Here is a 63727-nt window from a genome sequence, read left to right as displayed (position 1 = left end):
CCAGTTGGATGTGAGGATCTTTGGTCTAAGCGTTGGCCAACCCTACCCTCAGGTCCCAGTTTCACTCCATGCCAGGTTTCTCTTCTAGTGAAAGGGGAGTGACTAGGCCAAGAGATGCTGCCTCTGGGGGATGCAAAAGCCAGAACTTAAGTAGCTGATGCCCGGAAGCAAAAGAAGCCTGTGGTTGATCCCTCTCACTTTACTCAAGAAACACCTTGTTGAAGAAGACAGACCCCTTCTTTCTCTTGGCTCAGCAGTAAGAGATTCCAGTTTGTCCAGTGGAATCAAGGAGGCAAAAAAGCCAGAGGTAAAGTCACAGGCACAGAAGGACCAAGAAGAGGTCAAGGATGACAATTGGGCTTAAAAGTGATGTCTAACTCTAAGGTATGACATCCAAGCAAGTGGGAGGGGAGGAAGACACACACCGAAGAGGCAAACTCTGCTCATCCCATCCTGTCCTGCCCAGTCCAACGAGCACACTCAGCACCAAATACCCTGCTCCATGCTACATATGCCAAATGAGACAAGTTTCCTGCACTCAGGAAGCACACAGTTTTCCAGACAGGCCGGCCATTCAAAGTCTGTTAACATGAGAGTGCAGTTAACATGTCTGCTAACATACGTGGTGCAAAGGAACAGCCCTAGCCCTGCCTGGGGTCCCTTCAGGGAAAGCCTCCTGAGGAAGGGGGGTATAAATGCTCTGAGGGCAGAAACAATATTGTGTGTGTGTGTGTGTGTGTGTGTGTGTGTGTGTGTGTGCATGCACACATGCATTTACTATATGTCCCCCACAGTCCTATGGTATTTTGAATATGGCAGATACATAATAAAGATTGTTGAGTGAATACAAGAATTAATCAGTTTTTCTATTTTCATCTCTCTAACCATTCCTCTGCTTTCTTCCTAAATCTTACTTTATTGCTTTCCCTTTGCTAGAAAGGCCCAGAAGGGTTTCATTCTGGGGTGAGGTCCAGCAAACTGGATGCCAATTAGATCCAGAAATAGCCATTTCATGCCATAAGCCAATAAATATGGGGGGAAAGGGTCCCTGTGGCCTACAGTTAGAAGGAAAATCACCATCATCTTAATCATCAGAGAGCATTTATTGAACACACGCCATGTGTCAATTGCTGTTTTAAGGGTTTTAAGTACGGAATGTGTTAAATCATTTTATCCTCCCAATAACCCAATGAGGTGGGTATTATTACAAGTGAGAAGTTCAGCTGATGCACAGAGACGTCACGTAACTTGCTCAAATTCCCAGAGCCAGTACACGGTGGAGCCAATAATGTCTGGCTCCAGAGCCCACAACTCCTACTGCATCCCCCCCTTGGGACTGAACACTGAGGGCAAAAGCATCTTGGGCTTACACCTCAGTGTCCAGGCCAGAAACCACTAATTACTTCAAAATTTTTTAGTTACATAATATTCACTAGCTCATTTTCCCCTACTGCCCTCTGTTTCCCTGTAGGGATCCACAGATCCTAAGTTCAAAGGGCTTTATAGATGATCACTTGTGTCTGGGCTTTTATTCCAGTGGTAAGAAACATAAGCCATAAAAAACGTGATAATGTTGGAAATCATGGAGCACATCATTTTCTCCATCTGACAGTAGCAGCAAGTCAAGGTCCTACTGTTTTCTGGCAATCCAAGACCAGGGTGGAAGACAGCCATGGTGGGACCAGCATGCTTGGTCTCAGACCAACGTCCATGCTTTGGTCTCACCATCCGAAAAATGGAGCAGACAATCTCTGGGCCTCGGAAGAGTACTGCAAGATGAACAAACTCATGTCTGTAGAAGTGCGGGTCTTCTCAGGGGAAACGATGATCACCAAGATTGATGATTCCAAATAATAGCATCACAAAGGACCATTTTTTTTTTGCCAATCTTCTCTGATTCTTCCCCAGTATTTAAATGAACACTAGTCAGAACCCAACCTATTACCATGGAAGGGTGAAGGATAACCAAATGAAGCCGAAGGGAGGAAGAATCCTGTCAAAGACCTCTGTGATCGCTATGGACATCCCACACAGACCAGTGTACTCTGCCGTGAAGGATGGGCACGTGGGGACCCATTCTCTTGTCTTTGTTACATCAGCTTTTCCAACCAGGTTGCCATTCCCCTTCCTTACTGCAAACACTCCTCACCTTCCAGAAGTGGACTATCATGGTTATAGAAGGCAGGAGGCAAAGGTTTTTCACAGAATCCCAGATCCACTCAGAGTGGGAGACACTTGGCCTGACATCAAACCTCAAGGACAGACTTCAAATGTTATGAAAGGGCGTGTCTACTCTCTACTTGGCGGATTGCCATAATCTGTAAGGTTATACCAAATATAACCTAAACTCCATTCATTCAAATACGTCTTGAACGTCTACGATGTGCCTGACACTACTCTGTGAGATGGACATACGGAACTGAGCAATACAGACTAATGATCATGGGCACCATCATCGCTGCCCTCCTAGGGTTTACATTTCTAGAGGGAAAAACAGAGTAGCATTCCCTGTAGTAGAAGGGAACCAATATTAATGAAGTATCGCCCTGTAGTTCCTCCAAAGAAGTAAATGAACTAGTGGTAGTTTGTACTTTTCATGTATCTTTCAGGGGATACACAGATCTCCCCTGCTGTTCAGGATACTAACAACCCTATAGCGGGCATTCTACGGCAATGACTTAGGCAGCTACCATTGTATTTTCCCCTTTCTTCTCCCTTGAGCAGAGAAGTCGAGGGTGCTTGTTCCCTGTGAATTAGATCCCAGGAAGGAAAAAAACACAAAACCCCCCATGGGTCCCTGAAACCAGATGTCCAGCAATTCAGACTCAATCCAGTAACTTAATTACTTGATGAAAAGATGTTTACTGAGGACTGAATGCCCCCTGTGTGCAGTACATTGCGAGAAGTCCAAGAAAGTGCTGTGACCTGAGTCCTACCCTCAGATACAGGACGCGAAACAATTAGTGAATAACACAAAAGAGTGTATTAGCTATTTATGATAGCAAAGAGCAGAGGACGAAAAAAAAATCTAGGAACACAATTTTAATTTCCTTTTCTACAATAAATCACGACAAAATTCGAATTCACCTGGTTTGACGGACAACTAATAAACTCAGTAGGAGACAAGGCACATCCAGGAACATTTTTCTTTCACATAAATTAGCCTGGCCGCTGGCAGCTGGCAGCTGGTGGCGGGGGGTCAGATGGAGGGGGACCTGATGGGGTAGAACTTAAGGATCCTTGTGTTTCTGGGAGAAAGCCATTGACAGTCTTGGACAGACATGGAATGTAAAGTGAGTGTGCTTTCCTCTTGCTTCTCCCCATCCCCAGCATGGACTATGGACAGAAGGACAGGTACACATTTCTGCTGTCTCAGGACTGCTGGGTGGCCTGCGGGGTCACCTGACCCTGTGCCTTCTCCAGAAAAGCCCAGTTTTGCCTTGTGCTGGCACCATGAGGACTCGCCCTGTGGCTTTGTAGACATTTTCTACCCATGAATCCCATTAACTTCTGGCTCTTTGATATTTTCATCCCATAGCACTAAAGGCCACATACTTCCATGAGATGCTAACATTTTGCCTTTTTGTCAGGGTTTGGAATTTAGAAAAACTAGGAGGAGGAGAAAGAAGAAAGAAAAAGGAGAAATGATGTCAAAGAAAGAAGACGCTGCTTTCCTATCAACTGTTTATCGTGCCCCCCACCCCACCCCCACCCCGACCAGTGAAAATCTATTAAGGACATTGCAACAGAAAACGGGTGTGATCTCATCCCTGAAACCACACAAAACATTTTGTCTCAGCCTGGGCCACAAGCAGCTGGAGGAGAGTGCCTGCGACAGCTCTGATTCAGATCCAAACCCTCAGAGTAAGTGTAGACTTCCCTCCGGTAAGGGGAGAGGGAGGCACCCAGATAGCTGCAGAGGCAGAGGAGTAAGCAAGAGAATCAGCTTGACAGCCCAGGGGACCATGGCCTTGGGCACAGAGGCCTTGTGCAGAGAGCGCTGGGCCTCTCCTGGCAGTCCGCTGAGGCTGGTGGTGAACCCAGGAAGACCAGGTAGCCCTGGGGTGGGGGGTGTCCCTCCAGGGAGCAGGCCAGGCTCTCTTGCGCATTGGAGGGGAGAGCTGAGTGACCATAGCCACTTGAGTTTCAGCCAGATGAGTAAGTATTGCCATGATCCTCCAGGGTCTGCTGGGTCTGGCTCCGTGCAGGGCAGCATACTTGATCCTGGGAATACAGAGGCCGAGCCTCATCTCTGTCCTCCTGGACTTCACTTTCCTTCTAGGAGTCCACAACACATGTTTTGGAGAGGCCCCTGAAGCCCTTCACTCCCTCAGCAGTCTCTCGAGGCCACTCTGAGATCTCTCCTCAGGAAAAGACAAGATTGCTTCAATTATTCCCACCAGCGTTGTGAGTGTGGTCTCTGTCGTGCCTGGGGGGCCAGTGGTCACTGGGAGAGGGAGAGGCAGAAGAGTGTGTTCCTTTCTAAAACACTAGGCCAGCAGGTTGTATCCAGAGAGGCTGGACTTGAAAGAAAAGCCCATGAGCGATGAGAGAATTCTGTGCTAGTCTGCGTCCTCTCCTGTTCAGATTGGCTAAAGGTGAAATAAGTCAATCAGAGCAAGACAATTACCACATGATCTCCCTGATATGAGGAATTTGAGAGGCAGAGTTGGGGGTTGGGGGGTAGGTAAGGAAAAAATAAAACAAGATGGGATCAGGAGGGAGACAAACCATAAGGGACTCTTAATCTCACAAAACAAACTGAGGGTTGCCCGGCGGGGCGGTGGGGGGGGGGGCCAGGGGTAGGGAGAGGGTGATGGGGTTATGGACATTGGGGAGGGTATGTGCTATGGTGAGTGCTGTGAAGTGTGTAAACCTGGCGATTCACAGACCTGTACCCCTGGCGCTAATAATACATTACAGGTTAATAAAAAAATAAAAATATTTTTAAAAAAAAGACATGGTTAAAGGCAAAAGTCTGAATTATTGCAATCCAATAAATATGTATGCTACTAGACACACCAATCACTCTGCTAAGAACTTGGGTATGAAGCTGAAATCAACACATTGCCTTAAGGAACTTACAAATGAGTTGAGAAAACTAATACAAATAATATACATATATATGATAATACACACTTATAATAATAAATATAATATATACAATATATAATAATATAAATATATAACTATGTATTTTTTTTGACAGCTTTGGGAACATGTAAAACAAGTACAACAGGAAAGAATATAGCTAAGGGATGCCTGGGTGGCTCAGTCAGTTAAGAGTCTGCCTTCAGCTCAGGTCATGGTCCCGGGGTCAAGACCCGCATTGGGCCCCCTGCTACGTGGGGAGCCTGCTTCTCCCTCTCCCTCTACCTACCACGCCCCCTGCTTGTGCTCTGTCTCTGTCAAACACATAAACAAATAAACAAACAAATAATCAATCTCGGGAGAGGGGAGGTATAGGTGAATATATCAGTCCCGTCCTCCCTGACTTTGACTTTCTCTATGAGGATTCTAATAAAAATGTACTGGCCTTTGTAGATCTCTTTAGAAAGTGGATGGGTGGGACGCCTGGGTGGCTCAGTTGGTTAAGCGGCTGCCTTCGGCTCAGGTCATGATCCCAGCGTCCTGGGATCGAATCCCACATCGGGCTCCTTGCTCTGCAGGGAGCCTGCTTCTCCCTCTGCCACTCTGTCTGCCTGTGCTCACTCTCTCTCTCTCTCTCTCTCTCTCTCTCTCTCTCTGACAAATAAATAAATAAAATCTTTAAAAAAGAAAAAAAAGAAAGAAAGTGGATGGGTGAGTCCTGAGCGCACATGTTAGGAGTCACTGCTAACTGAGTCAAGTAGGGAAAGAGGAAGGTGGAGGTGAGAAGAGGAAAAGGAAGTGAAGACGCAGAGGTGCTGGCATTGCTGTCTCAATGAAGCGAAAGCAGATGAGCGCAGAGGGTTGCCTAGAGTTTCCCCCAAATTCATGTCCTCCCACGGCCTCAGAGTGCGCCTGCATTTGAAAGCGGAGTGTTTGCAGATGCCATGAAGGTGAGGACTGAGATGAAATCATCATGGCTTGGGACGGCCTAAATGCAAATGAGGGTGTTCTTAGAAGGGTCAGAACACCAAGACACAGGCCGGGAAGAAGGCCAGGGAAAGACGAAAGGCAGAGATTGGAAAGTGCTGCCTCAAGAAGCCGAGCAGCGCCAGGAGCCAGCAGAAGCTGCAAGAGGCCAGGAAGGATTCTGCCCCGGAGCTCGGAGGGAGCGTGACGGTGCTGACCCCTTGCCTTTGGACTGCTGGCCTCCAGACATGTAAGAGGACACACTTCTGACGTTTTAAGTCACCCAATTGGTGGCAGTTTGTTGCAGCCGTCACAGGTAATGAACACAATGCAAACAAGGCAAACAGCCTTGGCGGAAGGGGCAGGTAGACCAGATGGAAGGAGGAGTGGATGGGATGAGCTTCTGCGGGCAGATCCTGCTACAGACCCATGACGCCCCTCCCCTTGGTGAGTTACAGACAGACTACAAGCAGGGGGGGCAGCCTCACAATTGGCCTCCTTATTTGCTGCAAATAAGAACAACCTGGGGATAACCTCCCACGCTGACGCCCCCCTCCCCAGAAAAGGGAAGAGTGGGCCTCCTTCTGTGAGAGTTTCAGATGAATATTCGGAGGAGGAGCCCTCATAATGGCCTGGGAGGTGCAGGCACAGTTTCTGCACACTCAGAAATGGGCCGAAACATACTTTGTATGTTATGCCCATGTGGCTTAGGTCCCCCACCAACCTGGGCAGAGATTCACACATTTTAATGAGGCTTAGGGAACCCTCAGGCACTATATGATTCCTCACCGGCATCCTCCTAGGGGTCCTACTCTAAATGTTTCTTTTTCTGCCCCAACAATTCATTTGTTAGTTTCTAAATGATAAAATTGATAGTTAGGCAGAGGCTTCTAGAAGTTTCCTGAGTTCAGAGGGTCAGACCGATGACAATCCCAAGGCCACGTCTGAGATGATGAACCTTGGGAGCTGGATAGAAGGGTTGGAAATTATCTTCAGAGCTGTGCCTCATGATAAATAAGAGTATCCTAAACCATTTGTATCTCAACCTCCAATTACTTGACCTCTCTGAATCATAGGACAGCAGTGCAGCTGTGAGCCAGGAAGCCGGGTCTGGCAGAACGAGTGGTCCACCCCCTGCTCCTCACCTCCCTGGATGGCGGAAATGACCATGTACCTGGTGTTCACATTTGATGAACGAAACTGAACTGAACGGAGAGGTTGTCTGAAATCAAGGCTTCACAAGGAAGAACCACCAAAGGGAACCTTGTAAGACAGGGAATTCGGCGGGGCCAGAGGAGATGGGCGGGGATGGGAAATGGTGCTTTGACGGTCTGGTGCAGTCATGGGTATCAAGATAAGGGGTTTGGACTTTATCCTGCAGATAATGGGGGGCTACCAAGAAGAAGGAGTTGCAGTGTTTTAGAAAGTTCACTCTGGCCACAGGAAAGGGGATGTTTTTGTGAGGAAAGTGATAAGTTATGTAAAAAAAAAAAGAGGGGGGAGTAGGAAGGGGTGCCTCGCTGGCTCAGTTGGAAGAGCATTGACTCTTGAACTCAGGGTTGTGAGTTCAAACCCCATGGTGGGTGTAGAGATCACTAAATAAATAAATAAATACAAGGAGAGTAGGAAAAAGACCAGTTAGGAATCCAGCTGATACTAACTCAGGCAAGAGATACAGAGGGTCTGACCTAGAGGAGCCAGAGTGGGAATGGAGAAGATTAAAAAGAAGTAGACTCAACAAGATTTGGATGACCTGTTTGGATGGGATGTTACTGCCTTAGCCTGAATTTGCCTACTACTCTCCTATCACCCCAAAAAGCAGAATCCCTAAGACAGAGGTTTATGTGCAAGTAGTAGAAGTAGGCAGCCAGTGTGGGGAGCTGGAGTGAGGGATCAGAGCAGTAGAATGAGCAAAGACGGAAAGACGATGCCAGGATGAGTCCTTACTTCATGGCTGGAGCTCCACGTGGCTGAGCGTGGGGAGTCATGGGACAAGCTGTCACAGGAGACATTTTTTTCATAGGCTTCCATCCCCCATTGGTTCTGGATGCCCCCACAGATGTCCACAGCCCTACACTTGGTAGCCATGTCTGTGTGCGTCAGAAGCAGGCCCCTGGTTCCTTAGGTGTTGTGTGTTGACCCCAGAGAAGCTAGAAGCAATAAGCAAGACATTCCTGAGGTAAGCTTGAGGTACTCTCTCTGAGCCTGAGCTCAGTCTTATATTTTATGATATTTTTTTTTCCTTAAAGATTTTATTTATTTATTTTACACAGAGAGAGAGACACACACACACACAGTGAGAAGAGGGAACACAAGCAGGGGGAGTGGGAGAGGAAGAAGCAGGCTTCCCATTGAGCAGTGAGCCCAATGCGGGGCTTGGACCCAGGACCCTGGGATCATGACCTGAGCTGAAAGCAGCTGCTTAACAACTGAGCCACCCAGGTGCCCCTATTTTACAACCTTTAACAGCACCTTTTTCCTTCTTTTTAGAACAAAGAGCCCTATGTTTTCATTTCACACTTAGCCCTACCAATCATGTAGGCCTTTTCTGTGATGCCTACAAAAGAGGCAAACTCAATCGAAAACACAAGTCCTGGGAGGTGACTGGGGGGATGGGGTAACTGGGTGATGGGCATAAAGGAGGGCACTGGATGTAATGAACACGGGGTGTTATATGGGACTGATGAGTCACTAATTCTACTCCTGAAATTATTTTAATTGATTTTAAACAAAATTTAAAAGAAAACACAGATCCTATCTGGACATATTATGTAATCATTTTATTCGGAGGACAGGGGTGTGCGTGCGTGCGTCCCTGTGTGCGTGCGTGAGTGTGTGTGTGTCTGTGTGTGTCTGCTCCTGGTTTTCTGTCTGCATCAAACCTGGTGCATGGGAACAGGGTGAGGCGGGCCCAGCGGGCACGGGAGCGCAGATGTGGTAATACTGCCACCCTGTGTTCAATTCATGCACAGCCATGTAGCTCCCTCCCAGGCAGGGGCCACTGCCGCTGCTTCCACTACAGGTAAGTGCTAAGGCCACCCACACTCCAGGTCCAAGCCGGTACACCAGTAAGGTTACTGTTCAGCGGATGGTGCTTAATGAAGGCAGATTGCCCACACACACCATTTCAGAGCCAGGGTTGAAAATGCTTGTGCGTGTGCGTCCCTGCGCCTTTCTCTTCCTACACGATCTTTTCCTTCATTCCTACTTTCCTCTTCCTTTCCCCCTCTTATAGCTGTCCCCACACACAACCACTGAAAGCCCAGGAAGTCTGGTTCTTTTGAGCTAAACCACATCCAGCTTTCCATATGTGGGCAACCTGACCCTCTAAGTCCCTCCTGGAGAACGCCAGGGTCCAAGAGCACGGCAGGGGTGAAGCAGGGAGGGTGTTCAGGTCCTAGAAAGTTGCTGAGTTGGCTTCATGAGTCCGCCTGGACTCCTGGGCCAGACAGGGTCTCTAGGGATAGGCACACGCCAAGTAAATATTCTTCCTCTGTGATTCCGATGAAAACAAATAATCCTCCCCCAAAACAGCAAAGTTAAGGAAGTGATCAGTTGTGTATTAGTTATAGACTAGACACTAAAGGAACTGCTACTTTGATGGAAGGCACAGAGGGGCCAGAGAAACAAAGCCCAAAGGGACAGTGAATGACTTAGCACTAAGCCTATGATTTCTTCATATCTTCCTGCTTTGTCCAGTGTCCTGACTGTACATGTGCCCAAGGATTAGCAGAGGAGGTTGACTGGGACCAGACCATGACTCCCTACTTCATGTCCTTGGAGAAACACATGTTTCAGATATTTGGGGTGAAATAATAGAGGCTTAAAAGGAAAAGTGCGGATTAATATTTTTAAACCAATGTCAACATTTCTGCGAGCTAAAAGTAAAACATAAATTATAGGGAAATTGAAAAAAATTCTAGAAACATAAATATCATCCGTAATTTAGTCATTTAGCTATTACTCAGTATTTGAGTTATTTCCTTCCTAATCTTTTTTTTTTTAAGATTTTTAAAAATTTATTTGAGGGAGAGAGAGAACACAAGCAGGAAAAGGGGCAGAGGGAGAGGAAAAAGCAGACCCCTGACTGAGGGGCTCCATCCCAGGACCTGAGGATCATGACCTGAGCTGAAGGCAGACGCTTAACCTAATAAGCCATGCAGGTGCCCCCTTCTTTTTTTTTTTTTTTAAATATTTTATCTATTTGACAGAGAGAAATCAGAGCTAGGCAGAGAGGCAGACAGAGAGAGGGGGAAGCAGGCTTCCGCTGAGCAGAGAGCCCGATGCGGGGCTCGATCCCAGGACCCCGAGACCATGACCCGAGCCGAAGGCAGAGGCTTAAACCACTGAGCCACCCAGGCGCCCCCAGGTGCCCCCTTCTTAATCTTTTTCTATCTGTCTGTCTATCTACCTACCTGTATATCTATCCTTCTTTCCTGTAACTATGCCTGTATCTTTAAACATACATTTTGTGGAATTTGGAAACCATCAAATTTTGTAAACTAGAATTACATGTTATTTCTCAATTCATTTAACTCTCCATCTACTGTTAGACTGTTATTTGTTCTTATTCTAAATAATACCATGGCACATGTCCTTATAAATAAATTTTAGAGTTTCTCAGCATTCTCTTGAAACAGATTCCTAAAAGTAGCATAACTGGGTCAACAGATAAAAATTTTGAAAACACTCTTGCCAAATTGTTTCATAGACAAGTTATGCCAATTTATACTGCTACTCCTAGGATAGGAAATTACCTGTTTCCCCACACCCACAATAACACTGAACTTTCTTTAAACCTTTGTTAATTTGCTAGATTAAATTGTCATTGCTTTAAGTTGCATTCTCTTGGAAACTAGTGAGGTTGAATATTTGTCATGTTATTAGACATCCTGAGGATTGTCTATTGGGATTTAAGATTAAAAAGATATTCATCTATATTTTCTTCTGTTTCTTTTTTTAAGCTTTGTCAACATTTAACTCCTTAATCTATGTATGGTAAGAGGTAAAGATATAATTAAAGAGTGCTTTCCTGGGGCACCTGGCTTGCTCAGTCAGTGGAGCATGTGACTCTTGATCTTGGGTTTGTGAGTTCAAGGCCCACACTAGGTGTAGAGATTACTTTAAAAAAAAAATAGATTCTTTAGGGGCGCCTGGGTGGCTCAGTGGGTTAAAGCCTCTGCCTTCAGCTCAGGTCATGATCCTAGGGTCCTGGGATCGAGCCCTGCATCGAGCCCCACATCGGGCTCTCCACTCGGCAGGGAGCCTGCTTCTCCCTCTCTCTCTGCCTGCCTCTCTGCTTGCTTGTGATCTCTGTCTGTCAAATAAATAAATAAAATCTTTTAAAAAAAATAGATTCTTTAAAGAAACATTTTTTTTTCCCTGAATCCTTAACTAGTTGTTCTAGGACCATTTGTTTGTTTGTTTTTAATTTTACTTATTTGTCAGAGAGAGAGCAAGCGAGGGAGAGAGCACAACCAGGGGGAGCAGCAGGCAGAGGGAGAAGCAGGCTCCCCGCCAAGAAAAGAGCCCAACACAGGACTCCATCCCAGGACCCCCTGAGCCAAAGGTAGCCATTTAACCAACTGAGCCACCCAGGCGTCCCTCTGCAACCAATGACTGTTATGCTTCCTTTAACATGTAACCAATTGTAGTTACATTGGGATTTCTTTTTGGCCTACCTGCTTTAGTTCCTTTACCTGTCTGTTGATTTTGGCTCCAGTACCACACAAGTTTCATCACTCCGGCTTTATAATATATGGCATTGTAACATCCAGCAGAGAAAAGCTATTTGTTATTTTTCCTTTTCAAAAATTGCATTCCCATCTGAGTTATTCTTTTACATATATTTTAGAATTACTTTGTTAAGAAAAAAAATCCACTGGAAGTTGTCCCCCCCCCCCATTGGAAGTTTTGACTGAAATGGCATGAAATCCGGACATTAACAAATTTGGTATTTTTATAAGCAAGGACTCTGTAACAGCAGTTGTGGCCTTTGACCTGAGCTGCTGCTCCTCCAGAGGACAGTGTGGAGTGAGGATGAAGAGCTTGGGCGTGGGTCTGGGGCCTTGCCCTGTGAGCTTGGCAAGTCACCGAACATCTCTTTGCCTTTCATCATCCATACAATGGTTCTTATTTCATCAGGTCCAGAATCAACGTGGTGACTAGAATACGTTCTTTCTTTCTTTCTTTCTTTCTTTCTTTCTTTCTTTCTTTCTTTTTAAGATTTTATTTACTTATCTGACACAGAGAGAAAGATCACAAGTAGGTAGAGAGATAGGCAGAGAGAGGGGGGGAAGCAGGCTCCCTGCTGAGCAGAGAGCCCGTTGCAGGGCTTGATCCCAGGACCCTGAGATCATGACCCGAGCCAAAGGCAGAGGTTTTAACCCACTGAGCCACCCAGGCACCCCTAGAACACTTTCTCAAAATCAAACCTCAAAATATTTAACAATTACCCACCCAAATAGTACCTTCTAGCCTCTAAAGGAAAGACTATACAGAAAAAGCAAAGGCAATATACCTGACAATGGTGATTATCTCCACCTGGATCTAAATCTGTAATCTCCAGTTGAATGTAAGTATCAGAAGCTCAGAGATTCTCTTCTGTTAGCCCACCTCACACACACACACACATACACACACACACACATAATAGGGGTACATAATAGACCCTTCATATGTATTTATAGGGTGAATAAATGACTGAATGATGACGGTTCTTCTGATCTAGAATTCCAGGACAGCAAGGCCAACAGCCTTCCCCACCTTCTGTCAAATGGCCACAGAGAATCACAGACTTCTTAGGAAAACTCAAGGTAATGTGAGCTTTCTTTAGTCTTGCCAAGCTTCCATATTCGCTAATGGAGGAGGGTACACTGGAGGAGAAATCTTAGGCTGTTTTACAAAAAAACCAACATGATTAATTAAAGAACACCCTGCGGGGGGGGGGGGGGCGGGGAGAAGACCCTGGAGTCTTCTCTCACAATCTGTGAGCGGCCTAATTTACTAGCCATTAAATTGCTTTCATCTCTTCTTAAAGTGAAAAACAGCCTAATAAGATACAAATGCTGTGTAAGGTTATTTGGACATACATGCTCAGGGTAGCTTTAGGCCCAAGAGCCAACATGTGGAAGAAAAGCGAATGTCCATCAACAGATGAACAGAGAAACAAAATGTGGTCTCTCCGTACAATGAAGTATTATTCGGCCATACAAGGTAATTAGGTACAGACTCATGCTACAACACGGAGGAAACTTGAAGACATGTTAAGTGAAAGAAGTCAGTCACAAAAGGACAACTGTGTGCTTCCACTTCCATGAGGTGCATGGAGTAGTCAAAGTCATAGAGATGGAAAGCAAGATAGTGGTTGCCAGGGGGTGGGGGTGAGGGAAGATAGTTATTATTTAATGGGTACAGAGTTTTTGTTTGGTAGGATTAAAAAGTTCTGGAGAGGATGGTGGTGGTGGTTGTACAATGTGAATGTACTTAATACCACTGAACTCTACACTTAAAAAATGACTAAGATGGGATTTTTTTTTCTTTTTTTTAAGATGGGAAATTTTGTATTGTATATATTTTACCACAATTTTTTAAAAAAGTTACTAATGCTATTTAAAGATGCTTTCAGAAGTCTTTTTACAGAAAGGAAGCAAAGGCACTGTACACAAAGTGGCTCACTCATTTGGTGAGCTGAGTACAGATGACTCTTAGTTGTGGGGAGAGAAAGGCATCTCATGGGCTTACATTAGGAACGGATGTTTACCTGACATGGTTGGATGTCTGATTCTGATCCTGCCATGACAGGGGCTTCTTTGCTGCCAGCTGGCCTCAGACAGTTCCTCCCCTGTCCATTAGATATGCTCCAATAAACTTGGAAATTTAAAGAAAGGAGTCTGCATTTTAGCTTCCTTCCCAGGAGATGTAAATAGCACATGGGCATTGATGAAGTTCTAGAACCTACGTGAGGTTCGGTGGGCTGAGGTCCGGAGCCGATGACCAAGAAAGAATTCTTGAGACATCTTTGGTGCGAAATGGTGGTTTATTAAAGCACGGAGACAGGACCTGTGGGCAGAAAGACCTGCTGCCTCGGGGATGTGAGGAGTGGCTGATTATATACACAGGAGTTGGGTAGGTGAGGACAAAGGGGGTGTTCAGAAGGGCTATCAGGGTAAAGAGACTGTCAGGATATTGAAGGCCTGGTTATTATTAAGCCAAGACCGTTTTTTCCCTTTAACAAGGCACTAGCATGAGGACAATTGGGAGTTTCCTGGTGGAATGTCACATTCTTGCTATCAAGCATCCTTGTTAGTGAGATTTGGGTTTAGAAGAAATTTAACATTATTTACATTTCCTTCTGCCTCAGCCTCCTTCAGTTTTGTTTTTGTTTTTTAAAGATTTTATTTATTTATTTGACAGACAGAGATCACAAGTAGGCAGAGAGGCAGGCAGAGAGAGAGGAGGAAGCAGGCTCCCTGCTGAGCAGAGAGCCTGATGTGGGGCTCGACGGAGCCGAAAGCAGAGGCTTTAACCCACTGAGCCACCCAGGTGCCCCAGCCTCCTTCAGTTTTTATGGAGGGGAGGGTGATGTTAGGGCTTGAGGAACTGAGTTATGTGCCTCTGGAAATCGGGCTATTGATAAGGTAACTTCTTTGTTGTAAATCTCAAGGACATTTGTAAACCAAGGGAGACTCCTGCCTTGCAGGATTGTGATCTCTGCAAGTTAACTATTCGTTTTTCTTTTAGGGCAGCCAGGGGTGCCTGAGGAATGTCACACATATTACCAAGGGGAGCTCAAGGTGCCAGCTTTTGCTTTGTCCTCAGCCAGCCTCCCGCTCCCTCATCAGGCATCTCCTCACTTCATCCATCAACGTATCTAAGACACATGTCTGTGCCAAGCTAATACATACTCCTCCATACTTTTCTAACTGGAACCACCACCGTGGTTTGGTGGTACTAGCCTTACATCCAAAGGAAAGGGGCCTCTTAAAGTGTTCATTCCAGACCAAGGACATCTGCTATGAAGATGATCTAAAAGTTTCCTGTACTACAGACTGAAAATAGCAGTTTAAAAAAATTTTTTTTATTTAAGTAATCTCTACACCAAAGGCAGGGTCTCAAACTCATGGCCGGGAGATCAGAATTCCCATGCTCTTCCAACTGAGTTAGCCAGACCCCCTTAAAAAAGCAGGTTGTTGTTGTTTTTAACCTTCTAAAGAGCTTACTTATTTACTTATTTGACAGAGAGACACAGAGAGAGAGGGAACATAAGCAGGGGGGGTGAGAGAGGGAGAAGCAGGCCTCCCGCTGAGCAGGGAGCCCAGTGCGGGCCTCGGTGGGAGGACCCTGGGATCACCGCCTGAGCCCAAGGCGGACTCTTAATGACTGAGCCACCCAGGGGCTGGGGGGAAAAAGTAGTTTTTAAATGGCAATGTTCCTACCCCCCCAAACCCCAAGTTTTTTAATGTATATAAGAATCCTAGACATATAAACAGACATCATCAATATGATCATTATCGCCATAATAGTGGACAGAAAAGATCTGCAAAATCTACAGGGGGAATTAGAGAAGGAGCCGGCAATAATTGTAGGTCTATGGCAAACAGCATCCTAAAACTAGATGGAGGACCTAGCAGGAGGAGCAGGTTGAGCAAGACCGGGAAGAGAAACTGGTGACGAGGAGCTGGTAGCTCTGGGGGGCGGCAGGAAAGGTGAGTAGGGACAAACGTAACCTGAACGACGTGCAGCAAGAAGCGGGGAGCGCTCCACCGTACCAACCGCATTAAATTCGCACTCCCGGTTTTGTGATTTGTCCCGGGTTCTGTGAAATACCGCCAGGACGCAAAGCCAATAAGAAAAGCCCTCCCGCTGTAAGCTAAAGACCCGCCCTCCGTCCCGCCCCCTGCGCCTCGGGCCCCGCCCCTTGCGTCCGCGCCGTATTCGGCCCTCAATAAAATTCCGGCGGTTCAGCATTCGCGGCGGACAATATGGCGGCTTCCATGCTTGGCTCTCTGTTGCGGACCGTCCGTCAGGTCAGGCCCACGCCCTTAGTCCCACGCCCCGTCCTCTCCACTGAACCCCCAAGCCCACGGGTCCCCTACTGCTCTGCCACCTGTAACGGCCAGTGCCGACCCGTCCCAGGGGAGGTCGGAGCTGCAGATGTAAATTTGATGTTCGTTAGCCTACAACTGACAGGCATTGAAAGCTGCAGATTGCGGCCCATTTACGACAAGAGAGTGCAGGTGGAGAAGAGAAGGGGTCCGTGGATTGAGGCCCCAGGGACGCCAACGTTAAGCGAGGAGAGCCGGACATAGGAGACTTGACCGGAGTTCAGCAAGGGAGAGGGAAAGCCCTGAGAGTGTGGTGGCCCGGAAGCGGGCGACGGCAGCGTTTCAGGGAGCCGGGAGTGGTCCGCTCTGTGCTCAGAGTTGACAGGCCAATCAAAGGGTGAGAATTGGCCATTGGTTTTCAGCAGCGTGAAAGTTGTTGGAGTCTTCATCATAGCAGTTTCAGTGGCGTGATGGGGGCCAAAGGGTTCGAGAGAGAACGCGAGGAAAGACACTGAGGGACTATGAGTATAGACAGACCTTTGTTTTGAAGTTTTGCTACAAGGGGAGCAGAAAAATGGGTTGGTAGCTGCTGGAAGGAGATGGGTTAAGAGTGGGTGTATTGTGTCCTTGTTTTTTCACGTGACAGAAGTAACTGTTAACGGGAAGATCTTGTAGCGTGGGAAAAATAAGAGGGAAGAATTGTGGAGCTGTACTTTTGAGTAGGTAAAAGGTGATGGGTCTCCCTATTCCGTTGTTTAGTCTTAGGAACATGGACAGTTCATCGTCTGTGGTAGTGTTGTCCAATAGAAATATAATCCCAACTGCATTATGTAATTCAAAATATTCTAGGGCCACCTGGGTGGCTCAGTTGGTTAAGCGTCTGCCTTGGGCTGGGTCATCATCCCAGGGTCCTGGGATAGGGTTTCACGTTGGGCTCCCTGATCAGAAGGCAGTCTGCTTGTCCCCCTCCATCTGCCCCAGTTTGTGCTCTCTTTCTAGCTCACTCTCAAATAAAATCTTTAAAAAATATAAAATATTCTAGTACCCCTGTTAAAGTAAAAAGAAACATGGAATTAATTTTAATTAAATATTTGAAGCCTGCATTTCCAAAATACTAACTTCAATATGTAATCTATGACGACTAATAAGAAATTTGCATTCTATTTTCATACTAGGTCTTCAGAATCCAGTTTGAATTTTGCTTACAGCACATCTCAGTTTGGATGACACATTTTCCACCATTAAAATGGAAAATGTCCTACAAAAATAATAAAGTGGTTTAATATTTACAGCTGCTTCAGTTTAAATTTTTAATGAATTAGAATTAAATAATCTTAGGAATTACATTCCCCAGTTGCACTAGTTATATGTCAAGTGTTCAGTAGCAATATGCAGTTAGCAGCTACTATATTAGACTGGATATTTAATAACCGGAGAGAATGTACAGTATGTGATCATAGATACTAGTAAGTGGGTAATTGTAATAGTGGGTGTTTATGGAAATTCTCTCCCAGTTGCTTCTAATTTTATAATTAAAGAGAAGTCATCAGTGGAGTGTGAGGGTGTGAAGCAGGTGTTAGGGATTTAAGGGAAGAGGAAATGGGAGCAGACAGGAAAACTAGTGACAAGAATTAGAGCAAGTACAGTGATGTGAGAGAGGGACCAGGGAGCTGAGATTGTATGGAATACCATAATATACTTATGCACTATGGAATTCAGGCTGGGTAAGGGGGAGACAGGAAGTCAAAAGCTGAGTGTGAAAAGGTGGTAGGATCAATGAATCAATGAATTAAAAACCTAACAAGGGTTGTTGTTGGGGTGTTTGAAGATCAAGCCGGAAAGAAGTGATAGAGAATGAGGGGCGCCTGAGTGGCTCAGTGGGTTAAGCCTCTGCTTTCTGCTCAGGTCATGGGCTCTCTGCTCAGCAGGGAGCCTGCTTCCCGTTCTCTCTGCCTGCTTCTCTGCCTACTTGTGATCTCTCTCTCTGTCAAATAAATAAAATCTTTAAAAAAAAAAAGTGATAGAAAATGAGACACACAACACTGAGATAACGGAAAGCTTGCACTTACTGGTAATAAAAGACCTAGGGCATGGAAGGGAGTACAAAAATCACTGGAGGGGGAGGGGTTCAAGGAACAGAGAGAGAACAGGAGATAATTCATGTATATTGAGATCACCAGGAATTACGAAAAGAATATTGGAAAGTGACAGTGTGCCAGGATCTAGATTCTGTGAAAAATGAAAGGGAGGGTCTGTAGTAGACAAGTGCAGGAGTGAGGGGTGGTGGGAGGTATAAGCCAAAAGCGGGAGAGTCAAAGCTTCCTTTCAGGAGGGAAGATTTGGTAGCTGCCCTGAAGACCAAGAAATACACTTCCCACACCTTCATTCCTAGTCGTGGGAGAAAAAAAAACTACAGGGGAAGGCATCAGGAGGGATTCAGGATTCAGCTAGAAGAAAAATCTGAAGATTTTTTTTTTTATTTTTTTTGTTTTTAGATTTTATTTATTTATTTGACAGATCATAAGCAGGCAGAGAGGCAGGCAGAGAGAGGGGGGAAGCAGGCTTTCCACAGAGCAGGGAGCCCGATGCGGGACTTGATCCCAGGATCCTAGGATCATGACCCGAGCTGAAGGCAGAGGCTTTAAACAAACCCTGAGCCACCCAGGCGCCCCAAATCTGAAGATTTTAGAGGAGGATTTAGAAGATTTTGATGACTGTAGAGCATGTGTTGAAGAGGGCCCCCAAAAGCATTTTGGAAGGTAAAGACAGTTGGGGGGGCAGAAATAGGATGTGTATGGAGCAGAATGCAATCTTAATGTATATAGCACTGTTAGAAACCGATAAAATATTGACCGTATAAATGCAGGCAAGAGACAGAACATTCACAGAAGAAATATTGTAATAAAGCAATAAATGCTTTAAGAGTACATATTTCTCCTCTAGCCAGAAAAAAGTTATGCAGAAAATGAAAGATGTTAAAAAATAAATAGAAGCCTGTTAGGAGATGATAGAGAGGAAGTTGATTAGGAATAGCTTGGGAAAGGATCGAAGGGAAATGTTTAATTTTGTTTCCTAAGTCTCCTTGACTTTCATTCTCATAGGTAAAAGTGTACCTTGGGTTGCCGATCAACACAAATTGTTTCAGTCAGAATGTTCTCTCCTGTTCTTATTAATCTTATGTCGCTCATTTTCATGTTTGCTTTGAACTAAGCATCTTCTCTCCTCTCCCCTGCCCCTCGCTGTATCAAAATCTTGACAGTCTCTTCAAAACTTTGCTGAAGCCCCCTCTAACATGACATTTGTTTCCAGCCCCAGAGACCATGTTACTCATTTGACTCAGTCCTGTGACAGATCATTATTGAAATTCCATTTGTACTTGTCTTATTTCCAAGGGTTATTGTAGAATTGTCTTCCCCGTGAGGCTTTTAGCATTGAATGAGTTCAGTTTCTCTTTTTCAGTTTATCTCTTATTAATAGATTGAAAAAAATGTTGGCATTCTAGTAATCTCATTTCCATAGCTGGAAATTTTTTTCAAGATTTCTTTATTTTAGAAAGAGAGTGAGTGAGTGAAGTGGGGAGGGGTAGAGGGAAACAGAAACCCAAGCAGACTCCACACTGAGCAGAGAGCCCCATCTCACCACCTTGAGATCAAAACCTGAGCCCAAAGCAAGGATTGGATGCTTAACCAACTGTGCCATGCAGGTGTCCCTCCATAGCTGAAATTTAATTAATTAACATGTAATGTGTGCTCTGATTTGGGAGAGACTTGAGTTTTAGTGGCCTATACAGTCTGTGCCTTCACTATATTAAGAAACAAAACCGAGCTGTGTATATTTGAAGATCTAATTGGCTTTATTAAATGATTCTGGAATGAGGAACCATCCCATCTAGCAAATGGAAGGGAACTCTCAGCAACTGTACAAAATGAAGGTTTTTATAGGAAAGAGGGTAGGGCAAGAGAGTTATTAGCAAAAGAAAAGGATTGCTCCAGGCAAGGTCACTCTCCCTTAGAGGGATGAGCAGTGGGTCTTATTATGCTGGTTACTACTTCTTCCTTTGGGTGATGAAGGGCCCTTGTGGCACTTACTGGTCCCATCAGAAAATTCCTGACTGACCAGTTAAGATTACTCTTGTTGGGGAAGTTCATATTGTGAATAGATTCGGCATTAAGCTATGGTTTGAGGACTCGGCCTAACTAATGCCATTTTGGGCCTTTGGTTTTCTGTTTTACAGTTAATTGTCCCTTTTGGTCAAACTCAAAGCTTAACAGAACTGTGATCAGAATTGAAGGCATTAGTGCCACTCAGTGACCTCAACTTCTAGCAGTTTTTATTATTTCTTTGTGTGGTATCCATAGGTCCTGACATTTTGGCTTACCCTCTGGAATATTCACAGGTCATCGCTTCAAGGTTCCGTTTTTTTAAATTGGTCATTTTCTTTGTTCCTTAGATGTTTCAAGTCTCTTTTCTTAATTATTAAAACATTTTTTAAAGTAATCTCTATGCCCAGTGTGGGGCTCAGACTCATAACCCCAAGATCAAGAGTCACACGCTATAAGCCAGGCAGGCACCCTCAGATGTTTCAAGTCTTAGATCATTTGCTTAGTGGTTAGCAGCTGTGAACATGCATTTAAAACTTCTGAGAGAATACAATGCACCAGGGAAGTTACTATGATTAATATAAGCAAGATAATTCCCAGTATATGGAGTGTGCTATAGAGCTATAGTCCCCAAGACCCAAGCTAATAAAAGATAAGTCAAAGAAAGACCCCATGGAAGGAGCGCTTTTTAAGCCATGTGACTTGTTACTGTGATTTTATGTAATTGAGTTTCAGTTTTCTCAGAAGTGTTAACCCAGGCACAGCAGGTGGTGGCCATAAGGACAGACACCTTGCTCAGATAAAAGATAATTAAGAGCTATTTTCTTATCAACAACTTTGGCTAGAGAGTCTAAGGATCTTTGTTGGGCTGCTATTGTTTAGCAACAGATGTTGCAACGATTTTAAGAATTAAGGAGCCATTCTTGATCATTTATGTTTATCCCCAACCAGAGAAATACAGACCTGTCAAAAGGAATAAATCCTGAGTCATGAAAGCCTCCTGGTAGGTCCTTTTTAACAATGTGAATTCAGGGGAATCGACCAATAAGATGTCTTATTTTGCTTGTGAAAAGTTAAGAGCACTGCTAGATTTTCTCCTCACCTGAAGTAAGAGGTTACCCCCTCTTAGCAAGGGCCTAAGTATGTTAATCTTTCCAGGGAGTGCCAGATTAAAGGAAAGGAAAGGTGAATGGGTTTTATGTTTATAGTATGGAGTCTTGATCTGTCATCTTGGGTGTAAGCAGTCTACCTCAGTGTCAGTTACTTCTCTTCCTTGCTAGTTTGACTTATAGATCTGCAGCGTCTGTGTGGACCAGGTGTCAGGTCAAGTGTTTTTTAGCTTGCGTACTCAAGGCTTAATACCTATTAGTTTTGCAGCAGTGTCAGTAGTCAGGAGCTCTTGGTAAGGTCTTTTCCTCTGGGGCTCAAGAGCTCTTTTTCTCTGGTGATGTTTCCAAAATGCCTAGACCGTAACCAATAGGATCCTTTGAACTGGGGTTGAGTGAAAGCTTTATTTACCTGTTGATGATAGGGTTTATCTTAAGGTACTAAAGATTTACAGTAGCTAGTCATACTAGCATGAGACTACAAGAGATCAGCAGAATATCATATACTGATAGAATCCCAAAAGGTTTGCAAGGTTTTTGTTAATGTTTGTATGATTTACCCAGTGAAGTGGGTGCTCTGGTCTCTGGAGATCATCATGGAAAATATACTCCAGGTGGGAAACACAGTTCCTAACCATTTCTTTGCTGTTGTGGGGACATCATCCTTGCCGCAGGGGGGAAAGCTTCAGCTCATTCAGAAAACACACAAATACGAACAAGAACGTATTGATCACCCATGCTAAGTGGCAGTTAAGTGAAGTCCAGCTGCAGGTGCTTGAAGGGTCCCCAAGGAGGTCTGAAGCCTCTGGGAGCACAAACAATTTTTCCAGGATTATGGCCCAGAGGAAACATTGCTGATAGACAGTTTTTGAAGGCAGATGCTTAACTGGCTGAGCCCCCAGGCTCTCCTATTTGGTCACTTGAGAGAGAGAGAGAGAGATTGATTGATTGATTGAATGGGAGAGGCAGAGGGAGAGAGAGAATCTTAAGCAGACTCCCTGCTGAGCACAGAGTCCCACGCAGGGCTCCATCTCAGGACCCTGAGATCATAACCTGAGCTGAAATCAAGAGTCTGATGCTTAACCAGCTGAACAACCCAAGCGCTCTGGTACCAACTTTTGATATTAAAGCTTTTTTTTTTTTTTTTTAAGTGGGCCTAATTGGGCCCATAATCGGGCATGGAGCCCAATGTGAGGCTTGAACTCAGGACTCTGATGTCCAGACCTGAGCTGCTACCAAGAGTTGGATGCTTAACCAGCTGAGCCACCAAGGCACTCCTCTTTTTCCTTTTCTCCCCACCCCCCCCTTTTTTAAAAGTAAGCTCTGTACCTAATGGCTTGAACTCACTACCCTGAGATCAGGAGTCACATGCTCTACAGACTCAGCCAGCCAGATGCCCCTTAAAACTTTTTTTTTCCAAGATATCATTTATGTAGGGGTGACTGGGTGGCTCAGTCAATTGAAGATCCTTTAAAAAAAATTTTTTTATGTGTTTATTTTAGAGAGGATGTGAGCACAGAGGGGAGGGGCAGAGGGAGAGGGAGAAAGAGTCTTAAGCAGACTCCAGGCTGAGCAGGCAGCCTAGCATAGGACTTGATCTTAGAACCCTGAGATCACAACCTGAACCAAACCAAGGGTCAGATGCTCAACTAACTGTCCCAGTCACCCCAAAACTCATTTTTTTAAATATATTCCTTGTGGGGTGCCTGGGTGGCTCAGTGGGTTAAAGCCTCTGCCTTCAGCTTGGGTCATGATCTCAGGGTCCTGGGATTGAGCCCCGCATCAGGCTCTCTGATTGGCGGGGAGCCTGCTTCCCCCTCTCTCTCTGCCTGCCTCTCTGTCTACTTGTGATCTCTTTCTGTCAAATAAATAAATCTTTAAAATAAATAAATTCCTTGTAATCTTAACCAGCTTGACCACATAGTAAAATTCCTTTTCAAAGATTCCTTTTCTACAAAACTTCTGTAACTTTTTTCCCCCTACACTTCATTTTTGTCCTGTGTATCTTTAAACAACCAGCCTCATTTTAGGACAAAATTAATTTTTTCCCTTTAACAAAAAATTCATCTCTATTTCTCATTCTTTTTTTTTTCCTTTTTAACTGAAAACATCCTACCTTCTTGGCATATGGAGATGTTTCCCTTATTTTTAGTAGCTTTAATTACAAATATGCAAATTTTTAACTTTAGAAACTTTAATTTGTAGTGAAAGCTAAGAAGTAAGTGTGAATGGTCTGTTAACCAGCATTCCTTAAATCTGTGAATTTATGCATACATTTCATTTTATGTAGAAGCACACATATGCCTTTTTAAATTTTTTCATGTACGATTAACACATCTAAGTATCTTTTCGAGTATCTGTAATAAGAATCCAAAAGTAGATGAACCTATGTTTAGTAATTAATGTTTTAGTATTTTGTCTTATTTGGAAATTGACTTATTTGGAAATGAATTTAATTCATCATTTAAGCAAAACTTTAAGGTTTCAAGTACCAAAAAGATTTGGGGACACTGTTTTAAAAAGGTACCTAAAACTTTTTATTTATTTAATCTATTTGTTAAGTAAGTTTAGATTACCTACCAGAACTTTATTAGACAAAGTCATCCTAAAGTATTACTTTTTGATGGGCAGATGTTGTAAGAGATAATTTAGAATAAAGTTTTATATTTAATGTTGATACCTTGAAAGTCTTGTTTGTTTTTTGGTGTTGTTTTTTTTTAAGATTTTATTTATTTATTTGACAGAGAGAGAGATCACAAGTAGGCAGGGAGGCAGGCAGAGAGAGAGAGAGAGGAGGAAGCAGGCTCTCTGCAGAGCAGAGAGCCCGATGTGGGGCTCGATTCCAGGACCCTGGGATCATGACCTGAGCCGAAGGCAGATGCTTTAACCCACTGAGCCACCCAGGCGCCCCGGGGCTTGTTTGTTTTAAGTTAGTTTTCATTTCAAGTATTTTTTCCGTATCCCATGAAATTGAAAAACATTTGGGTTTCTCTCTCAGAGTTTTAGAATGCCCAAACTTTACAAGCACTTGCCTTCAAACCAACTAAATAGAGCTCTTACAAATTAATTTTAGCAATACCGTGTGAAGGTAGAGAAAATATCTCCTACAACATGTGTGGACACACAGACAAGATATAATAAAAAATTTATAGCAGTTGTTTTTACTAATATTTGTGGAGAGGACATACAGGCCTGATTTCCAAATACCTCCCTCTATGGGGGAGCGGGGGAGAGGGAGAGATGAAAAACGTTTCCCTAAAGTTTTGTATTTGCTCTTAGGTCCTGGAGAAGATAAGGGTAGAAAATTTATGGAGAAAGTATCTAAATTTTCTTCAAGGTAGAGATTTGGAGTCCCTTATTAGAGATGCTAGAGCCTGGGTCTAAGAACCCTTCTAGCAGTTTGTATTCTAAAAGGACCTCTTTCATGGGGCACCTGGGTGGCTCTGTCAGTTATGCATCAGCATCAGACTCTTGATTTCGGCTTAGGTCATGATCTCTATGTTGTGGGGCTCTGCACTCAGCAGGAAGTTTGCTTGGGATTCTCTCTCAAATAAATAAATAAATCTTTTAAAAAATAAATAAATAAATAAAAGGGCCTTTTTCCAGGGTGCTTGGTTGGCTCAAGTCAGTAAAACATGTGACTCTTGATCTTGAGGGTCATTAGTTCAAGCCCCAGATTGGGCATGGAGTCTACTTAAAACAAAAAAAAAAAGGAAAAGAGCATTTTTTCCCTCACTTTTCTCCCTTCAGTCTCAGGTGATTGTGGGCTGTACTTAACATTTCAGAGATGTGATAAGATTTAATCATTTCAAGGAACAGAGAATGAAAAAAAAATTACAATTTTTTGTAGTGAAACTAAGAAGTAAGTGTGAATGGTCTATTAACCACAAAATGGTCTGTTAACTACAAAAAAATTACAATTTTTTCTTTTCAGGACATTCCAATTTAAAATTTACCTTTTTTTCTTAAGAGGACAATTTTGTTTCAATATCTTGGTTATTTATAATATGTTCATTTTGAGAGGAATAGGCAAGCTTTGGGCACTGGTAAAGATATGTAGATTTTAACTTTTTCTCAAGTTTCATTTCTGGTTTTGTAGAGATTTGTAAGACAGATTTGTAAGATAGTTTTTAATTCTATAAAGAACTGGAATACAGCCTGAATATCAAGGAACTGGCCCACCTTTTTTTTTTTAATTTTTTAAATTTTTTATAAACATATAATGTATTATTAGCCCCAGGGGTACAGGTCTGTGAATCGCCAGGTGTACACACTTTACAGCAATCACCATAGCACATACCCTCCCCAATGTCCATAACCCCACCACCCTCTCCCGACCCCCCTCCCCCTGGCCCACCTTTTTAACTAGATTTGTTTCTTCATATTAGGGAGATTTTTAACTAAAATGAGAACCAAAAGATTTCTGTCTTTGTAAAATCTGTATTAAATAAAGCCATTCAGCAGAGACTTTATTTCTGGTTATACAATTGAACCTTGGCATCTATTAACCTTCTGTTAGTATAAAGTATTGGCTTTATACCTTAAAAAGTTTGCTGCTTTTCAGGGGATATGAATTCTTTGTTGGGAGAAGAGGTGTCTGGGATATATCTACAAAGATCATTGCATGAAAATGAGTGAAGCTGGCAGGGGTTGGTTACAGTAAACTAAACGCTACAGTTTGTTCCAGTGAGTCTGCTAAATTCGCTTTCTGGCTTTTGGCATTTACAGGAATAGCCTATATACTTTGAACCTAGAGATTAAGCTGGAGTGCTCTCTGTAAATTATGGAGGGAAGGGGAAGTTAAAACAGGCAGATGGGGTGGATTTTAAGGAGCAGAATTTTCATTAGATGTGGACATTATTTAAGTCTGATTTTTGTTTTATCAGAGGAATCCCTACAGCCAGCCATTATATTAATAAGGCAATTGAGAGCTCTTTCTAAAGACTTTTTTTCCAAATAGAACCAATTTAAAGGACCCATCGTCTGGCCATTCACAAGTACGATCTCATTCATTTTAATATTGACTCATACCAATGAGCCTTTTCATGGCTTACACGAAGACAAGAGGCATCCAGAGGGCATAGATAATGCAGTCCCCTTGATCCAAAAGTTTACTCCAGAGAATAGTCTAAGAAAGCGAAGACCTCATTGCATAGGTGATAAGAATGACGTGTGTACACGGTGTCCAGTCTCCCACAAACGTGGATCGCCTTTAGTCATAACTGCCTATTCTGTGATACCAGGCAGGTAGTCTGGAATGGGATTTTCTAGCACTAACAAGCAACATAGGTTGAGATGACAAAGGCCCCTTATGGGCTGGGACCTCTTAAGACAAACTCGTCTGAGAGCCGACACTGCCCGACAAAGAGAGCACAGCTTGTAACTGTGTGTCTGGGATCCCTAGTCTGTTCAGCTGGCCATGAATGTGCACCCCAGTACGTGCACCCTCCAGATAGGGAAGACCACAGAGACACAAAGCCGAGCTCTTAGGACAGAGAACAAGAAGAAAGGAAACCCCTTACCCACTGTTGGTCTGTGCTGGTGTTTGTGTGTACATTAACTGCGGTAGCTAAGCCTTGGGTCTCTTGGAGCCAGTCTTGTATGTATGGGTGCTGTGCTTCAGGGTTGGGAACTGTGTTGTTTTACATAGTATCTCATTGCGTGGAAGTTTCTTGAGGTTGGCTGGTGACCTACTGTCAGTCTAACCCTTTCCTTGACCAATTTACCCCTGACACGGAGTCTTTGAGTTAGATGGTGAGTGCTCTATGTGCTCACACGCTTGACCTGTGCCCACCAATTTTTTGCAGCTTTTTGATCTCCAAGATCCCCGTTAGCTGTACCCTTAGGTACACAAACCAAGATAAACAAACATGCGCCTTACCACACCAGCACTAATGAAAACCTGTCACTGCAGACTGGCCAACAGAAGAGCATGTGCCCCCATCAGCAGCTACCATGGTGCACTAAACGAGCAGACTCTGTTTAGGGAGACTGCAGACAGGAAATGGGAAAAGAACTAAACCAGTAAACCCCTGTAAGTGGGGAATGCAAACTGGAACTGGGGAAGGGATTCCAGTGTGGGATTGCAGACTAAACCAAGCAAGAAGGACAGGCACTCTGTTAGGATATCCATTGGTTTAGATGGACCCATTAACCCCGGACTAGAAAGCCGGTTAGAGCAGTATCTCAAATGTAAGAGGTGCAAAGCTGAAACCTAGGGGGTCTTAGCAGTGGCCCTCGGAAATGGCAAGAAGAACCAAACTCAAAAAGGTTCACGGGGTGCCATGCCTGTGTTTCTCAATGTCCCTGAATGCCATGAGAAATTCAATTCATAGCCCAGTGCTACAGCCACATCTGTTAAAAAAACAAGATATAACCAAGTATAGTTGGAGATCCAGTTGGCTTTATTAAATGATTCAAGATCAGGCAGCAGCAAGTAGAAGGGAGCTCTAAGGATGCATACAAAATGGGAGGTTATTTTTGTTTTTGTTTTTTTAATAGGAAGGAGGGTGGGGCAAGAAAATCATTAGCTTAAAAAAAAAAGCGGTTTTCAGGCAAAGTCACTTTCGAGGAGGTCTTATGCAGAAGGCCTCATCTTCCTTTGGGGGACTGGCCTGGTGGCATGAATTGGCACCCTTCAGAAAATTCCTGACTAATCAGTTAAGACTTTTTCTGGGGGAGGTTGAAACTGCGAGTAGATTAGGTATTAAGCTCTTGTTTGAGGTCCCAGCCTGAGTGATGCCATTTTGGGCCTGTGGTTTTCTTTTTACCAAGTAAACATGACCATGGGAAACATACTGTCTTATTACTAGACATCTTGTGCTAAGAAATATTAGGCCAGTGTTAATTTCAAAATACCCTTTACTCCAGCAAGTCTGCTTCCAAGAATGTACCTTGCTGATGTGTAGGAATGCATGTGAAATAATTTATGTAGGAGTTTACTCAGTGCAGTATTGTTTTTAATGATAAATGGTGAGGTGTGACCTAGATGTCCACCAGGGGGTCCCAGATTAAATAAATGATGCATCTGTGAGGAGGAAAAAATCATTTCCTTCTATTCTTCTAAGTTCTCAGCTGGGGCCCCTATAACAAAAGACATGAACTGGAGAAAAGCATACAAATGTGTAAGTTTTACACGATACATGAGCCTTTATAAGGAAGTGATAACCAAAGGGTTAAACCTGAGTATTTATGCTAGATCTGGTGAAGTGGGAAATTGTGGGGAAATGTGATAGGAGGAGTATGAGCTAAGTGTGGTAAACTCCGGGAACAGCAAGGCCTGTTCTTTCGGGTTTCCTTTCGCGTCCCTCCATCTTCAATAACGAGGTTGCCCATCCCCTGCCCCAACCCCTATCAGGTATAGGGAGGGCACCTGTCATCTGAGGGTCTTCACACCTGCTTCAGGGGGAGGTCAGAAAGTCTTTCCTGCACGTGCTCTTTCTCACATACCTTGTGCTTCATGTAGTTAATAATGTCAAGGTGCCAAATTTGAGCCACCACACATATTTTACAGGCCCTGGACCTTGTCAGGTCCACTGTATGGACAGTGGAATATGCAACCTAAAGAAAATGGAGAAACTTTAACATATGGATATGAAAGATCTCCAGAATGTATTGTTAAGTGAGAAAAAGGGGGAGGAGGGCTGAAATATGGGAGAGGGAGTATGTATGTGTATTTGTACAGACAAAGGTCTCTGGAAGGACACACAGGATCCAGTAATGGTGGATACCTTTGGAGGTAGAGGGGTGGTCATTAGGCAGGAAAGGGAGGAGGTGGGAGGGAATCTATACTTTTTTAAAATTCTTTTTCGGTTTTTGAACCATTTAACTATTAGCCTAAGTAAAGGTCAAACAATTATATTTAAAAATCTAAGAAAATTTTTCACTCTCTAACACACCTTAGTGACATTATTAGTTACCACCATTTTGGATTAATGTACATTTGTAGAAGTTATTTATTTTGAGTTAAGTCTATTAGTTTAAGCTATTAAAGTGATCCAAAATTATTAGGAAAAAAATTCTTGGGTCATAAATAGTCAATAAAAGGTTAGCAGGGTGAGAGAAACTGACAGGGCCTGGGTCTGCTGATCCTTCTACCTTGTTCCTTATCTTTCAGATGGTTCCTTCATCACCTTCAGGCCAAGTTCGAGGTTATTATGTAGACTGGAGAATGTTGCGTGATGTGAAGAGACGAAAAATGGCCTATGAATATGCAGATGAGAGGCTGCGGATCAATTCACTCAGGAAGAATACCATTTTGCCAAAAGATCTGCAGGTGAGCTGACTGATGAGTCCCTGTCTACCCCAAGATCATTCTCAAATCACCATTGATACTGTTGTGACTTAGTAACAATAAAATATCTGGAGAATATGATCAAAATCTCCTAGTCAACATAAATTAACACACTTGAAGTGATTTTGGTGAGTTTCAGCCTGAAGAGAACTATTCATTCCTAACTAGCCTTTTAACTGTTTCACTAGATGACCCTTAAAAAGTATTGGTGCGGGGCGCCTGGGTGGCTCAGTAGGTTAGGCCTCTGCCTTCGGCTCAGGTCATGATCTCAGGGTCCTGGGATCAGGCCCTGCGTCAGGCTCTTTGCTCAGCAGGGAGCCTGCTTCCCCCTCTCTCTGCCTGCTTGTGATCTCTCTCTGTTAAATAAATAAAGTCTTAAAAAAAAAAAAAAAGTACTGGTTCATGGTAACCACACAAATTGAGCAATTATTTTGACCTAAGATCTCCCCCGCCCCCTGACTTCTTCCCACTCTCTCAACTGTCAAGGCATTGGGAGGCTCTGCTGACCCATGAGGCTGGCCACGTGCCTGGTAGGTGGCCTACACTGGTCCTCCCCCAGGGCAGTTCCGAGCCTGCCTCTCTGAACTCCTTTGCCCACGTCTGCATGCTGAGGTGGCTTTCCATCTAGGTTTACTTTCTTGTACTCCTTGAGTAAGAAGATGTCAACCCTGTTTGACTTCCTGAAGCATAAGGTCCTGCACTTACCTGGTGACATAGAATACCTCCATTCAAGAGTCTTGTCAGGGTGCTTGGGTGGTCCAGTCAGTTAAGCGACGGACTCCTGATTTCAACCCAGGCCGTGATCTCAGGGTCCTGGGATCCAGCCCCGCATCGCTGGGCTCTGCACTTAGCTGGGAGTCTGCTGCAGGATTCTCTTCCTCTCCCTTCTCCTCTCCTCATCTCTCTCTCTCTCTCACTCACTCTCTCTCCAATAAATAAATAAATCTTTAAAGAAACAAAGCAAAAGAGTCTTATCAAGGAGTATAACTCAAACTCGGGACTACTGAAACTATCAAAAGCTCAGAGTGAGATTAAAAAAAAATCACTTAAAGAAGCTGGCTGAATAATATACAGGCCATTCATTTCTACGAATTTTTTAAAATCTTGTCTAGATTAGCCATCAGCAGAAAACTGAGTGCCCTGAACCATTCTGTTAGGGCTTTTAGCATACAGCATTAAGCTGCTTGCCTATATTTAGGGAGAAGTAGGAGGTGGCCCCTGAGAATCAGCTTAAGGTGTCACGGAGGAATTACTGAAGAAGACCCCCAGAAGAAACGGCTCTGGTATGAGACCCAGCAGTAGCTTTTCAAAGACTGAGAGTTGTAGGAATTGATCCTGGCTCTGTGTTGCCTACCAGGTAGCAAACAAATCAAACTTATGCCCCCAATTTCCTCATTTTAAAACTGACTTCAGTATTTTGGGGAACAAGGAGAGGTATATGTGTTGGTATATGGTAGGTACATGCGTACATCAGTAACTTAGAGCTCTTCTAGGATAGCCTCCACGGAACTTCACTTGCGGCCTGGTGATTTTTCCTCTCCAGTCCACTCTGCAGCGTTTACTGTCTACTATTCATTGACTAGCTGTGTTTTTTATAATTCTCTATCTCATAGTGGGAACACATGCATAAGCTTTTGGAGATTAGGAAATAATTCTTGTTTTAGATGTGTAACATATGTATTTGATAATTTTTTTTTAAGATTTTATTTATTTGATAGATCACAAGTAGGCAGAGAGAGAGATGGGGAAGCAGGCTCCCTGCTGAGCAGCGAACCCGATGTAGGGCTCGATCCCAGGACCCTGAGATCATGACCTGAGCCAAAGGCAGAGGCTTAACCCACTGAGCCACCCAGGCGCACCTGTATTTGATAATTCTGTATATTTCTCAGTGTGTACTATGGTAAGTGTAGTCATTGTCACCATACAACTTTATTACAATATTCCCTATCTCTGTCACTTATTTTATAACCAGGAGTGTATACCTCTTTTTTTAAAAAATTAAAATTAATTGACATACCATGTTATTATTTTTAAGGGACTAACACATTGATTCAAAAATTCCATACATTACTTTTTTTTTTTTTTCCTAAGAAAGACTTTATTTATGTATTTGAGAGAGGGAGTTAGAGCATGAGCTGGGAGCAGTGGGAGAAACAGGCTCCCAGCTGAGCAGGGAGCCCCACATGGAGTTTGATCCCAGGACCCTGGGACTGTGACCTGAGCCAAAGGCAGACGCTCCACTGACTGAGCCACCCAAGTGTCCCATCTTTTTTTTTTTTTTTTTAAGATTTTATTAATTTATTTGACAGAGACCATGAGAGAAAAAACACAAGCAGTGGGAGTGGGAGAGGGGGAGAAGCAGGCCTCCTGCAGAATAGGGAGCCCCATGTGGGGCTCGATCCTAGGACTCATTACCTGAGCCTAAGGCAGACACTTAATGACTGAGCTACCCAGGCGCCCCTGTCCATCTTTTTTTGTTTTTTAATTAAGTGTATAGTTCACATGCACTGTTCGTTTCAGGGATACAGCATAGTAATTCAGCAACTCTATACAAAATGTTATGCTCACCACCAGTGTAGTTACCATCTGCCACCATATAACACTATTTACAATACATTGACTATATTCCTTATGCTGTACATTTCATCCCTATGACTTACTCAGTCTGTGACTGGAAGCCTGTACTTTCCATTTCCTTTCACCCCTTTTGCCAAGGTATCTACCTACCTGCCTTCTGGCAGTCACCAGTTTTCTGTTCTTATGGGTCAATTTCTGCTATTGTTGTTTATTTGTTCATTTGTTTTATTTTTTAGATTTTACCTATATGTGAAATCATAGGGATTTGTCTTTCTCTGATTTATTTCACTTAGTATAATAAGTTCTGAGTCCATCTATGTTGTCACAAATGGCAGGATCTCATTTTTTAAGGCTGAATAATATTCCATTGTATATACACACCACATCTTCTTTCTTTATTCATCTATCATTGGACATTTGGGTTGCTTCCATATCTTGATTACCATAAATAATGCTGTGATAGCATAGGGGTGCATGTATTCTTTGGAATTACTGTTTTTGTTTCCTTTGTGCAACTACCCACTTGTGGAATTATTGAATTTGTAGTATTTTTCGTTTTTTTGAGGAAACTTCATACTGTTTCCCTCAGTGGCTGCACCAGTACACATTCCCATCAACAGTAGAGGAGCCCATTTACTCTACATCCTTACCAACATTTGATTTTACCCATTCTGAAAGTTGTAAGCTGATAGACCTCATTGTGGTTTTGATTTTCATTTCCCTGATCATGATGTTGAGCATCTTTTCATGTGTCTTTTGGCCATCTATGTGTCTCCTTTAAAAAAATGTCTATATAAGTCCTCTCCCTGTTTTTTAATTGGATTATTTGGTTTTTTGGTATTGAGTTAAGTTTTTTTTTTTTTTTTAAGATTTTATTTATTTACTTGACAGAGAGAGACACAGTGAGAGAGGGAACACAAGCAGAAGGAGTGGGAGTGGAAGAAGCAGGCTTCCCACTAAGCAGGGAGCCCGATGCGGGGCTCAATCCCAGGACCCTGGGATCATTCCCTGAGCCGAAGGCAGACGCTCAGTGACTGAGCCACCCAGGCGCCCCAAGTTGTTTAAGTTCTTTATGTACTTTGGATATTAACCCTTTATTAGATGTATTGTTTGTAGACGTCTTTCCCCATTCAGCAGGTTGCCTTTTTGTTTTGATGATGGTTTCCTTTGATCTGCAAAAGCTTTTTATTTTGCTATATTCCCAATAGTTTGTGTTTTTGTTTCCGTGGCCTGAAGAGATGTGTCTAGAAAAATGTTGCTAGGCTGATATCCAAGATATTGTCTATGTTTTCTAGGAGTTAAATGGATGCAGGTCTCACATTTAGGTCCTTAATCCATATTAAGTTTATTTTTGTGTATGGTATAAGTAAGTGGTCCAGTTTCATTCTTCTACAGGTAGCTGTCCAGTTTTCCCAACACCATTTATTGGAAAGACTGTCTTTTCCTCATTGTACATTCTTTCCTCTTTTGTCATAGATTAATTGACCATAAAAGCATGGATTTATTTCTGGGCTTCCTATTCCATTGACCTGTTGTGTCTGTTTTTGTGCCAGTACTATACTTCTGATTATTATAGCTTTGTGGTATATCTTGAAATCTGGGATTGGGATACCTCCAGCTTTGTTGTTTCTCAGGATTGCTTTGGCTATTCAGGGCTTTCTGTGGTTCCAGACAAATTTTTGTTCTAATTCTTTGAGAAATGGTGTTGGTATTTTGATAGGGATTGCACTGAATCTATAAATTACTTGGGGTAATACGGACATTTCAGTAATAATAATTCTTCTAATCCATGACCATGCAATATCTTTCCAGTTTTTGTATTGTCTTCAATTTCTTTCATCAGTGTCTTAACAGTTTTCAGAGTATAGATTTTTCACCTCCTTGGTTAAATTTGGCAAACATACTAAAGGTAGTAGATTATTCACTTATAAAGCCAATATGGAGGTTAAAACCTAAAAACTAAAGTAGAATAATCAATTTAGACTAATGAAAATTAGTCTAAAGATACACAAAATAAGTATAAAATATGACAACATATACATAAAACATGGAGGGCAGGAATTTAGTGCTTTTAGTTCATACTTTAGCTACAGTCAATGTAATACAGACTTAGACGCATAAGATGTTATATATAACCCAGTAGTAACCACAAATGAAGAAGTTAAAGTAGATACACAAAAAATAAAAAGAAATCCAAGCATAACACTAAATAAAATATCAAGCCCCAAGGGAAGAGAGCAAGAGAAGGAAAAAAAAATGGACAAACACGATAAGGACACAATGAACAAACTGGTAATAAGTGCATATCTATCAGTAATTATTTCAATGTGAAGGACTAAATGCTCTAATTAAAAGATGTAGTGTGACTGAATGGATAAAAAAATAAGACCCAGCTACATGCTGCCTACAAGAGACTCATCTTCGAGACCTAAAGATACATACAAACTGAAAGCGATGGGATAGAAAAACATATTGCATGCAAATAAAAATGAAAACCAAAAAAGCCAGGCTAGCAATACCTTAGGCATGTTTTCTGCATTCTGGGGATGGCAGAGGGAGAGGTAAACCAAGGTTTCATTTTGGAGATGGAAAGCACATCTGACTCACAGCTGTGATTTTACCTAGCATTCCACGGGCCTGTGCCAGTCCACCGTCTCCCTGTACAAGCAGTTCAGGAAGACAGGCTGTGAGTGCAACACTTAGAGAATGATTAAGGAAAGCTAGATCTTCATTTAATTCCTGTTGCAGTATGGTGAGGCATCTTAAGTAGAGAATGAAGAAAACGATCAGACTTTTCAGAGAAACCAGCATCTTCAACAGAAGGAAACTGTTTGGTATTTCAAGAAAATTTAAAACACACAGTGAATTTGAAGAAAGTACGTACTTGAAAAATACCTTCAAGAATGTCAGTGCAGGGGCACCTGGGTAGCTCAGTTGATAGAGCATGCTACTCTTGATCTCAGGGTTGTAAGTTTGAGCCCCATGTCAAGTTTTAGAGATTACTTAAAAAGAAATCTTTAAAAAAAAAAAAAAAGATATCTGTGCATGTGAATCTAAATCACTTGGTACTAAGGCATGTGGTGATCTCCAGAGTGACTTTGTAAAAGAAGATCTTCCCAAACAAAGATTAAGAAAAAGCAAAATTGGTGAAGAGATTGAGGAGGAAAAAACACCTTTGGGGGCTAAAACTGGTCAAAATGTACAGATCAAAGACTGACCTGTCTCAGGCCACAATTGCTTTATGAGTTGCATCAGCTATGTCTGAGAAGAAACCCAGCCTTACTCAGTCGGTAGACCACTGTGGGTTAGATGATAAATTGTTATACTATAATAGAAACGAAGACTTTATGGGTGTTTAATTCATAATTTTTTTTCTCCAATATTTCTGGGGATGGTGACTCAAAAGATAATATATTTTAAAAGGAAGGTAGAAACCATTAGGGCTTAGAGAGAGAGATCTTGAACATCACTTTAGGGTGCTCTGTTATATAGCTATAAAATAAAATGAAAATTTAGTATTTTGGATAAATTTGGCAAAGAAAATTTGACATTTTTTTAAAAATGTGAAAAGAAACTTAGATCATGTTTTAAAAAAATAATTTGAGCATTTCTGAAAGTCAGGTTTTTGTTTTAAGTTTGTATTTATTTAAGTAATCTTTATACCCAGTGTGGGGCTCAAACTCATGACCTCGATATCCAGAGTTGTGTGCTCCACTGACTGAGCCAGCCAGGTGCTCCTGGAAGTCATTTATAATAGATTGTTTTGTTTATTACGGTAAAAAAAGCTTTATTTTAAATACTAAAAAATAGTGGTAAATGTCTAAACCTAAAGTGGTCTAAAAATGGCTTCCTGTTTCCTTAGTTTGTGAACCTTGTTTTGTAAGGTAGCAAGAAACAAGGGCATTAGATGATGATAAAGGAATTAGTCCACCCAGAGAATATATTAATTGTGACTATCTCTGTACCCAACATAGGAGCACCTAAATACATAAAGCAGATATTAGTAGATACAAAGGGAGAGACTGGGAGTGAAACAAAATGGTAGGGAACTTTAACACCTGATTTACCTCAGTGGGTAGACCATCTAGAAAGAAAATAAGGAAGCCATGGCTTTGAATGACACATTAGACCAGACAGACCTAGCATATATATAGAACATGCTATCCAAAATGGCAGAATACACATTCCTTTCAAGTACACAGAGAACATTCTCTAGGATAGATCACATGTAAGGTCATAAACAAGTCTCAGTAAATATAAGAGGACTGAACTCATATCAGACATCTTTTCAGACCATAACAGTTTGAAACTGGAAATAAATTACAAGAACAAAACAAACACTTGAAGAATAAACAACATGACATTAAACAACGAATGAATCAGGAAAAAATCAGAGAAAATTAAAAAATACATGGAGACAAATGAAAACGAACACAGTGAAATCCAAAATCTGTAGGAGAGAGCAAAGGCATTTCCAAGAGGGAAGTTTAAAGTCATACAGGCCTATCCCAAGAAACAAGAAAAATCTCAAATAAACAACCTAACCTAACACTTAAAGGAGCTAGAAAAAGAACAAATCTCAAAGCTAGTAGATGGAAGGAAATAATGAAGATCAGAACAGAAATAAAGAAGTAGACATGGGAAAAAAATAGAAAAGATCAGTGATAGAGCTGAGTTCTTTGGAAAGATAAATAAAATTGACAAACATTTAGCCAGACTTATCAAGAAAAAGTAAAGAATGAAATAAAAAATGGAAGAGAGGAAATAGCAACTGACATTACAGAAATACAAAGGATTACAAGAGAATATTTGAAAAATTATATGCCAGCAAATTGGACAACCTGGAAAAAATGGATGAATTCCTAGAACCTGCAATTCTCCACAGCAAATCAGGAAGAGAGAACATTTGAACAGAGTACTAGCAATGAAATTGAGCTGGTAATCAAAAAACTCCCAACAAACAAAATTCCAGGACCAGATATCTTCACAGATATATTCTATCAAACATTTAAAGAAGAGTTAATATCTGTTCTTCTCAAACTATTCCAGTAAATAAAAGAGGAAGGGAAACTTCCAAAACTTCATTCTACATGGCCCCCCATTACCTGGTACAAAAACCAGACAGAAACACTACAAAAAAAAGAAAACCACGTGCCAAAATCTCTGATGAACATAAGTTAAAAAATATATATATATATATATTTTAAAAAATTAGCAAAGCAATCAGCAGTACATTAGAGGTTCATGTACCACAGTCAAAGGGATTTATTTCAGAGATGCAAGTGTGGTTCACTTTTGGCAAATGAGTCAACATGATATTCAGACTAATGGGAAAGGGTAAAAACCATATGATCATCTCAGTAGATGAATTTGACAAAATATAACAGCCATTCATGATAAAACTCAAAAAAGTGGATTTAGAGGGAACATACTTCAACATATGAAAAATCTACAGCTAGTGTCATACTTGGTGGTGAAAAATTGAAAGCTTTTCCACTTTCTATTTGAGAGATTCCCTTTCCTCACCTCCCCTCCTCCTCCTTCCTCCACTTATATGCGGTATATGTTCTCTCTCTCTCTCTCTAATAATAATAAATAAAATAGTAAATAATAAAATAATAATTAAAATCTGTAAAAAAAAAAAACAAATGACTCCACCAAGAAACTATTAACTGATAAATGATTTTAATAAAGATGCAAGATAAAAATATGGCATTCCTCTATAATAATGAAGTAGCAAAAAGAGAAATTAAGAAAACAATCCCATTTAGAGTTACACCAAAAAAAAAGTACAGAGAAAATATTCTTTGAAGCTTAATAGTTTGTGTTAAGTTAGTGGCTTTTGTATGCATTTGCTTATTTAATTTATGCACTTTTCATAGTGTTAGAGTAATTACTGTGGTTTCTCAGTCTAGCACAGGGTTGGTCATACTTGTCATATTTAAGTGAATGTAATCAAACACACTAATATGTACATAAATAAGAATAAAATCCTTAATGCAGGCTTCTGTAGTAATAATCTCTTTTTCCTCCATCTCAACCACTTTTCCCCCTAGCAGGTTCATTCTCTCTATTGCAAACAACATTTTAAAAATGTAAATCTCATTTGATCTCTCATCTTTGCTTCTCCAGCAGTCAGAATCTTTACCCTTCTCCAGCCTCCTCTCAAACCCATTCCCTCCTACTTGATCTGCATCCCAGAGGTTTCAGATTTTCATGACTCAAAAATCATGAGAAAAATAACCTAGCATTGTATCTTAAAGAACTGGAAAAAGAAGAGTAAACTAAGCCCAAGTTAGCAAAAGAAAGGGAATAACGGGGCACCTGGCTGGCTCAGTCGGTAGAACGTGCAGCTCTTGATCTCCAGGTCATGAATTCAAGCCTCACATTGGGTGTAGAGTTTACGGTTTAAAAAAAGAGGAAGAAAAAGAAAGAAAAAGATTAAAGCAGAAGTAAATGAAATAGAAAACACTATGGATCAATGAAACTAAGAGCTGATGTTTTGAAAAGATAAACAAAATTGACAAATCTTTAGCTAAACTAAGTAAAAAAGAGCAAGAACTCAAAATCAGAAGTGAAAAAGGAAACATTATAACTGATATTACAGAAATACAAAGTATCATAAGAAACTGGTATGAACCAGGGCACCTGGGTGGCTCAGTTGGTTAAGCATCTGCCTTTGGTTCAGGTCATGATCCCGGGTCCTGTGATTGAGCCCTGCATCGGGCTCTCTGCTAAGCAGGGACCGAGCTTTTCCTTTTCCCTCTGCCACTGCCCCTGCTGGTGCTCTTTTGCTCTCTGTCAAATAAATAAAACCTTAAAAAAAAAAAAAAGAAAGAAAGAAAGAAACCTTATATGAACGATTATATGCCAACAAATTGGATAACCTAGAAGAAATAGATAAATTCTTAGAAATATACCTCCTAATAAGACTAAATGGAGAAGAAATAGAAAATCTGAATTGACCAATAATAATAACACTATTGAATTAGTAATCAGAAACATTTCAAAAAAGCCCAGCGCCGTATGGCTTCCTGAGCAAATTCCATCAAACATTTAAAGGTGAATTAATACCAGGGTGCCCGGGTGGCACAGTTGATTAAGTGCCTGAATCTTATTTCTGGCTTGGGTCATGATTTCAGGGTTGTGGGATCAACTCCTGCCTCAGGGCTCCTCACTGGGTGTGGAGCCTGCTTGGGATTCTCTCCTCCTTCTACCCCTCCCCCTTCTCCTAAAAAAAATTTTTTTTTAAACATTAAAAAGAAAAAAAAGGTGGATTAATACCAGTATTTCTCAAACTCTTCCCAAAACTTGAAGGCAAGGGACCACTTCCAAATTTATTTTATCAAGCCAGCATAACCCTGTTACCAAACCCAGATAAGAACACTATAAGGAAAGAAACTACAGGGGTGCCTAGGTGGCTCATTTGGTTAAGCTTCTGACTCTTTGATTTCAACTCAGATCATGATCTCAGGGTTGTGAGATCGAGCCCCGCATCCGGCTCTGCCCTGGGTGAGGAGTCTGCTTAAGATTCTTTCTCTTCTTCCCTCCTTTCCTCCCTCTGTCCCTCTCCCTCTCTCTCCCTCCTCCCCCTCCCTCCCTCCCTCTCAAAAAGAGAGAGAGAGAAAGAAAGAAAAGAAAGGGAGGGACGGAGGGAGAGGGGAAAACTATATGCCAATATCCCTGAAAAATGTAGATGCAAAAATTCTCAACAAAACACTGGCAAATTATATTCAATAACATATTAACAGTATCATCCACCATGGTCAAATGGGATGTATCCCTAGGATGCTAAAATGGTTCAATATATGCAAATCAACAAATAATGATATACCACATTAATAGAATGAAATATAAAAATCATCTGGTTGTCTCAACAGATGCAAAAAAGCATTTGACAAAATTCAACATTATTTCTTGATAAAAGCCCTCAAGAAATTAGGTAACGAAATAATAAGCCCATAGCTAACGTTATACTCAGTGGTGAAAGGCTGAGAGCTTTTCCCCTAAGATCAGAAACAGGAAAAGAAACAGATTCAACACAATACTCCGGCAAGAAACATTTTTAAAAAGGCATTCATATCAGAAATGAAGAAGTGGTGGCGCCTCGATGGCTCAGTTGGTGGAGCATGTGCTCATGTCATGAGTTCAAGTTCTACATCGGGTGTGGATAAACAAGTTTAAAAAAAAAAAAAAAAGGTAAAACTGTCTTCATTTGCAGATGTGATCTTTTATAAGGAAAAACCTAAAGATTGCACCAAATACTGTTAGAACTGATAAATGAATTCAGTAAAGTTGAAGGATATGAAAATCAGTTGTGTTTGTGTAGACTAAAAACAAAATATCTGAAAAAGAACACAATTTTATGTACAATAGCATCAAAATCAGTAGAATATGTAGGAATAAACTTCAGGAAGGGAAAGACCTGTATGCTGAAAACTATAGGGTATTGATGAGAGAAATTGAAGAAGACATAAATGAAAAGATGTCCGGCATTCATGGATCAGAAGAATTAATATTGTTAAAAAGTCCATTCTTGGGGCAATTGGGTAGTTTAGTCAGTTCAGTGTCTGACTTTTGATTTCAGCTCAGGTCATGAATATGAGATCGAGCCCCATGTCAGTCTCCTTGCTTTGTGGGGAGTCTGTTTGGCATTGTCTCTTGCCGTCTCCCTCTACCCCTCTGCCCCTCAAATAAATAAGCCTTGAAAAGAAAAGGAAATGTCCATACTACACAAAGTCATTTACAGACTTTTTGTAATCCCTATCAAAATTCCAAAGGCATTTTTCACAGAAGTTAAAAAAAAAAAAATCCTAAAATTCATAGGAATCACAGAAGAAACCCTGAATAGCCAAAGCAGTCCTGAGAAAGAACAAAACAGGAGGCAACACACTTCCTAATTTAAATTGGTATAGGGGCTCCTGACTGGCTTAGTCAGTGGAGCTTGCGAGTCTTGATCTCAGGGTTGTGAGTTCCAAGCCCCACATTGGGTGTTGAGATTACTTAAAAACAAAATCTTAAAAAAAAAAAAAAACCACTTTATTACAAAGTTGTAATATTCAAGATAGTGTGATACTGTGTAAAAACAGACTCCTAGAACAATGGAAGAGAACCAAGAGCCCAGGAATAAACGCACTCATATATGATCAACAAATATTCAACAAGGGAACCCAAACTACTCAGTCGAGAGAAAATAGCTGCTTTAATAAATGGTGTTGGGGCCACTGGATGTTCACATGCAAAAGAATGAAATCGGACTCCTATCTTACACCACTCACAATAATTCACTCGAAATGTGTGAAAACTTTAAAACCTGAAACTGTAAATCTTCTAGAAGAAAACATAAGAGGAAAAGCTCCTTGACGTTAGTCTTGGCAGTGATTGTTAAGATATGACACCAAAAGCACAAGCAACAAAAGCAAAAATAAGTGGGACTACATAAAAGTAAAATGCTTCTGCACAGCAAAGGACCTGATAAAGGGTTAATATCCAAAATATATAAGGAACTCCTATAGTTCAATAGCAAAAAAACAAAACAAAAACACATAAGTTGAAAAATGAACAGAGAACCTGAGTAGACATTTTTCCAAAGAAGACCTAGAAACGTCTGCTACAGGAACATGAAAAGATGCTCAGTATCACTTATGATCAGGGAAATGCAAATCAAAACCACAATGCAATATCACCTCCTACCTGTTGGAATGACTATTACCAAAAAGGCAACGGATAAGTTTTGGTGAGGATGTGAAGAGAACCCTTGTGCCCTGTTGGTGGGAATGTAAATTGGTGCATTAATTATTGAAAACCGTATGAAGTTTCCTCAGATAGTTAAAAAAAGAACTACCGTATGGCCCAACAGTTCTATTTTTGAGTATCTGAAGAAAATGAAACTAGTGATTCAAGAAGATACCTGCATCTCCACGTTCACAGCAGCATTATTTACAACAGCCAAGATAATGGAAGCAGCCTAAGTATCAACGTTTTTCTAGCGATGTCTTCTCAGCAAGGGAAACAAAAGCACAGATAAGCTATTGGTACTAACACCCCAATAAAAGCTTTTGCACGTCAGAGGAAACCATCAACAAAGTAAAAAGACATCCTACTGAAGAAGATATTTGCAAATGATATATTGCAAATGATAAGAGGTCAGTAGGCAAGATATATAAAGAACTTCTACAACTCAACACCAAAAACAAATAATCCAATTTAAAAATAGGGAGGGGGAAAAAAAAAAGATTTGGCAGAGGACCTGAATGGACATTTTTCTGAAGACTTCCAGATGGCCAACAGACACATGAAAAGATGCTCCACATCACTCATCATCCGGGAAATGCCAATCAAAACTACAAGGCGATGTGACCTCACACCCATCTGAATGGTTAGAAGTAAAAAGAAATAAGTATGAGCAAGGATGTGGATTAAAGGGAAACTTCGTGTGTGTTGGTGGGGTATAAATTGGTATAGGTACTGTGGAAAACAGTATGGAGGCTTCTCAAGTAAGTAAACATAGAACTGTCATATGATTCAGTAATTCCGCTACTGGGTATTTACCCATGGAAAACAAAAACACTGATTCAAAGATACATGCACCCCAGTCTTTACTGCAGCAGCATTTACAATAGCCAAGATATGGAAGCAACACAAGTGTCCATCAGTAGAAAAATAGACGGAGAAGATGGGGGAGTATGCGCATGCGTACGCACAAGGAATGAATATTATTCAGCCATAAAAAATGAGATCTTGCCATTTGCAGCAACATGGATGGATCTAGAAAGTATTACGCTAAGTGAAATAAGAGAAAAATAAATGCCATAAGATTTCACATTCATGTAGAATCTTAAAAAAAAAAAAACTAAAAAAAAAAAAAATAGATACAGAAACAGACCCATAAATACAGAGAAGAAACTGATGGTTGCCAGGACTGGAGGGGAGAGATGGGCATAATGAGTGAAGGGGAATGGGAGGTACAGGCTTCCTGTTATGGAATGAGTAAGTCATAGGGGTGAAAGGTTTGGCGCAGGGATTATAGTCCATGGTATTGTGACAGTGTTGTGTGGTGACAGATGGTAGGTACACGTGCGGTAAGCACAGCATAATGTGTAGACTTGTCAAGTCACTGCTGTAGACTGAAACTAATGTAACCATATTTTAGCTGTACTTCAACAGAAATAAGATTGAAAAAAAAAATTATGTAGCTGCCCTGTTCATAATAGCTCAAAACTGAGAACTGCCCGGATGTCCATCAGCTGTACAGTGGGTAAATGAATTAACTCTGTATCACCACCAGTGAGAATGAACAGATTACGGCACATGCAGCCGTATGGGTGAGTCTCACAAGCGTGTTACTGAATGAAAGAAGCCAAAGAGAAATGAATAAAAAAGACTGCCTACTGCATGGTTAGATTTATATAAAACCTAAATAAGGAGAACCCATCGGTGGCGTTGGTAACCAGGAGAGCTGCTGGCTAACGGTGCCTGTGTTCAATGTCTACTACGAGCCACAGGTGGGGGCCTGGGGTGCTGACGATGTGTGTTCGCATTCCAGTTGCTTATTACAGAGATGTTCTGTTAAAAGTGAATGAGCTTCCCACGTAACAGTTTATGGATTCTTACATATCTGGGTTAAATTTTTTTTTTTTAAGATTTTATTTATTTATTTGACAGAGATCACAAGCAGGCTCCCTGATGAGCAGAGAGTCTGATGCAGGGCTTGATCCCAGGACCCTGGGATCATGACCTGACCCAAAGCCAGAGGCTTTAACCCACTGAGCCACCCAGGCGCCCCTCTGGGTTAAATTTCTATGATTTTTTTTTTAATTGTGTTGGGAGCATGCCAGACATTTCTGTCATTTATCTGGTCTATTTGTGTCTACACAGGTTAAGGTTCACGACTGTGTCTAAGGTTCTTTGGGGAAACTGCATTAGTGACTCTAGCCCTGTGTTCCCTTACTCTGAGCGTTGACTGAAGCATATAGAATAACTGTGCCCATGTGATCGGTGTAGTAATATTGTGACTTCCCTTAGGACGTGGCCGATGGAGAAATTGCTGCCCTTCCCCGGGATAGCTGTCCTGTTAGAATCCGAAATCGGTGTGTGATGACGTCCCGTCCACGTGGCGTAAAGCGGCGCTGGAGGCTTAGTCGTATTGTCTTCCGTCACTTGGCAGACCACGGGCAGCTGTCGGGGGTCCAGCGAGCAATATGGTGACCCGCTCCGGAACCCACTGAGCAGGGAACCCGGTTCTGGCAAGAAGAGGCTTCTCTAATAGACGAAAACCTAGTTTTATAGGGGTCCAGGATGGGAGTCTAGTCTACCTGATGCTGCCTACGGTTAAAGTACTTTTTAATTTTAAATGAAGAAATTTGGCAGATGTTTCATTCTGTCAGTGAATTCTGGCTATCTGCGAATTCTCTCTTCTCTTGGACTTAAAAATTAACCATACTGTTTCTATGCATAGATAGTACAAGGAGTAGAGTAATAAAAAATACTCTGTGAAAATATTTTCTGTATGCCTGCCTTTTCCTTCACACTTAATCTTTTAGCAACACATGAGGGTTCTTTTATTTTTTAGGGGTATTATTTCCTAAAGCAGAATTATCTCATAGTTAATGCAGCTCATGGACAAGTGGCTCATCTGGCAGTTTGTCAGATGGGCCGGCTTCCCTGAGCTGCACAGCGCATTGTACCGCTAGCTCGTTGTTAGGGAAACGATGTGTTAGGAGGTGCAGCTGGCGTTCTTGGTTATCTAACTCAGGCTCCGCTTCTCTGCGTGATGGCTGGACAAGAGGCAGAAGCACTCAGTGTTTTCTTGTTCGATCTTCTGCGGCCTTTAGAACAAAAGTTCTCTTAAAGCCCCCGAAGATGTATTCAAGCAGGAAAGTTTTGTTGGAATAGTATATATTTTCTTAATTCTGGTTTATCTATAACAGAAATGAATAAAGGTAGCAAAAGATTGTCTTGTTCAGTAACTCAACAGTGATCAGCCCAGTGATAAATATGTCCAGGGTGTGTGTGTGGAAGCACCCACTTAACATCTGGAAAGTGTTCCCGGAGCTGGTATCTGAACTTAAATCAGGAGGCAAGAGATGAGGTTTTTGCAGAGGGATCCGGGGGAGCGGAGGCACGAAGGCATCAAAGAGTGTGACTTCAGCCCCTCTGTCGTATGAGAAACATGAAACACAAGCCAAAGACCATATCATGGAGGATACCACATTATGTGAAGGTAAGACTTCATTGAAATGCCAGCGATTAGGGGCGCCTGGGTGGCTCAGTGGGTTAAGCCTCTGCCTTCAGCTCAGGTCATGATACCAGGGTCCTGGGATCGAGCCTCACATCGGGCTCTCTGCTCAGCAGGAAGCTTCCTTCCCTCCTCCCCTACGCCCCCCCTCCCCCCCCACCTGCCTTTCTGTCTACTTGTGATCTCCCTCTCTGTCAAACAAATAAAATATTTAAAAAGAAAAAAGTCAACAATTGGAGAGTTTTAAGCAGAGGAATGATCTCATCAGTTGCTTTCCAGATAACTGACAACGGTGTGGTAGATCTGGGCCACAAGCAGAAAGGCTCCACGCAAGATAACCAGTTGGGAGGATGTTGCAGTCCTTGTGGAAAGCCAGGGCGTGAACAAAGGGAGCTGAGGCAGGCACAGGATAGATTTTTAAAAAGTCTTACGTAGAAAACTGGGCAAGACTTAGAGACTGATGATATTTAAGTGTTAAAGGGGTCTGTGGGCTTCTGTTAGGGATGACTGAACGGAAGGCAGAAGGCAACCCCCAGACAGAAAATCTGGGCAGAAAAGAATCAGTTTGGAGGAAACTAGGCATGTGAGTTCAGGTTTCAGTCATGCTGTTTGAAATGCCTGTGTCTCCCCAGTGGAGAGGCCCGGTGTGCGGCTGGATAGCAAGGATCTGGAATTTGGGTGGAGGTGAAGCTGTGAGAGTTCTCACAAACCTTGGATTCATGTTTCCCAAATTGATATTACAGCTTACCAATTGGAGTGCTCTAATATCCCAACTAGTAACTAGTGTTAATCAGATTATAACTAGAACCTCACACTTGTTGATTTCCGGCATATCATTGATAAGCCACCCTCCTTTCATTTGTCTCATTCGGGTGTCCAAGCATGATCCATCGATTTCCTTTGGTTGCTGGGCCTCTCACTCCTATTTTCAAGTCACTGGTTTGTTGGGGGAGCCACGTCATTTGTCCTGTAGGATGGCCAACATTTGGCTGTTTGCTTCTTCACGTGTCCTTTAGTTTATTCCCCTATCCCTAAAAACTCGTAGTTACACTGAGAGGCTTGACTAGATTCAGGTTTAGATTTTTAGGTGTGGATTTTCCCAAGTGTGCTGTGTACTTTGCCGTGCCATCAGAAGGCAGCTTTCTGGCTGTCCTCCCACTGCTGGGTCCTGAATTCTGTTAACTTGATGAAGGATATTTGGTATTTCTTCATTTTCTGGCATAAGATAATGCGGGCTTACCTTGTGTATTTTCTGCCTCATATTTTTTCAAGGGTCCCTGGTCCTTTTAGTATGAAATGTTTAGAGACCACATCTGAGCACTAAGAATGCTACTGTTTGCTACTGAATTCTTTTTTTTTTTTTTTAAGATTTTTATTTATTTATTTGACAGAGGTTACAAGTAGGCAGAGAGGCAGGCAGAGAGAGGGGGAGAAGCAGGCTCCCTGTTGAGCAGAGAGCCCGATGCGGGGCTCGATCCCAGGACCCTGGGATCATGACCTAAGCCGAAGGCAGCGGCTTAACCCGCTGAGCCACCCAGGCGCCCTTGCTACTGAATTCTGAATTGTCATTGCCTTTAGGCCCTTTTGGGGGATGTTGCTAAGAAATATGCATTTTAAAAAAATAATGGTAAGTTTATATCGATTCTGTATGTGTTAAAGTATAAGCTCTTAATGACTTGAGTTATTCATTACCTTTATAATACATAAAAATTGCTTCAGCATACACTGATTTTACTCCTAAGTGATCATAGTGTTAAGACTTCTGTGGGTTTGTCTTTCAACTCCCATTGCATTAGCAATGGAGAGTCAAAATACTGTGTTCTAAAATCACCTGCAAGTATCACATTTGTTGCAACTTGGTATGTTAGATTTGTTTTCAAATGTTAGGATTACTTTTTATTTAGCTTTTAAATTGTTAAATTTTAGATGGTTCTAAAGTCAAAACTACAGACAAAAATACACTCACAAGTATGGTTTCCATCCCACCTCATTCTTTTCCCTACTGGTAGCCTTTATTAGTTTTGGGTTACTCTTCTAGTTTCTTTCTGAAATAAGTAAATATGTATATGTCTGTGTATTCACCTCTCTCACCCTTTTGGACATTAAGGTAAGTATACCATAAACAATTTTCTGCACTTTCCTGGATCTTGATCATTCTGTATGTAGAAATACTCATTTCTTCTTGTGACTGTAAGAAACCCCCCCCCCCCCATATAGATATATGTTTATTCAGCTAGTCCTCAATTAATTGGCATTTGGATATTTCTATTTTTTTTTTTGCATTTATCATTCATTTTTGCCAGTATTAGCTGTGGGAAAGAGCCTAGAAGTAGAACTGTGAGTCAAAAAGGGTAAATGCATATATAATTCTGGTGGGTATTACCAACTACGCTTCTGTAGGAGTTTTAACTTCCACAACCTTTATTCCATTCCTGTATTAGGTATTTCCCTGTACTCTCAATAGGTTGAAATTTCTGTTTTTCCAGTAAAAGGTAAACAGTGTAAAAGGTAAACAGTGTTTTTGTCTTCTGAAGGAGGGGAGGATCTTTTGTACAAGTTAAAAGTTACATTCCTTTTTCTATGAACTTCTTAATTTGGAAATCCTCAGCATGTCATGTTTTGGGGGTTACTGTGGAGCTTTTCTGCCACATGAATATTATGTGGTTAAATTACTAATATTTAGCTTTATTGCTTCTAGATTGTAAGTCACACAGTGTAGTTTTCCTCACTCTTAGGTTAAGGTGGAGTTCTGTCCACGTCTCCTAGTACTCTTAGGCTTGGTTCTTAAATTTAGATCTTTGATCTGTTTGGCTATTATCTCAAATGCCCAGCTCTCCTGCAGTTTTGAAATGCTGTTACTATATTCCAAAACTTCCAGATGCCTTGGATCTGTTTGTTTGCTCTATTTATGTGCCAATGTCAGGAATTTTATTGTAGAGGTTGTGTCAAATTTTTTTTGAAGTTTTGTTAAATGTTTATTAACTGTCACCCTGTATGTTAATTTTAAACCCTACCAACTTTTACCCTACCATGTTTACCAAACTCTCCTACTAATTGTAGTAGTTTTGGTTAATCCTCTTGTATTTTTTTCTTATTAATCGCTTTCTCTTATCCAATTGCATTGATAAATATGATGTAGTAATAGAGATCACAGGCGTCTTGCATCTTGCTCTTAACTCTGGATTTTTTTTTTGGGGGGGGGAGTAATTCTAAAAGAAATCCTCCCTTTTAATAAGCCTTTCCTGACATACTCCTAGAGAGGTAGAACTATTCCACTGAAGAAAAACCTAGTCAACTTTATTGAATATAGGAACAGATGGATGTTTGTTTTATGGTCATTGCTTTTGAAAGTCGTCTGATCCAGGGCAGTTTACTAACTGGTCCTATACGAAGATGTCTTCCTTTTCAAGTTTAATTTTTATTTCTGAGCATTTAAATCTAGAGAACAGTATTTGTGACTGGATTAGTAAGCCATGGTAATGTGTGGTAGATGTATTACTTAAGCCGCTCAAAGAAAACTATGGCAACCTTGAAGCATACAGATACGAATTTGCATTTTATGCAAAAATTCAGGTTTTATTTTTACTTACTCTTACAATGGTGAGAGCTGATAATCAGGAACTTATACGCAAACAAGAACTTTTGTTTTCTACCTCTTAGCTGAACAAAAATACACACAATGTGGCATTATCATTAGGCAAGACTTGCTGTTTTACATTTCACACAAGAATACGATATTATCCTTTTTTGAACAAAATGCCCAGATTACTAAGGAAACCATCTTTGGAGGAAGTGTTTAATAAGCATATTTTATTTAAATATTTCCTCCAGGAGGAAATGGGAAAATTCACTGCCTTTACTTAGAAGAAGGCTGTGTAAGTAGTTATTTGTCAAATTTATCTGTGCAGCTCACCAACATTTCCTCCTTGGAAACATCAATATTTCCACATCACAGTTCCCAAAATGACTTTAAAGTCTTAAAATTCTGTGTCTCCTTTGGCTTGCTTCTCTCTTGATTCCACCCAGGCTTTATTAATGGTTCGCTTCATATCATCATCTCCATCTTCATAAATTTTCTTTAGAACATTCATTAATCCCTCACTAGGATCTGTTTCAGTGTCATAGGAGGGCTTTCTGTGAAAAAGAAATCACAATCAGTAATGGAGACAGATCTGTATCTAAATGATCCCATTTCCTGATATGGTCCTCCATATCATCAGTGCCTCTAGTTCAACCAATGTCCAAGCAGGGCCAAGTAACTTCATATTCCTCATGTTTGTGATCTGGTACTGAATGAGGTAACTGGGCACTGAGGATACAAGAGAAAGACATAGTCCTGTACTCCTTAGTTTGTTCTACATTTAAAATCAAATCAGATACAGAGAGTTCCTAACTCTACCAACCAAGTATACCGGGCTACAGGGGAGGAGTGAGAGGAAGGAGGAAGGCTAAAAGACTCAAAGTAGGACATTGCCAGTGCAGGACATTTCAAGCAGAGGAACAATTTGACCTAGAATGGAAGTTTTAAATAAACACTTTTTAGAATAGCCATTAAGTAGGATAAAAATACTCTTTTGCACTCTACACCAGTGACAGTGAAACTAATTACATATGAGGAACTTCTGTGGAATTCAGGAAGTTGATCTAGGTATCTGGGCCTCTCTTGGAACTAATGAGATGGAATCTCAGGGAATGGACACAGAATCTGTAGAGCAGCAGGACGAGTGGGGCACCCAAGTGACTCAGGTGGTTAAGCATCCAACTCTTGGTTTTGGTTTCAGCTCAGGTCACCATCTCAGGGTGGAGATGGAGGCCCATGTCAGGCTCCGTGCTGGGTATGGAACCTGCTTGGGATTCTTCTCCTGCTCTGCCACCTCCCCTGCACATGCTCACTCGCCCTCACATGCTCACAAATGCACCACTGGCCAGGGTTAAGAACCAATCCAAGAGGGGCGCCTGGGTGGCTCAGTGGGTTAAAGCCTCTGCCTTCGGCTCAGGTCACAATCTCAGGGTCCTGGGATGGAGACCCGCATCGGGCTCTCTGCTCGGTGGGGAGCCTGCCTCCCTTCCTTTCTGCCTACTTGTGATCTCTGTCAAATAAATTTAAAAAAAAAAAAAAAAAAAAAAACCCCAATGCAAGAAAGCCAACCAAAACTAAAGCCCTCCATAAAAAGCAACTTGTTGGATCTATGCCCTCCTTAAAAACACTGGACATTAAGAGGTGTCAGTGGTCAAACTACTAGCCAGCTCTTATTCATAACAGCAAAGTATTAGCAACCTACAATCCCAGCAAAGAATATATTTAAATTCTTCAAGAAATCAAAGTAAACTCACTCTTTCTCTTTGCATTCTTTTTCAACCTGAGTCAGGTAGTCCCACCGTGTGTTTTCTGCTTTCTTTCTACATAAGATAAGAACAGTATCTGTCTTGACCTGCAAGAAGAGCAGAGTAAGTACAACTTACAACACATGGAGGTAAATAAGCGTGATTATCTGAAAACATTTACTCAGTCAAGTTACTATTATGTGTAGGACCTTAGGTTGTAGTAATTCATTTACAAATAGGACTCATGAAAGAGAAAGAGCATAAACAAGTAAAACTTCAAATATACTGAATACAAAAACTAGACAAAAAGGGGTTAATGGGGTTTGGAAGAGGAACTTCATTAGGAAAGGCCTCTGAGGTGAAACCTGAGCTGTGGCCCAAGATCCAGAAGGAAGGACACAGCAAGGAGTAAGGCTATTAAAGGCTATAAAATGGGATGATTTTGGTGTGTCTAATTAAAAAAAAAGAGTGGTGGGAATTTGGTGACTGAAGGAAGAGAATAATATAGTAAGAGTGATCAGAGACAGGTACAAATAAAAATAATATACAACTCTTTCAACAATGATCCATATAATTCCTAGGATTCTTTTGTTCAACTGTGGGAAGGAGCAGTGATACACAAGCTAATTAATGTTATATTCTAATACTGCCTTTAAACTGTTACAGAACAATTTAAACACAGATGGCAGAATGGTACACTGGTACATCTATGTACAGATGCATTAAACCTTACTGAAGTAGAAAGGAGTTTATCTGAGTTAAAGTGTGAACAGTAGTTTAAAAAACCATTTATTTTTATAGGTTTTACTACTTCTAGTTAGGCTAAGTGCTTAATTAAATCCTTTATGTTATCAAAAATTTAGATAGTTTTCTGAAAATAGCTACCATTAATTTAAGCACTTTATATATATATTCCCTTTCAGTATATAATTTCAACTTTGTAAAATTAACTATTTCCATTGTACAAATGAGGAAACTGAGGCTCAGAATGATTAAGTGACCTGCTAAAAAGTCACAACTAGTAAGTGACAAAACTGGCATGAAAACTCAAGTCTCACTCTTAACCAATTTTGAAAGTTTATTTCCTTCTTGATTTTAATACAGTATTTTTATAATAATCTATTCTTCTAAAGACAGGAGTTGAAATAGGGCCAGATAGTTATTTTAGGTTTCTCTCACACAGCTACTTAATTCTGCATTACAGCACAATCAAAGGCAAAGACAACATAAAAAGTGAGCCCTGGCATTGTTCCAGTAATACAGCCATCAGATTACAGTTTGCTGATCCCTGTTACAGAGGATAAATTAATTCTAGTTCCTCTCAATTCTAAATCAACCAGGTTCAACTTAATGAGGTTTCACAACATAATGACAAAAAAAAGCAAACTTACTTTTTTTGAACTGCCTTCCACAGAGATGGGTTTTAAAAGATTGTTCACAATCATGGAGTAACTCTTCCCATTTAGATTCTTTACCAAAAGATCAAATGACCTATAATACAACAATGAATACATTATCCCTGGCTCTGTAAGACATGTTCTATAGCTCTTGTGGAAAAAAGCCACAAGTTTTATTTTAGGATGTTCAATTGGCCATCCCTGGTGCTAAGATTAGGCTCTTCAAAGCAGGTATAAAGGAGAACTCTAAATTTAAGCAGTTTCAGAAACTGCAAAGAACCAGTAAATAAAGCAACCTCTGACTTCATGATCACTGTATTTCCCATCGCGAGAACTCACCTCTCTGTGAAGTGCACCTGCACGTTCTCAGTGGGGACTTGATGAACTCCAGTTAAGGTAATGTAGATTTTCACAAACTTATCTGACTGATCCCATCCTAGTAACAAAAAAGGGACATGCGTAAAGTCTCATACTAGCTCTAGAACAGCAAATGCATATTGCTCCTGAACCTGGAGAAAACTAAATTCTAGTAATAGAAACATGGGAAAAATTAAAATATAAGAAACTTTCTAGATGGAGAAATTGAGCTTCATAGCAGTTATATAATCTATCCAAAGTTAGGTATCTAGCTTGTGGTAGAACTTCAATTCAAACCCAGGTTTCCTGAAAACAAAGCCTGTGTTTTTTTTATTCCTAAGAATAAAGAATATGATCATTAAACACATTAACAGTAGCTCATTTTTCTAACACCACACACAAAAAGAAACTCAAAATGGATGAAAGACCAAAATGTGAGACTTGAAACCATAAACTCCTAGAAGACAACACAGATAATAATGTCTCTGACATTGGCCATAGCAACATCTTTCTAGGTGTGGCTCCTGAGGCAAGGAAAACAAGAGCGAAAGCAGTACGACTATAGTAAAATAAAAAAAAAGTTTCTGCATATAAAAGGATCATCGGGGGCGTGCCTGGGTGGCTTAGTCCTTAGGCGGCTGCCTTTGGCTCACATCATGGTCCCAACGTCCTGGGATGGAGCTCTGCATCCGGGTCCCTGCTCACCTGGAAGCCTGCTTCCCTCTCCCACCCCCCCTGCTTGTGTTTCCTCCCTGTCAAATAAAATCTTAAAAAAAAAATCAATAAAACGAAAATGCAACCTACTGAATGGAAGATATTTGCAAATGCTCTATCTGATAAGGTGTTAATATGCAAAGTACAGAAAGAACTTGCATACAACGCAGCAGCAAAACCCCCAAACAATCCGATTAAAAAATGGGCAGAGGACCTGAACAGACATTTCCCCAAAGACGACATACAGGTAGCCAACAGACACATGAAGATGCTCAATATCACTAATCATCAGGGAAATACGAACCAAAACTACAATGAGAGGTCACCTTATCTGTCAGAATGGCTAGAATTAAAAAACAAACAAAAAAAAATCCCCAAAACACGAAATAACAAACATGGGTATGGATATGGAGAAAAAGGAACCCGTGTACACTGTTGGTGGGAATGTAAACTTCAACAGCCAGTGTGGAAAACAGTATGGAGGTTGCTCAGAAAATTCAAAACAGAAATACCATTATCATTTAGTAATTCCACTACTGGGTATTTATACTCGTGGAAAAAGAAAACATAACTTTAAAAGGTACATATATCCCTATGTTTACTGCAGTATTATTTTTAAGAGCCAAAGGGAGAAGCAACCTAAGTGTCCATGAACGGGTAAAGATGTAGTATATATGACAACGGATTTATTACTCAGCCATAAAAAAGAAAAGGACATCTTAACATCCACAACAGCATGAATGGACCTAGAGAGTATTAATGCTAAGTGAAGTAAGTCAAATACCATATTTCATTTGTATGTTGAATCTAAAAAAACAAGCAAAAGCAGAAACAGACCCATAAATACTGAGAACAAACCAATGGTTGCCAGGATTAAGGGGAAGATATAGGCACAGCGGTAAAGGGGAGTGGGAGGTCAGCGGTAAAGGGGAGTGGGAGGTACAGGTTTCTGGTTATGGAATGAATAAACTGGGAAGAATAAAAGGTACAGTGTAAGGAACATAGAGACGATACTGTAACAGTGTTGCACAGTGACACCTGCAGTGAGCACAGCCTAGCAGAGATGCTGGATCGCTGTGTTGTACACCTGAAATGAATGTCTCATTGTGGGTCTAATGAGGGAACAGAAGGCAAGCTGAGGACAACTTAGAAGCTGACATCAGGCAACACCCCCACCCCCAATGGGATATATATGACATTCCTCAGGCATTCCTGGCTGCCCTAAAGGAAAAATAGTTAACTTGTAGAGATCACAATCCTACAAGACCTGAGTCTCCCTCAGTTTACAAATATCCTAGTGATTTACAAGGAAAAACCTTTCTTACCAACAGCCTAACTTCCAAAGACCCATAACTCAGTTCCAGAAGCCCTAACATCATCTCCCCCCTCCCTAAAATTGAGGAAGGCTGAGGCAGAGGAAAATGTAAATAAAGTTAAATTTCTTCTAAACCTAAAGCTCACTGATAAGGACGCGTGACAGCAGGAGTGTGACATTACTCCAGAAATCTCCCAACTATTTTTACTGTTAATGCCTTACTAAAAGGAAAAACCACCTTAACTTGACAATGGCAAGGCCTCTGGTATCTTGTAGATCCTCTTTAGCATAAGAAAGTTCTTTCAAACCCTCCCTTTTTCCTTACCTCTCCTAACCCCACAGTATATACCAGCCACACCTCACAAGCCCAGGGGCCACAGCTCTTTCTGCCCATGGGTCCTGTCCCTATGCTTTAATAAACCACCATTTTGCACCAAAGATGTCTCAAGAATTCTTTCATGGTAGTCGGCTCCAGACTCCACCCCGCTGAACCTCACTTATATTCTAAAACTTCATCAGGTCAACTATACTCAAAAAAATTAAGAGCAGCTCATTTTCTTTTTGTGAAAATTTTGTAGAATTCTCTACTAAAGTAAATGTATTCTCTACTAAAGAGAATTCTCTATTAAAGTAGATGTAGGGGTGCCTGGGTGGCTCAGTGAGTTAAGCAGCTGCCTTGGACTGAGGTCATGATCCCAGAGTGCTGGGACTGAGCTCTGCATCGGGCTCCCTGCTCAGCAGAGAGCCTGCTTTTCCCTCTCCCTGCCGCTCTGCCTACTCGTGCTATCTCTATCAAATAAATAAAATCTTCAATAATAATTTTTTTAAAAGTAGATGTATATTGTAGAATTCTCTACTAAACTGGATGTCTAAACATTCTCTAACTTCATAATCATTTCTACTTCTCTTAAACAGTTCAAAGGCAATCACTGCTTTCTCAATTCCCTTCACTGACACAGTAAAAATATGGTCCAAATCATCCAAATCTAATCTGACGAACCTAGATGAATTGTCAACTAAAAACATACAAACTTCACATAAAGTGAATAAAAATGTTTATGTATTTGTTGTATATATAGGCTCTCTATATATTCCTGACCGTTCCTTAAGTTCCATATAGTGCTACAGAACAGAAATGTAGTGTTAATCCAAAATGACATCCCAGAGGGTTCAGCAGACCTTCATCTAGTTTCTTCCCAATCATTCAGTCCATCTTCCACATTGAGAATAGTTTCTCCCTTAACACAAATCACGGTTGCTGGGTATATGCCATAATCCTACGAGCTCAGACCAGCTTCCTGTAGTCAAGTAAATACACAGCACAGCTCCTTATGGTACTATACTACATCTCTTTTTTAAAAGATTTTGTCATATGAGAGAGAGAGAGAGAGAGAGAGAGAGAGCGCGCGTGCGCACGCGCACGCAAGCACACAAGATAGGGGAGGGTCAGAGGGAGCAGCACACCTCCCAACTCTGGGATCATGATCTGAGCTGAAGGCAGTCACTTAACCAACTAAGCCACCCAGGCGCCCACTATACTGCATCTCTTAAACACAACACACACTGCTTTTCCTTATGACAACAGGGAAAACACAAGCTGCCTCTCATGGCTCTAAGCATGTCCTCTGCTCACATGATCCCCTCCCTTTTCTTATACTTGCCAAACTCACCCTTCAAACTCAAATGTGTTAAGTCTCCATTTCATTCTTCAGTCTTCCATTACATCAGCTGTATTCCCACAAAACCTCACAAACCTCTATTCACTTTGTTCGAGCAAGTATTAAGTAACTACTATGTGCTAGGTACTAGGAGCAGAAAGAAAAATGACTGTCCCTCCCCTTAAGAGAGCTCATCAGATTCAAGCTGCACTGTTCCAAAATTATCTACTGAGAGAAAATGGTATCATTACATGTAATAGTATTAGTTGTATGTCTGTGTCCTAACCACGCCATGAGCAAGGACTACGTCTCGGTCACTACTGTATATCCACAAGCCCAAGCACAACAGTGGCACAGATTGGGCACTCAAAAATGTTTCTCGAATTTGCCTAGATTCCTTTCCATAGATAATACTGGTGGTTGTCTGGCAAAGTAAAATCCAAAACAGAATTAAAATAAAGAGCTGTGTTCCTTATAAGTTCAACAGTATTTCAGAATAGGTTCATTCTTGTTGCTACTCACACAGAATCATCTTGCTCTTGTTGACAGCTTTTAAGTCTATTCTTTACTTTTTCATCTCTTCCAAAGCATCTTAATAAAGAAAGTAACAACAGGTCTTCTCTTTCAAACTACCAAAATCAAACACTGAGACTATTTTAGTGTTAGTGGGTCACTACTCAGGAGTAAGTTGCTGGGAGGCAAAAAGAGCTGGATGTAGGATAGGGAGTCATACCGTAATTACTGATTTTCACTGTATATCCTGTTGTAATGGGAGCAACCACAGCAGCTGGCTTTTCATTGTCAAGAAGTTCTGCTTTTCTCTGTGATTTCTGCTGCATCTTGTTCTTGATCTCTATCTCAATCTTGGATTTTTCAGCTGTAAGGGCATCACGTACTCTTTTTCTAGAGGCCTTTTCCAGCAACACCTTTACCTCTTCTAGATCTTTCTGTAGCTGTGTTAAAACAGAAGATAAGTTAGTTATGATAAATAAAATAACAGCTGGATATTGTGCCTATTGGTCATTCAGTTTACCAAAGAGCTAAGAATTAAGAGGTTCATTTAAATTTTCTAGGGTTGGATTGCAGCCTGAGATTCTTTTCTCCAGCTCACTGAACTGTAAATAACTGAAGCTTCCTATTTTTTTTTCCAAAGGAAAACTTATAGTAACGTAATTAATCAAGCTTAAATTTTCCAGTTTGGGGGGGCGCCTGGGTGGCTCAGTGGGTTAAAGCCTCCGCCTTCAGCTCAGGTCATGATCCCAGGGTCCTGGGATCGAGCCCCACATCTGGCTCTCTGGTTAGCGGGGAGCCTGCTTCCCTTCCTCTCTCTGCCTGCCTCTCTGCCTACTTGTGATCTCTATCAAACAAATAAATAATCTTTTAAAAAAATTTTTTTCCAGTTTGGTAGTTGTTATATGCCTGTTTTAGAACATGTTATTTACAAGATACTGTTGTGATTCATAAAGTTCAATGAAGAAATCTCAAAAAAAATTTATGGATTTCCTTATGACATCTGTTCAAAGTCATTAGGTATTATGAATTTTAAAAATCTTGAAATAAAAACGATGAGCAAATTACACAACGAACAAGGTGAAATGCTACAGCAGCTTTACTGAGGCAGTCCACTTTCTATGGTGGTTCCTCACTGGTTTCTACCCCAAATACTACAAATAAAAAAGCTTGCGGTTTTTAAGAGATTAAAAAAATAAAGACATATTTCTGCTTTTAAAAAGTCTTGTTCTGAATCTCCAGGTTAACGCTGCACTCAAAAGTCTGGGTCTTAGTTGCCCCGTAGAGGAGAAAAACCTAGACAAACAATCCAAACTGCGACACAGTCCTGGATCACTGAAAAAACCACCTGTTCTTTTCTCCTCTTGCCAATATATTGCCTACCAGTGTCTATTTCTACTTGCTAGAGAGATGGCCAACATTTTATGAAGTTCAAGAGTTAAAGACACTATGAGATAATCAGCTTAAAAATCTTTTCTCCGTTATCCTCTGACATACTGCAAATAACATAAGATCCTTACAAACAAGGGTTTCATTTTTCAAAAATAACTTTACATTCTGGCTTGGTAATAGTAATATGACATTATACACTGTAGCCTCAGAGCATATAAAAAACCTCAATATAAAATCTTCACGTTTGATAACTCAGTAAAACGTCCAAGTAGAATTCTGAAGTCTTTGTTTTGTAAGTCTTACAAAATGTAGTAACAGAAAAACAATCACTTTTCACCCTAAGTCTTTCATTATCTCATTTAACTCTGATGCCCTTATTTCACTTATCAGTGACTATGAGGATGGTAAATACAAAGTCCAACTGTGGCCGTCTCCTGTCTTATCTACTCCCCTAACCCCCCAACACTCATATTGCTAAAACAAAAAATCCTGCAATTTCATCTTCTGAGCACAGAACCAAGATGCTTTCATTCAAAGCATTATCTTACCATGATCTAAAAAATTCACACTGATTTTACTATCAATATGATAAAAATCTTGAAATGTAAAATCCGTATATTTGTTCCTGAATAAGGATTCAGTTAACACAACAACAAAAAAATAGAAAATATATCAAGTCTTAACATGTTAGATTTCTTGACTGGCAAGGAATCCTTTCTCTAGCAGGCTTCTTAAACTCTGAGAATTAAGCAAGCGATCCTTCAGGTCCTCTTTCCAGCCAGTTTTGGCTCTCCCCTATAACAAAAGGAAGGGAGTCACTGTAAGTCTGAAGCAACCTCCCAATAGGCCTGTTTTTAATTCCACAGTTCTGTTATTTGCAGACCTGAAACCAGTAAAATCGATCCCTTTGGAACTTTCCTGCACACAGGAGTTTCTCATCTAATTTACCTTAGCATTCATTTGTTTTCCTTATGCAAAATCTCAATCCCTTTAATCCCCACCCATTAACACATTCAAGCTTTATCTTACCTATTTCTGAGTTCACCAGGAAGCATTAAAACCAAAGTGCTCAAAATAAGCAAAGGACCTGAACATAGCCATCAAGCACAAGAAAAGATGCTCAACATCCTTAGTCATTTAGGAAATGCACATCAAAATCACAATAGAATGCCACTTCACACCCACTAAAACATCCACAAAACCACCCCCTAAAATAACACGTGTTAAGAGAGTGGACCATTGGTACCCAACTTGTGGGAATGTAAACTGGTGCAGCCACTTTGAAAAGAGTTCCCATGCTCCTACAAGTCCACTCCTGGGTACATACCTCACAGAACTGAAAATACATGTCCACATATGAAGTGGTACACAGTATTCACAAGCAGTATGTTCCTAATAGCCAAAAATCGATCGTCCAAATGTCCGTCAACTGATAAGGAGAAACAAAATGTGGCACATCCATGTAATGGAACATTATTTGGACATAAAAAGGAACACAGGCCACACTGTGGATGAACTAGAGATTATGTTAAGTGAAAAAAGCCAAAAGCAAAATGCCATATTCTGTAAGATTCCATTTATATGAAATGTCCAGAATTGGCAAATCCATAGAGACAAAGTAATTAGTGGCTGCCGCAGGGAAAGGAAGTAGGAAGAGACTGCTCAACAGACAGACACTTAATAGGTTTCTTTTGGGGACAGAATGATAAAAATGTGGAATTATACAGTAGTGATAGTGGTGCAACACTGAATGTACTAAAAATACACTTTAAAAATGGTTAAACAGTGTATTTTATCATTTTTTTAAAAGATTTTATTTATTTATTTGACAGATCACAAGCAGGCGGAGAGGCAGGCAGAGGGAGAAGGGAGGAAGCAGGCTCCCTGCTGAGCAGAGAGCCCGACGCAGGGCTCAATCGCAGGACCCTGAGATCACCACCCAAGCCGAAGGCAGAGGCCTTAACCCACTGAGCCACCCAGGCGCCCCAAACAGTGTATTTTATATCAAAGAAAAACAAACCCTGAAGTGTCCCTAAGTGCGTTTTTTTTTAAGTACCTCAACTGAGAAAAATCCCTTATGTTGAAGAGGAGTAATAACTGAGCTGTCCACGTGTGTGACTGTAAAGTCATTGTAGAGACCGTTTCCTCAGGGCACATGGAAACCGAGGCAAATTTCTGTAACACGTTAACATAAACCTGAGGCAAGGTATCCAGTATAATACACACACACACACACACACACACTTTCTTCATTTAAAGATGTTCAGACTTCCAAATCAAGTTTGAGATTTCTCAGACTTGTTCGTATTGAGAAAAACATTTCCAGAAAACAAATCTATTAATAACCAACACTTTCCTGTGAGTAACAGTATCATGTAGTGACATCCTACTGAGGCCAGGAAAGAGCAAATCAAGTATTATTCCCATTTGGTAACTGTTCAAGCTAATAAGGCTTCAAAAAACTTAGGCCGCCCCGTTGAGAGTTCACAGAGCTTAAGAGAGAAAAAGGTTATTTCCCACCGTTGGTTACAATTTTCCAATTTATTTATTTTTAAAAAGTATACAGCTCATTGCTGCTTGACACGCACTCTTTTCAACATTTAGGACTATTCGCTGGTCTAACTCTCTGAAATGGAAAGTACTGTGGCACAGAGACGCGCAACAACTCGCCCAAAGTAACCCAGCTACTCATATGCGTTGAGAAAACAGCACTAGAAGTCAAGGGCTGGGGGCAGACTTCTCACCCAACCCTCGGTTTCTGCAATCAGCCTGAAGGAACCTTCACGTCCCCGGCTCGTTCTGCGCGAGCGGACGGAGCCTGAGGAAAACGTGAAGGTGACCAGCTCGCCAAGGTCCACCGCAGGCACAACCTGCAGCCGGCGACCGCGACACAGCCCGGAGCACCCTGCCCGCGGGCACGAACCGCCCGCAAGGCCGGGGCTGAGCGGCGGGTGTCCATCGGCAACTTTTCCGGGGCCACAGAGGCCGGACGCCGGAAGCCGGCAGAGGCCGCTGCAGGTGGGCGGCCGAGGCGAAGCTCGGGGACCCGGCGACACCGGAGGGAGCCTAAGAGGCGGCCGCCGGGCACCTCAGCTTGGGAAACAGGGCCGAGGGCAGGGGGCGGGAGCGAGTTCCGGGCGACAGCGCTCGAAGCATCGCGCGGTCGAGTGAGGAAGATGAAGCCGTACCCTTACCTCTTCCAAAGCTGAAGCCATAGTCGGGCTGATCAGGCAAGGCCCGAGCTGCAGACGCGCAGGGGAGAGAACAGGACACACCGCACCGAAGGCGCTTTCCCGGACGCCGACCCCACCCGCACGAGTCGCAGCACCCCAAGCCTGCGCGCACACCCGCCCCGGCGCGAGACCCGGCCCGCCTCCCGCACGCGGCGCCTCTGGAACCTTCGCGAGTCGCCGCCGCACCCCCTCCCAACCCCGCGCGCGCGCGCCGCCGGCCTCGCGTAGCTCCGCCCCGCCGAACCTCGCCCCGCCCCTTAGGCCGAGCCTCCTAGCAACGCTCAACTCTCGCGAGCAAACCAGCAGCTCGAGAAGAGTAACGCCTCTTCCTCTCTGCCCTGTACGTATTATACCTTGACCTCGCGTGTCCCGGCTGCACAGTCGCAGCTCAGAACCGCTCGTTGACGTACCTTAACCCAACCCCGGAAATAACGTACTGGTCTTCGGGATCGAAATCGGAAGTTGGCTAGAAAGTCGGCCGATTCCGTCCCTTCTAGGGCACCGGGTCGGCTAGGCAGCCATCTTGTCCGAAGTTAGTTTGTGAGCGTCTGTGAGAAAAGGACCAAAAGGGGCAAAGGGCAGCATTTCTATGTTGAAACAGAAAAGAATGAAGACGTTTAGCGTAGAGGATCCTGAAGGGAATAGTTCGGTTTTCAGTGGGTTATGACCCTCTGGAGTCGTCATCACGATTTAACAACTGCGATGTGGTGGCGTCATCACCTAGCGCTACCGGAGGTGAGGTTGCTCTGGCCACGTGACGGGACCCAGTAGAGCAGCCAAGGGTTAAAGAGGCTAATGCCAGACGCCCCCACCAGTCTTCCGCCGCAGTTGTGGCCCCGCCTTTTTTCGTTGACTGTTGAAGTGCTGATACGGTACTTCCGAACCCTTCACTGAACATTCTGCAACTCTCTAGTTCTAACCCAGGTTTGAATTGGATTTAACTGAGGCTGTTAACCAGAGAAAATGTAGGCTGAGTTTTTCGGGGATTCCATTATGTTCGTCCTCTTTTCATATTATTTTAGCCTTTGGCAGCCATAAAACGTCTGCAACAGGTCTGGGAACAAACAGTAACCTCTGGGAAGTCAAATAACCCTCACTCATCTTTATATATCGTCCAAGGTAGCGATTAGAATCATCAAGTCTGAGAAGGAAAAAGCTACTAGAAAAGTGCAGGCTGGCCATTGTCATAGTGAAGATTCTGGAATGCGGTACCAAAATAGACAAATTACAGTTACTTAACCTTTGCCTGAATCTCACAGACCTGACGTTAAGGGAAAGAAGCCAGATAGAAAAGTTCATGTCGTTTGGTTTTGTTTAAATGAAGCCTAAAACCAACAAAAGTCGTTAGTTACGATGTTAAAAATCAGGATAGTCTTCCCTACAATGGGGAGGAAAATGACAGAACCACGAGGAGGCTTTTGAGGTTTATATAATGTCCTGTGTCTTGATTTGGATGTTGGTTTACGGGTATGTTCCCTTTGTAGAAATTTCACGGAGCTATAAACTGGAATGCAGTCTTTTTGTAGGTTACACGAGTGGACGGGAATTTTCCCGAGAAGATGAAATGTTACACTGAAATTGTCGAAATTGATAGAATTAACTCCTGAGATCTTTGCATTTGTTGTATGTTAATTATTTCTGTTTTTTTGAAAAAGTGTCCAGCTAAAAGCCTGTAATTATTTATATTTAATTAAATAGGAATAAAGAGCCCATTACACTTCGTGAAAGCTTGACCTAATGCAGTGATTTTTTTCATTTGCTTGATTATGCACCTGGGGCAACTCCCCCTACCACCAGATAGCCTAAATAGAAGATTTTATTATCTATTTGTTTATATTGCTGGTCTTTTTTTTTTTTTTTTTTAACTTTTAATTCAAGTTGGTTAACGGTAGTATTGGTTTCAGGAGTAAAATTTTGTGATTCATCACTTACATATAGCACCCAGTACTCATCCCAACAAGTGCCCTTCTTAATGCCCATCACCCATTTTATGCCATCCTGTAAACCTGGGTTCATTCTTTATAGTTAAAAGTCTCTTATGGATCATGTCCCTATTTTTATCTTATTTTATTTTTCTCTACCTTCCCCTGTGTTCATATTTTGTTTAAGTTCCATATGTAACTGAAATCATATGGTATGTCTTTATTTTGCTTAGCATAATATACTCTAGTTCTACCCACATTGTTGCAAAAGACAAGATTTCATTCTTTTTGATGGCTGTGTAATATTCCATTGTATATATGAACCACATCTTTATCCATTCAACAGTCCATGGACATCTAGGCTCTTTTCATAGTTTGGCTGTTGTAGACATTGCTGCTGTAAACATTGGAGTACATGTGCCCTTCAAACATCAGCATTTTTGGTATCTTTTGGGTAAATATCTAATAGTGCAGTTACTTGGTCATAG

The 63727-nt window shown here is 41.6% G+C and overlaps 2 protein-coding genes and 1 pseudogene across 5 annotated transcripts; 2 read left to right on the top strand and 1 right to left on the bottom strand.

Annotated features, from left to right (window-relative positions):
• Positions 1-15994: 15994 nt before the first annotated feature.
• MRPS14 (mitochondrial ribosomal protein S14) lies at positions 15995-45123 on the top strand. 2 transcript variants are annotated; one of them, XM_080824465.1, is made up of 4 exons: positions 16035-16085; positions 21874-21923; positions 29426-29584; positions 44204-44673. In XM_080824465.1, exons 2-4 carry the CDS (start codon positions 21906-21908, stop codon positions 44384-44386), a joined length of 360 nt encoding a protein of 119 aa, XP_080680591.1. In that variant the 5' UTR covers positions 16035-16085; positions 21874-21905; the 3' UTR covers positions 44387-44673. The 2 variants fall into 2 exon arrangements, with proteins under 2 accessions (XP_080680590.1, XP_080680591.1); XM_080824464.1 differs by lacking the exon at positions 21874-21923 and having other exon boundaries at positions 15995-16085; positions 44204-45123.
• LOC308355775 (swi5-dependent recombination DNA repair protein 1 homolog) lies at positions 34765-37307 on the top strand (annotated as a pseudogene). Its single transcript has 2 exons — positions 34765-35088; positions 35215-37307. The product of its transcript is annotated as a swi5-dependent recombination DNA repair protein 1 homolog (transcript).
• Positions 45124-48615: 3492 nt separating the features above from the next.
• On the bottom strand, positions 48616-61558 carry CACYBP (calcyclin binding protein). Of its 2 annotated transcripts, XM_080824582.1 has the most exons (7): positions 61279-61519; positions 58769-58879; positions 56916-57135; positions 52478-52574; positions 52133-52232; positions 50751-50848; positions 48616-49550 (listed from the first exon to the last, which is right to left on the bottom strand). In XM_080824582.1, exons 3-7 carry the CDS (start codon positions 57019-57021, stop codon positions 49394-49396), a joined length of 558 nt encoding a protein of 185 aa, XP_080680708.1. In that variant the 5' UTR covers positions 57022-57135; positions 58769-58879; positions 61279-61519; the 3' UTR covers positions 48616-49393. The 2 variants fall into 2 exon arrangements, with proteins under 2 accessions (XP_080680708.1, XP_080680707.1); XM_080824581.1 differs by lacking the exon at positions 58769-58879 and having other exon boundaries at positions 61279-61558.
• Positions 61559-63727: the final 2169 nt, after the last annotated feature.

Source organism: Martes martes, assembly GCF_963455335.1.
Source record: "Martes martes genome assembly, chromosome: 15".
NCBI classification, from domain to species: Eukaryota; Metazoa; Chordata; class Mammalia; order Carnivora; family Mustelidae; genus Martes; species Martes martes.
Note: the sequence above shows the minus strand (reverse complement) of the source record. Positions and strands in the feature narration are given on the sequence as shown.

Bases quoted from the DNA above. Each gene is read 5' to 3' on its own strand.
- CACYBP (XM_080824581.1), bottom strand. From the start codon at position 61,299: ATGGCTTCAGCTTTGGAAGAG. The intron at 57,136-61,278 runs GTAAGGGTACGG...GTTTTAACACAG, and splicing joins TGGCTTCAGCTTTGGAAGAG to CTACAGAAAGATCTAGAAGA. The intron at 50,849-52,132 runs GTAAGTTTGCTT...CTCTTCTTGCAG, and splicing joins TGGAAGGCAGTTCAAAAAAA to GTCAAGACAGATACTGTTCT.
- MRPS14 (XM_080824464.1), top strand. From the start codon at position 16,041: ATGGCGGCTTCCATGCTTGGCTCTCTGTTGCGGACCGTCCGTCAG. The intron at 16,086-29,425 runs GTCAGGCCCACG...CTTATCTTTCAG, and splicing joins TGTTGCGGACCGTCCGTCAG to ATGGTTCCTTCATCACCTTC. The intron at 29,585-44,203 runs GTGAGCTGACTG...GACTTCCCTTAG, and splicing joins TTTTGCCAAAAGATCTGCAG to GACGTGGCCGATGGAGAAAT.